The sequence below is a fragment of the Podarcis erhardii genome, assembly GCF_964252035.2.
Source record: "Podarcis erhardii genome assembly, chromosome: 7".
Taxonomy (NCBI): domain Eukaryota; kingdom Metazoa; phylum Chordata; class Lepidosauria; order Squamata; family Lacertidae; genus Podarcis; species Podarcis erhardii.
In genome coordinates, this window is record NC_138511.1 from 73,810,275 (window position 1) to 73,866,960 (window position 56,686).

Genomic DNA, 56,686 nt, shown 5'->3' on the forward strand with positions numbered 1-56,686 from the left:
TACAAAGGTAACGTCTGAAAGGTAACGTCGGTTAGCAGCACTAACCGACGGGAAGAGAAACGATGTGCTTTCCCCCCTCCCCCATCTAACCACCTGTCCCCAAGTCAGACGTTACCGTTACACTGGCCGCCGTTCAACGTGGGAACGGGCTGGATGGGAGCTCAAAGCCGGGGAAACGCCGAGAGAACCTTCCCGGCTCTCTCCGTTCCAGAATAGAATCAGGATGACACGGATGATCCAGGCACGCCTTTCCCCGCTGAGCCGCGCCTCCGCCCATCGGTTCCCTCGTGAGCCTCGAGGCTAGGCGAGCACTAGGCCCCGCCCCTTTTCCCGTGGCCCCGCCCACCCGGGCGCTTCGCGGGGCTTCCCGCTCCGTCCCGAAGCCTCTTCGGCGTTCCAGCGGCTTCCAGGGGGCGGAGCCGGCCGGGTATAAAAGGCGCCGCGGCGGGCCGGGCTGGGCGTGCGCTCCCCTGGCCGCGGTCTGTGTTCTGCGCGTCTCCGGCTGCTCGCTCGCCCGCCCGCCCGCCTTCGCCTCTCCGCGCCATGGACATCGCCATCCACCACCCCTGGATGCGGCGGCCCCTGGGCTTCCCTTCGGCCTTCCCGTCGCTCTTCCCGCCGCGTCTTTTCGACCAGAGGTTCGGCGAAGGGCTCTTCGAGAGCGACTTGTTCCCGGCCACGCTCAGCCCCTATTACATGCGCACGCCCAGCCTGCAGATGCCGCAGATGCCGCAGATGCCGGACACGGGCCTTTCGGAGGTAGGTGCGCCTTGCGTTAAGTTGTGGACGCGTCTGGGGCTTTTGTGCGGAATTGCACCAGAAAAGAAAAGAAAAGATAACGGGAAAAGTTAGTTTTCTAATCCCCCCCCCATGTATGTCGTGATGCCTCTGGCCATGTGCAGAGTGCTTTTTTGGCCGAGCAACAGCGCAGCAGGCCCCCCGCCTAACCGGAGGCTGCTGAGGGGGGTTGCTTAGGACTAAAAGGGAGCAGAAATGCGCGAAGATGGGTAGGGCTCGGTGTCTGGACCTGCGTCGTGGGAATGGGTGTGCCTGCGTGTCGGGAATGTGACGCTTCCTGCGGGGAAACGGTCTGCGGACCCGAAAGTAGTGCTGCTGCTGTTGCCAATTGGTGAAGGTGTGCACTTGAAAGAGGAAAGGGTGCCAAGGGGCTGGCAGGCTGTGCTTACCTATTATGGTAACATTCTTCAGCCGCCCCAGCTGGCCCTATGGGGGAGCAGGGGGGAGACAATGCCAGCTGGGTTGTCTTGCCCTGCGGGGAAGGGGCTGGCATGCAGGACTCAACCCGCCCTCTGGACTCTTTCTATACAGAAGACGCACTGTCTTGCTGGCTCCCTGCCCACAGCTGCCTGGAGTTACTTACCAGCATGGGGGCATAAGAGGTGGCCTTGCCCCAGATCAGATTATTTGTCTGTTTAGCCCAGCACCACCTGCTCTGACCGGCAGTGACTCTCCAGGGTCCCCAGGGAGATCATTTCCCCACGTTGCTGCCAGATACCTGATCCCGAACTGGAGGAGTTGGGAACTGAACCTTGGACCTACTCCATCACCCCAGATAGTTGCTGCCTGTATTAGAGATGCTTCCTCGCTCAGTCGGACATTGGCTGTTGTTTCTGCTGTCCACACTGGTGGGGAATCCCAAGAATTTCCCCCACCCCCAAGTCCCTTCTGCTTGTGGTCAGAACGGGATGTGCCGGGGGGGGGGGGTTGAACCAGGGTCCTTCTCTGCATGCAAAGGAGCTGTAGTCATCAGCTCCATAAATAATAATGACTAAATAATATGTAATCGGACCTGGGAAACGAGGGGTTCTTTTAAGGGCTGTGGCATTAACACCCAACTGTTAGAATTCATCCTTGGGGAGATTTCAGCGCAGCCTTGCGCTGCTGCTGCTGCCGCCACTTAACCCCCCATGCATGACTGGCATACTTGGGCTTTTTTTGTCTTGCGCCTGCTTTTTCCAATGTGCTTCATCACACCCCTTGGCAGGGAGATTGCTCCTGTGTTCTTGGCGCACTGGCTCTAAATATACAGTGATCCAAACTAGAAGACCCTGAGGAATAGCTCAGTCGGTAGTGCCTGAAACTCTTCAGTCTTGGGTTCGAGTCCCACGCTGGGCGAAAGATTCTTGTATTGCAGGGAGTTGAACTGGATAACCCTTGTGGCCCAACTCTACAATTCTATGATATTCTTAGCTAGCTACAAAAGGGTGTAAAATACGGAGCATTCTCGCCCATATTATAAAGGGTTGTGTTTAGCCTGGAGGGGCTGTTGCCGTGTTGGTTTCTGTAACTCATAAGTTACAGAAGTTCAGTGCTCATAAAGCGGCTTCATGGTGGCTCTAACTTATTATTTAACAATTAAAGTGGCTAATTTCTGTCCTAAACACTGTGCATATATTAAGATAATATCAGAGGCAGGGAACTTTTGTCAGCCCAACGACACTGTTCCCTTCTGGACAACCTTTTGTGTTGGTAGGTGAGGCCAGAGCCGAGAATGAGCAGAGCAGAGAATGTGAATTCTGCCTTATGCAGTCAGCTAGTCTCTGCACACCCTGGCATACCTGTTTGGTCCTCCATCCAGACAAATGAGAAGCCTCAGCAGAATTCAATGACGTATTCCACCCAGGCACAAACACTCAAAGAGGGTGTGGTCTTGGAAGAAGCGTGTGATCTGGGTAGAGTCTCGGGGCCAGATACAGACCTGGAGGGCAGCATTTGGCCCCTGGGCCTGGGCATCCGATCCCTGGATTAAGACAGTTGTTGTTCACAGTCTGGTAAGGAATGATATAAAAGGAAGAAGGCATGGTGAGGGAAGAGGAAAGCAAGTGCTGCGCTTTGGCTGCGTATGTTACTAGAGCACTTACTTTCTTCCCCAGCCTTTTGATAGAAGCATAACTAATAGAAAACACCACCACAGTCTGTTATTGGGGATGTCCTTTTTTTTATTATAATGTACAGTGGTACCTCAGGTTACAGACGCTTCAGGTTACAGACTCCACTAACCCAGAAATAGTATGCCGGGTTAAGAACTTTGCTTCAGGATGAGAACAGAAATCACGCGGTGGCGGCAGCGGGAGGCCCCATTAGCTAAAGTGGTACCTCAGGTTAAGAACAGTTTCAGGTTAAGAACGGACCTTAACCCGAGGTACCACTGTGCTTGTTTATTGTGCTCTCAGTATCTATTTTTTGGGAGACTTTGTTCAGCCGGCAACTAACAAGTTCAATGAGTTATAATAGGCCTTGCTAAATATGCCCAGTGGTGTTAGTGCCTACCCTGTGGCTTGTTGAAGAAAGCAGTAAAAGGGTGTTTACTTGTCCACAACAGCACCCCTGTGGGCAGGGGCAGCTGGCCTGTAGAAGATGCTGTCTGTTGAATCCAGTTTTTACTTTGTTTTCCCCCCTTCCACCCAGGTGAAGATCGACAAAGACAAGTTCTCTGTGTTGTTGGATGTGAAGCATTTTTCACCTGAAGAGATGAGTGTGAAGGTGATTGGGGACTACATCGAAGTTCATGCCAAGCATGAGGAACGGCCGGTATGTAGCTTCATGGGTTCTTTGTGGGGTGACCCTGACCTAAAAGATCCCTGTGGTGGCCGTAGGCCAGTGTTCTTCAACCTTGGGAGTTGTCGTTCAGCAAAATCTGGGGACCTGCCATCCTTGAGCTGCCATCAGCTAAGCTGCCTGGGAATGATGGGGTTTGTGGTTCAGCAACTTCCAAGACCCGAGGTTGAAGAACACTGGCATATCCAAAAGCAGAAAGTTAAAGCTGCCATCCTAAGTCAACCCTGGAAGCAAATCCTATTGAACTCTGGAGTCCTCTTAGTCTGTACGCAGGGATTTGGAAACCTCAGTAGCTGGAACTGCCTGGAAAAACATCTGTTGCTGCACCACCAGTGTCCAGAGCAGAATCCGTGGCCCTCCAGAGGTTGTTGGAATTGCAGCTTGCATTGGTCCCAACCAACAGGGTTTATGGCCAGGGGTGCAGGGAATTGTAGTTCAGCAACATCTGGAAGGGCCACAGATCCTGTCCTGCCCCCCCCAAGCCCTGCCTGAAATGTGCAAAAACTACATGCATCTGTAAATAGAAGACATCTGAAGGCAGCCCTGTTTAGGGAAGCTTTTAATGTTTAATAGACTATTGTATTTTAATATTCTGTTGGAAGCTGCCCAGAGTGGCTGGGGAAACCCAGCCAGATGGGCGGGTTATAAATAATAAATTATTATTATTATTATTATTATTATTATTATTATTATTATGGCATGTGTTGCTGCCTGAACTTCCTGTTTGAGTTGCCTTGGGCAGGCAATATAAAGCGACTAACCAATTTAATAAAATAACTTTGGAACTCCCTGCCTGTTGACATCAAGGAGGCGCCTTCGCTGCACACTCTTTCAGTGCCTGCTAAAAACATTCCTGTTGAAACAAGCTTACCTAGATACTTAGAAAGCTGAGGTGATTTCAGTGTTTTAGTATTTTATCTCTAGAAGTAGGGTTCTAAAATTTTACTAGGGGTTACTGGTTTATCTTTCCATAAACTGCTTTGACCTTTTTCCTTTTAAACAATCAAACGGCGTATAAATTTTGTGAAGTAAATTTCTTGGTGAGAGTGCTGGTTTCTGGACCCCCTTTAGTCACTTGCCTGTTTTTGTGTCTCCGCTCTTTACAGGATGAGCACGGCTACATCTCCCGGGAGTTCCACCGCCGCTACATGATCCCCAAGGGGGTTGATCCAGCAGCCATCACCTCGGCCCTGTCTCCCGATGGTGTGCTATCCATCACGGCGCCGACTACCCAGGCTCTTCCTGGAGTGGAGCGCAGCATCCCCATAAGCCGCCAGGAAAAGCCTGCCGTCACCGGAAAGTAATAGGGTAGCAGCCTAGCTTGGCTTTTTGCTCTCAGTTTTTACAGGAAGCCAGCAAGCATCCGAGGCCTGCTCTCCCCTCGCTAGTAGCTGCAAGGGCTGCTCACTCTTCACAGAAGTGACATTCCCCTCTGCCCGCTCCCTGCTGAGGTTCTGGCAGCAGAGACTATATATTGCCTCTAGGGTGGTGATCCTTTAGTGCAATTTCCCTACACTCCAGTAGGACCTTCCTGGAGTAGAGATTGGGCCCTTTCTTCTTCTGGCTAGGAGTACCCTTCTGTTGCAGGCTTACTCTGTGCACCACTGTTTATGCCAATCTCATTGCTTTGTATAAATACGGATGCCACTTGGGTACATGTACTTGCTTAAAAAAACAGATGTCACATTGATACTTGCTAATAAACATGATGTTTCTGCCTTCTGAGTGTGTGATTGTATTCTGGACTTGGGAGGGCAATGAACCTTAAGGCGGCACCAGCAGGGAAGGTGGGTGGTAGCAAGTTTCCACATCACTGACCATGGCATTGACCGCTGTATTCCAGATTAGAGCATAAGAGCCCAGCAGGATCAGGCCTATCCAGCAGCATATTCCTTCAAGTGGACGTCTTGGAAGTGAAGGAGCAAGACATGGGCATAAACGCCCTCTCCCTAGGAAATCCATAAAACACTCTAAAAAGGATAGTTATTTTGCAGAAGCCATGCTGATTCTTCTCTAGCAAAGCTTGTTCTTCTATTTTCTCGGTGCTTTCCACCAGTTTTCCCAGGACAGATATCAGGCTAACTGGTCTGCAACAGCCCAAACCCCAATATATTTCCCAAATACTTAACCTTACACTAGCCACTTTCCACTCTTCGGGTACAAAGGCTGATTATTAGCGACAAGCTGCATGTTGTTGTTAGATCAGCAGTTTTGCATTTCATTTCTCTTAAGAATGCTCTGAGGGCTGTCATCTGGACCCGATGACTTCTTTTGAATTGGTTGAGGATGCCTAGAGCATCATTGTGTGACGCCAATATTTGCAATAGGACCTGGCAAGAGGATTTGGTTGTTAAACCCCTGGGAATTGTAGCTCTGTGAGGGGAATAGGAGTCTCCTAACAACTTTCGGCACCCTTAGCAAATTGCCCTTCCTATAATTCTTTGGGGGAAGCTATGATTATTCAAAGGGCAAAGTGCAGATGGGGCCTAACTTAGACCATTAATTTGAATGGGTCTACTCTCAGCAGAGGGATGCGGGTAGCACTGTGGGTTAATCCACAGAGCCTAGGACCTGCCAATCAGAAGGTCGGTGGTTTGAATCCCCGCAACTGGGTGAGCTCCCATTGCTTGGTCCCTGCTCCTGTCAACCTAGCAGTTCGAAAGCACGTCAAAGTGCAAGTATATAAATAGGTACCGCTCCAGCGGGAAGGTAAACGGTGTTTCTGTGCGCTGCTCTGGTTTGCCAGAAGCGCCTTAGTCATGCTGGCCATATGACCCGGAAGCTGTACGTCGGCTCCCTCGGCCAATAAAGCAAGATGAGCGCCGCAACCCCAGAGTCTGCCACGGCTGGACCTAATGGTCAGCGGTCCCTTTACCTTTACTCTCAGCAGAGCTTATCTCACACTCTGGCTTATGTAGCACCATGAAGCTGTCTTTTGTGCAGCTGCAGCCATGTGAACCCGAAGCTTAACAGACTCACTTTAATTACCCCTCAATGCCCAGAACAAAGGCCTATTGCCTCCATCCTAATTGCCATTCAAGCTTCTGATTTTGAAACTGTAATTACAAAACAGCTTTGCATGCAGTGTTTAAGACGCGTGAATCCTTCCACATTTCCAGATGTCTCAGCATGTATAGGCAAGTTTCAAACGTGCTTAAAATGTACCGTGTCTTAACATCTGTGGGCACTGTAGTCCCGGCGGAGACACGCAATATGCATTCCACAAACGACAGAAACTTGGCGGGCTGCCTAATCCGTTGTGCCGATGGATTAAATATCTTTATTTTTGCAGAGGAGTCTTGTGGTGTTAGGCTTTCGAAGCAAAACAGTCATGTCAGTTGGCATGTCTTAACAAATTGGTTATGGTGGAAGTTTTTTGCAGGCTACAGTTCCACCTTTATTGTGTGCATCTGATACTGGAACATTCTGCTTGGGGAGCTACCTGGTTCTGCCTGGGTGGCTATTACAGGCACTGGGTATGGCAGAATTTTGGTGTGATTCAGCAGGGATCTCCTAGGTGTGGTCTTATTTCAGCCATGGAAATAAGTGTTGGAAACATGCCCCAGGAAGGCTACCAACTTCCAAGTCTTCAGAGCGTCTCTCCAGTGGTCCTCCCTGGCTGTAAATCACCCTCAGTCCAGAGAGACCAGTGATAAGTGACCTTTCTCTTCTGAGAAGAGCACACTAGTCTTCTGGTACAGTGGTACCTCGGGTTAAGTACTTAATTTGTTCCGGAGGTCCGTTCTTAACCTGAAACTGTTCTTAACCTGAAGCACCACTTTAGCTAATGGGGCCTCCTGCTGCCACCGCGCCGCCAGAGCATGATTTCTGTTCTCATCCTGAAGCAAAGTTCTTAACCCGAGGTACTATTTCTGGGTTAGCGGAGTCTGTAACCTGAAGCGTATGTAACCTGAAGCATGTAACCCGAGGCACCACTGTATTTCATAGCAGAAGAAAGATTTGTAGTTCTAAAACTACTTTATTTACAGTCTATGTACAAAGGCTCCATCAGCACGTCTGAGCTCTTTGAACACCAGTACAGAAAACTGCGACACATACAGAAGTGAAACTAACTTCCAACAGTACAGGAAGAGATAATACAGACTTCCTTTCTCACGCTCTCTCAGACACTCACATGATGTCCACAAAACATAGTACAATAGTACCACTCGCTGGAGCAGCCTGGATAAATAAAAATCCTAACAATAAGTTCCCCAGAGTTACCAGGTTGCAAAATTTTACTACTCTCTTTGCCCTTGCAGATGAGGGACAGAATCTGCTTCAATGGCTGCCTGCTACATTTCTATGCCCTGGTACTGAGGAGTGGGCTTTCTTGTCAGTCCACTCACTTTCTCTAGTAAGCATGGAGGAGAAAGTATTCCACCTCTTTGGCCTGCCTGCCTCTAACTCCTTGCCTCCCTGTGGTGAGTAGTCTAGTATTTAAACAGCCTAGCACGGCACCCTTAGACTTGTTGTTGTTTAGTTGTTTAGTCGTGTCCAACTCTTCGTGACCCCATGGACCAGAGCATGCCAGGCACTCCTATCTTCCACTGCCTTCTGCAGTTTGGTCAAACTCATGCTGGTAGCTTCGAGAACACTATCCAACCATCTCGTCCTCTGTCGTGCCCTTCTCCTTGTGCCCTCCATCTTTCCCAACATCAGGGTCTTTTCCAGGGAGTCTTCTCTTCTCATGAGGTGGCCCAAGTATTGGAGCCTCAGCTTCAGGATCCGTCCTTCTTGTGAGCGCTCAGGGCTGATTTCCTTCAGAATGGAGAGGTTTGATCTTCTTGCAGTCCATGGGACTCAAGAGTCTCCTCCAGCACCATAATTCAAAAGCATCAATTCTTCGCCGATCAGCCTTCTTTATGGTCCAGCTCTCACTTCCATACATCACTACTGGACCCTTAAGACTAACATCTGTTAATTTGCTTAGTTTGTGCTGACTTTGCCATGATGGTCAAGAAGACAGGGCATTGAAGCTCTAATCTCTGCAGGTGGAGAGAATCTCTTCCTTAGCTCAAGGGCTACATTAACCTTCTGGGGGCCATATTGTCATTCTTTTCTTTAAAGGGACTTTACATGCAGGTCGCCTACAGCCTCCCAGATAAAGCTCCACACCTTTGTCCCAAGTTTCTGTGTTAATGCTGCAAAGGATGGTATTTTTCTAAAAAAACTCTGCTAAACTAGATGCTAATCTTCATTGATGGAAGAGGAAGTGTTGTAGATTTCCCCAAACAATTCGAGGAGGAAACACAAGACTTCATGCACTTCCCACGACCAAGATATAATTGGTTGGTTCTCTGTATATAAGCCAGTAAGTGAGCAAATCTAGATGCAAAGGTGGGCAGAAAAGTGAAAATAAAATTTAACTTTGTATAGAAGGCTAGCTTCTACATCTACACACATGCTCTCTTGTCCACATGGCCCTCCCAAGTTTTTCCCAGTTCCTGGAGTTACAGAAGCCGTCCCGGTTTCTGATTTGATCCCGGAATGTCCCACTTTCCTTGGGACGTCCCTATTTTCATCAGAGAAATGTTGGAGGGTGTGGAGTTATGCGACCCCCGAGCCAAGGAGATAAGTAGCTATACAGTGGTACCTCAGGTTACATACGCTTCAAGTTACATACGCTTCAGGTTACAGACTCTGCTAACCCAGAAATAGTGCTTCAGGTTAAGAACTTTGCTTCAGGATGAGAACAGAAATTGTGCTCCAGCTGCACGGCGGCAGCAGGAGGCCCCATTACCTAAAGTGGTGCTTCAGGTTAAGAACAGTTTCAGGTTAAGAACGGACATCCGGAACCAATTAAGTACTTAACCCAAGGTACCACTGTACAACCTTTAGAAGATATCTGAAGGCAGCCCTATATTATCATCTCTCTCTCTCTCTCTCTCTCTCACACACACACACACACACACACACACACACATCTATAGGAAGCTGCCCAAAGTCATAGCTGTCAACTTTTCCCTTTTCTTGCCAGGAATCCTATTCGGAATAAGGGAATGTCCCTTTAAAAAAGGGGAAAGTTGACAGCTTTCCCCAGAGTGGCTGGGGCAACCTAGTCAGATGGGCTGGGTAGTATTTTATTTTATTATTTTTATTATTATTGAAATGTTGGAGGGTATGCCCTACTCCTCCATCAGGCAAGCAGGAGGTAATATCAGAGTGCAAGGATGTATTCTAGCCAGGCAAGAAGGATGAGAAGCAGGCTAGTTAAGGCATGTAGCTCAGGGAAAGAGGGTGTGACTTCGCAATGTCCCCTGGCCCAGGTACAGAGATTTGGAGGCTTAAAAACAACAGGGCTTTCTTGCCCACTAACAAAGGAGGTGGAGGTGTGGGCTGTGGCTCCGCCAAGCAAACATGACAAATCTTTCACACTTGACTTTTCTTTCTAGCGCCACTGTGTCCTAAGAAACAGACTTTTTCAGCGAAGGCAGTGACCACAAAATAGCAAATAAAGAGAACAACACTTGAGCAGAGTCAAAAGTACCACTACAGCTAGTTTGGAGAGAAAACCCTCTGCACCAGCGTGTAACTGCTAAAGAACGGAATAAAAAGGGACACATTCTTCAAGTTGTCAGTGCTTGCCTGTGTTAAAACTTAATGAACTTTGGTTCAGAAAGCAAGTTAAAAGAAGAAGAAAATAGCTGGCAGCCAGCCAAACGAAAAACCACAAGTTTCCTCTGCTTTGCCTTTTCCAAAAGCAGAGGTTGCCAATGTGGTGCCCGCAGAGTCTCCTCGCCCCATTGAAATTAGGCTTGAAAGAAGTACGCTATTGTAGCCAAGAGAAAATAGGTTGTGGTGTGTGCTTGGCTGCAGTATCTCTGCCTTGCAAATGTGCCTACTGGCCCAGAAAACACTGGCAACCCCTGCACTGTGATCTGCTACATGAATACAGGGATATTTCTGCAGGGCAAGTTGGCTGTGGATTCATAGAATCCTAGATCATCCCTGCTTATGCACACAAGTTGCTTTTGCAGCCTCTACATATCGTCGCCCTCAAAATGCCATTCCGCTCCCCCGCTCCCCCATGTAATCTGGATTTACTTTTGCTTACTGAATTTCCTGCAGAAGCATTAAAACCACATTAAAAGGGGGAATCTGGGGTGATGTTTTGAAGGGGGAGGTCATTTGGACGCTGCACAAAATTCCTGGAGTGGTGGAGCATCTGCTTTGCTTGCAGATGGTCCTGGGTTCAAACGCCGACTTCGCCAGGGAAGGCTGGGAAAGAATCACTGCCTCAAAAACCATGGAGGGTTGCTGCCGGTCAGAGTAGACAGTACTGAACTGGATGGACCAATGGTCTCACTCAGAGGTGCTAACTTGTGCCCCAGATTGTGGGTGCCCAGTGGCACACATGCGTTTGACGCGACATCATGATAACAGGTGCCCGTGGTCTGCACTTTCTGGAAGCAACTGAACAGTTTGGTTCCAAATGGCTTTCCCGGCTGGGTAACTTAGTGATATGTGTCTCCTTTGTTTTAATTCAAATGCATCTGCTGTTTCCTTTTTTATTGTGCATTGCCTTGAACCACAGTGCAGAAGGCGAATAATAATAATACAATGGTATCTCGGGTTACATATGCTTCAGGTTACATACGCTTCAGGTTACAGACTCCGCTGACCCAGAAATAGTGCTTCAGGTTAAGAACTTTGCTTCAGGATGAGAACAGAAATTGTGCTCCGGCGGCGCGGCGGCAGCAGGAGGCCCCATTAGCTAAAGTGGTGCTTCAGGTTAAGAACAGTTTCAGGTTAAGAATGGATCTCCGGAACGAATTAAGTACTTAACCTGAGGTACCACTGTAACATGATGATGTTGATGCACTAGCTACAAGCCATTGGACTGTCTCCAACGGGTAATCTTATAACTTAAGTTCTTCCCCTGGTATCCTGGTCACCTTCGCTGCTATGACACAGCAGTTCTTGTGACTCTTCTCAGCAAGGCAAAGACAGAAAGATCCACGGTGGTGCATCTCAAGAGTGCGTTGGCTTTGGACGTGGGAAAACGCCAGGGGAAATATTTGCTCAGTCATGGAGCCTGTTGGCTTGCAGCCTAACTTCAGAGGTAAACTGAGAACCCCATGTAAGCTATCCCCAGCTGCTTGGAGTAAGGGTAGGATACACAATTGTCTAATAGTCTATATATATATATATATCTGTGTGTGTGAGGGAGCTGGTTTCAGCTTCGTCACTTTCAAGAATAGGGATAAGTTCCCCACCCGCCTGAGGGCTATATTTTCCAGAATTTTCCAGACATTGTGGGATTCGGCTGTCGGAAACAGTGTCCAGGCAGAAATTGCTTAAACATCCGGGGAAATCCGGACATACGGCAAACCCATGTCAGAAGTGTAGATTTCGGCAAATTTCCTTAAAAATAGCTTTGAAACTTCTTTTTCTTGTTGAGATCTTGCGAAAATAGCTCAATGACTTTTGTGTCTGGATTTTCTCTTTTTGAAATACAGCAACCCTATTGTATTCCCTTCTGGGCAACTTCCCAGAGGTCACATGACAGTGGTGGGTGGGGCCAGAAGCACATATCCTCCAATTGAAACCCTGGAGAATCAACTGCCAGTCAGGGAGCCACTGAGTAGAATGGACCACTGATCTCTGTTTAAGGCAGATTCCCATGTTCCTATGGCATTAATGGACCTAAGTTAGTGATGTCCATTCACGTCTATGAGGCTACACTGCTTAATAGTGGATGCAACCCAGTATGTCTTTCCCCACTTCAGTTAAGTGGATGAAACGAAGACAGCTGTGGGCTTGAGTGCGAAAGGAGTGTGAGCTCAGTTCAGTTCTGGAGACAAATTCCTAGGCGAAAGATGTGAGCCTTGTTCTTTAATCCTGACTGTATGTTGTTTGGTTCTTGGGAGTCCTTCTCCAACACAACATGGGCTGGAAGGTCCATCTTGCATATGTATTAAATAGAGCTAAAGTCCTTTCCTTTGCGCTACTGCGTTTTTTCTTTTCAGATGGGGCTTTCCATATTCCATCAGTGTTAAAAGTTTTCAAGGCAAAGGTGATTACAACAATAGCATATGCAATCCCAATATGGGGGTCCTTTGTTAATCTAACCCAATTGGAGGTAATCCAAAACCAGCTGCTAAGAAGGTTGCTAAAATTACCCAGGTGTGTAGGCAATACTGCTATACGACTCGAACTAAATGTTACATCTCTAGAAACCACATTATGGAAATGCATCCTCTGTTACTGGTTGGCATTATGGCATAAACTTCCAAATCTCCACTTGATACAGTGTCTCTGGAGAGATGACTTCCCTAGCCCTTGGGCAAAAATAATACATGGGAAACTTGTGTCCTTAGGACTATCTCCATCTGAACTACTAAAATTGGATTTAATTTCTGCCAAGAGAATTATAACTCACAAATTAGAGGAGATGGATTTACAATTTAATATTGCGACAGGTGGTGGCACCTGTTCGCCAATAAACCTTGGCTTAACACCACCAACGAAACTTCCATCTTATTTAACTACCTTATCTGTGGTGATGCACAGGTATGCCTTTATAAAGGCTAGATTCAATGTTTTCCCATCAAATGTGTTGGGTAACAGACTCTCCAACGGACAGATCTCACTCCTCTGTGACTGTAAAAGTGGATCTATAGAATCATTATATCATATAATCTTCTGTTGTCCATTACATTCGGCTTCACGGTCCAAGTTTCTGGCCCCATATTTATCGAGAATTGCTGACAGACCTCAGGAAGCCCAAATAATATTAAACGACGAAGACACAAGTAGATCCCTTGCAGTCGCTAGATACCTGATTGTCTTATTTCAAAAGAGGAGAAATGGATCACTGTATGACTCTGACAGCTTAGATAAACTTAAGAACCATCAATAAGTGCCAGAACTAAGACGCATATACCCCAAAATCTGAGGGATTTGAATTGCGGTTTACATAGAGGGAGCTTATTGTGTATAGTGTTTACTTAATTGAAGTAAAATTGGTTTTATATGGGTGTTTTAACTTGGAACTGTTTAAATGGTATTGTTTATGGATAAATTTTGATGTATTGTTTTAGATATGGGCCAATGGCCGTAATAAATCAAACTAACTAACTGTATGTTGTTTGCACCTGGTTCTGGTTGGCAGATCTCGAGGTTCTAGCGAAAAACGAAATTGACCCAACAGTTTGGATAGTTTGTGCATGCCTGATTTGCAGGAGAGCTGCAACTTGCACCCATTTAACCTGCGCACATTCAGCTTTACGCACTTGGCAATAAAAAAATAAAATAAAAATAAGGGTGCAGGCATCTGGGGAAAAAATACATTGGCAATCCCATCTGCCTTTGCCCCCAAAGTGCTTTGACTATGCGTGATTTTGGCTTTGTGCTCTATCCCTGGAACATAAGTTGAGAGTCAACTGTAGTAGACAATACTACCTAGCAGAGCAAGGCTTCGGTGTGGTATGAAGTCCTTCCAAAGGAGCTGACCAGTGAAGGAGAGGGGCAACAATAGGAAGCAGCTGACAGGGACCGTGCTGAGGATCAGGATCCTCAATCTTTCCAGGAGCAGTGGGACAGTATAGATTTGGAACAGTGGTTTGCAGAGGGACATAGTTCAGAAGACAGAAGTTGGGAAGAACTGGGTGGTGAACAGCTAGGAGAAGAACTGGGAGAGAGTTAACAGACTCTCTCTCACTGGTAAGCATCCATCCGCTCAGCCCAAGGTCAAGGAGAGCAGAGAGGGTGGCAACACAGAAAGCAGAGTGGTTGCAAGACGAGGAACTGACATGGGTGACTAGGGGAGGAAGCAGGTGGAACCCTTAACTGGGAGCACCTTCATTCCTAGGAATGGATTCTTTGGTCTCTCTCTGTGATCATTAATATCTGTAAATGGTAAGAGACTCCTTTCGCTTTGTTCTGCTTATCTACTGCCAAAGGGGGCAGGGAGTAAGCAGAGTCCCTGAAGCCTGACAGCAGCCTTATGTCAAGGCAGCCCGCTGCTCAGTCTAGCTCAGCATCACCTGCACTGACCGGCAGCAGCTCTCTGGTGCTTCAGTGAGGTGTCTTTCCCACTCCTACCTGGAGACGCTGGGGAGGCCATTTGCATACATGTTCTCTTGAGACCTGCTGGTGAAGGGCAGGAAATAATTTTAATAATAAAAATGTACTCAACCACTGAGCTACACTCCTCTCCACCAAACATCACAGCAACACAGGAAGATGCGGTGAAGGGGAGAGTGCTCCTGTACCCGGGTCCTGCTTGCTGGCTTTGGCATCTGGTCGGCTGCTATAAGGCTGCTAGGCTGGGTGAGCCCCGAGCCCCATCCAGCAAAGTCCTTCTTATGAGTCAGACCCCTAGCTCTCCACGCTGGCTGGCAGAGGCTGTCCAAGATTTCAGGCAATATTTTCTCCCAGCCCTACAAGGACACGCCAGGGATTGAACCTGGGTATTGAACCTGCACTCAAAGCAGGTGTTCTTCCACTGCATCACAGTCCTTCGCACCAACGGGTGTTCTCCGAATCCAGCCCATAAAAAGCCACTCTGGAGATCTCCGGCTGTGTCACACTCCACTGACTCACCAGGCCCAAATGTTGCTCTGCCTATCAAGCCTCTGGCGACCCGCCGAGCGGATTTTTGCTGCCAGCCTGCTATCGCTGAGAAAAAGGGCATGAGCTGCCAAGTCCTGGCGTGGCAGCTGTGCAGGGCCATTCCTCTCTCCTCACCAGGTCCATGAAATGAAACTCAGGAGTCGATTTAGCTGGACTTTGTTCTCACCATTCTCCTTTTCAGAATTATTAGGTCTCTAGCCCACCTTTTATATGCCTGTTGTCTTTGTCCATGGAGTTTTCAGACCCTGGTGTTGGGAAAGATGGAGGGCACAAGGAGAAGGGGACGACAGAGGACAAGATGGTTGGACAGTGTTCTCAAAGCTACCAGCATGAGTTTGACCAAACTGTGGGAGGCAGTGGAAGACAGGATTGTCTGGTGTCCTCTGGGGTCACGAAGAGTCGGACACGACTAAATGACTAAACAACAAAAAGCCCACCTTTTCTCCAAGAAACTCTTCTTTCCCCTCACAAACACGCCTATAGGTGAACCAGGGGGTATAGGACGAAGCCAGTACTCAGGAAAAGCCAGGAGCAGGGGTCAGCAAACTTTTTCAGCAGGGGGCCAGTCCACTGTCCCTCAGACCTTGTGGGGAGCCGGAAAAAAATGAACAAATTCCTATGCCCCACAAATAACCCAGAGATGCATTTTAAATAAAAGCACACGTTCTACTCATGTAAAAACACCAGGCAGGCCCCACAAATAACCCAAGGATGCATTTTAAATAAAAGGGCACATTCTACTCATATAAAAACACACTGATTCCCGGACTGTCCACGGGCTGGATTGAGAAGGCGATTGGGCCGCATCCGGCCCCCGGGCCTTAGTTTGCCTACCCATGGCCAAGAGGGTAAGCTCAAAGTGCAAGTCAGAAGAACAGAGGGTGCAGGTAAGTGCTAGGGCTAAGGAAGATCCTTGCTGAGGCAGAAAACTCTTTATATTATTTTCTGCCTCAAGAGGATTCATTGGGCAGCCTGGGAGTGGGGGGCCAAGGGGACAAAGGAATCAAGTCTAGGGTCTGAAGAAGCTGCCCAACCTCACACAGATTATCAACACCTCTAGACAATTCATAGCATCCTGGTTTACCTGTGTGGGTCCTCCTCAGCTCCAAGGAACGGATATATACACACATATATGTGGACCTATTCCAAATACTGTGTTTATTGTTCCATAAAACTGAAGCCAGTTAATGCCAAGGCAAAGGACTCCAGGGAAGGGGAGATTTACAAAAGGTTGTTGGCTATGGTCAGGTGTGTCCCTCACTGCCGCTCGTACATCTCCTTCAGAATCTTCATGCTCTGCGAGTATCGCAGCTGGTTCTTGTGCGATCCCTCTTTCCACCTGTGAATAGCGGAGGCCACAAGTCAGCCACACAGCCCCGTACATCTCTTTGTACCCATGGCTCTCTCAGATCAGTTGTTTCCCATGATCCCCACAAACAGTGGTCTCTGGTGCCCCTTGAGGCTGGTAGGGTGTAAGGCGGGGAGACCAATGGTAGGTGGCGCTATAGTCTTATGGTGGGCGGAGCTACCTAGTTCTAGTTTCGTCTCTGATTTCCTCCCTGCTAAGCTCTATGGCAGAGCTTCCCAAACTTCTCATGTCAGCAACACATTTTTTAGACATGCGTCGGTAATTCGGTTTTACTAGTAAGCCGGAGGTTAAAGTAACCCTTTATAAGAGCGTTCACACAAGCACGCCTACACACTAACGTGTTGCAACACACAGTTTGGAAAGCTCTTCTGCTCTACAGGAAACAAAGGAGAGGAAGCCAGGGCCACTCCCTTGACTGGCCACAGGTAAGGAGGGAGGCAGGTAAGGGGCTGGGCTGAGGGCAGACTGAAGTTGGTGGCAGTGGCTTTGGTAATATGGTGCCCTGAGGGAGGACAAAATCCCCCCCCCTTCTTATTTTCACAATAATTCATTTTGGTACCGTTGATTTTTTATATACCTGTATGTAGGTGGTGGTGTTGTTACTGTATTTTTCGCCCCATAGGACGCACTGTCCCATAGGACGCACCAAGTTTTTTTTGGGGGGGGGGGGAAATAAAGGGAAAAAAAATTATTTCCCCCCCAGGCGCTTGTGGGGCCGGCAGCGGTGAGAAGCGCTCTTCTCCCCGCCGCCCGCCTTCAGACCAGGTCTGGGGACAGCGGGAAGACGCGCTGCGCCTCCCAGCTGTCCCCGGAGCTTGCGTTTTTTGGGGGGGGAAATGAATAAAAAAAAATTATTCCCCCCCCCCAGCCGCGGCTGCCGCCCCAAGCCTTGCGCACACCTGCCCGAAGCACGGGGCACCCTCCGGAGGGCTCCCCGTGCTTCGGGTGGCAGGCTGCTGCCCCAAGCCTCGCGCGCTCGGCAGTACCTCCCGCTGGGCGCGCAAGGCTTGTGGACACTCGCCGGGGCTGCAGGCTGCTGCCTGCAAGCCTTGTGAGCCCGCGGCAACTCCCACCGGGCTTGCAAGGCTTGCGGATAGCTTCCTGAAGCCTGGAGAGCGAGAGGGGTTGGTGCGCACCGATGCCTCTCACTCCCAGGCTTCAGCGAAAGCCTGCATTCGCCCCATAGGACGCATACACATTTCCCCTTCATTTTTGGAGGGGAAAAAGTGCGTCCTATGGGGCGGAAAATACGGTATTTGGCGTTCCTTCAGCTTGGTGCCCTGTGTGGGAGACCAGCTTGCACCACCCTAAACTGCCTGGCACCATTATTCACCTTTAGGTGCCAGGCAAAAACATTCCTCTTCAGCCAGGCCTTTGGCTAACATCCTATATCACTGAAAATGTGTTTGTGGGAGTGCTGGGGAGGGGCGGTTATGGGTTTATTTCATTCCTGTTTTTATTATGTATTCTGAGTTTTAATCTAGTATTTTTATGCTCGCGAACCACCCTGAGATCTACCAAGGAAGGGTGCTAAACACATTTAATAAAGGACAATGGTCATAAATGAATCTGGCAGTTTGTGGGGCAGTGCCCCGTTTGCCTTAATGGACTGGCCTCCTCTGCAAAAGGTTCTCTGCCTCATGCCCTCCTCCTCCTTGCTTCCAGAGCCCAGCATCCTACCTCTGCCTGATCTTCTTCCACCGCTCCATGTTCTTGTAGATGAGGGAGGACATTGATGGTACGGCATCAGAAGCCTGGAGTTGGTGAGAGAGAGAGAGAGAGAAGGGATTTCGTCAGCACTCTGCTTGGCCTAAAGCCCTGTAGGGCTGACACAGCGGCCTGGCAAGCAGAATAACCCAATCAACTCAAAAGCTATCTAAAGGCCAAGAAGCAAATGAAATGAAGATGCAGTAACCCCCTTAGTTGGAAAAAATAAAAACACAGAGATATATTTTCTTGCAGAAATCACAGTCAACATGCTGAGAGTCTGCTGACTTTAAATAATTATCTTTACTTGTTAAAAGAAATTAAATGTTTAAAATGGCCTATATATTCAGTATTTGCATGTGTAAAATTTGTGTATTTATGCGAGTGCAGCTGCCATCAGTAGCAGACAATACTAAGCTTCAGAGATCAATGTTTCGGTTGGTATAAGGCTTCCTATATGTTTATTGGCTGCTGACCATTTCAGATAAAATGCCACCCTCAGTTGACAACTCTATCTACACACGTGTAAAAAGGGTGGAGGGGAAGAGAGAGAATGTGAACAGCGGGAAATCCCTGGTCTCGACAGAGCCCCTAGTGAACAGAATCAAACTTGCCAGAAAATTCTGGTTCAGTAACTATTAGTTGATGGTTGTTCAGCCTTTGTAGTTATTTATACTCAGCTTTCCCACATAGCTCAAAAGAAGCTTGTAACTTTGAGATGTCATATTAGTGCAACGATAAGAAGAAAGAGTTCAGTCCCCAGTCTCAAAAATAAAACCCAACAGCACTCAATATTGCTTAGAGCAAACTGCAAGCTCTTACAAATTTCCCCAGGTATTCCAGAAACTGAGGGAACACTGTGGTGAATTGCAGTCCGTGGCTGGCTAGCCTGGCCAAGGATTTTAACTCTGCAGCAGGTGAAGCTGAGGCCCCCATCTGCACAATTCGTTTAAAGCAGTATCATGCTACTTTAAACATGCCTTCCCCCCAAAGAGTCCTGGGAACTGGGATTTAATGCTGGGAGGTGTCAGGAGACCTCCCCTCCCAATTCTCCTCCCAGAGCTACAATTCACAGAGTGGTTTCACAGTTAGACCCTCTTCCTGGAAACTGCAGCTCTGTGAGGGGAATAATAATAATAATTTATTATTTATGCCCCGCCCATCTGGCTGGGCCTCCCCAGCCACTCTGGGTGGCCTCCAACAAAATATCAAAACACAGTAATGCCTCAAACATTAAAAGCTTCCCTAAAGAGGGATGCCTTCAGATGTCTTCTAAAAGTCTGGTAGTTGTTCTCTTTGACATCTGGTGGGAGGGTGTTCCACAGGGCGGGCGCCACTACCGAGAAGGCCCTCTGCCTGGTTCCCTGTAACTTGGCTTCTCGCAGTGAGGGAACCGCCAGAAGGCCCTCGGTGCTGGACCTCAGTGTCCGGGCAGAAGGATGGGGGTGGATGGGAATGGGGTTTCCTGACAACTCTCAGCACTACAGTTCCCTGGATCCTTCAAATGTTTTTAGAATGTTTACAAATTGTTTTATTGTGGATGTGTTTGCTGCTCTTGGCTCCTGCAGGAAGAAGAGCAAGATATAAATATATTCAGTGCTTTTTTTCCTTTAAAAAGTGTTTAGGGGTACTCTCATTTTCCTACTCATATTTAAATACTGCCCCTCAAAGAGGCCAAACTTAGATTCACAAAATGTTTAGGGGTATGCGTACCCCTGTGCCGCCCCCCCCCGAAAAAAGCACTGAATATAAATATAAATTGCTTCAAATCAGCAGAGTTCCCACACTCCTTTTCTCCCTTCTCCCCCAACTCCCTGCTTTAGGGTGCTCTGACCGTGTCAGCAGCTACTTTCATCTTGTCTTCGGGCTCTAGTGGGGATGGGATACGCAGGTTTACTGGTTCCCCTGCGGCATTTGTGTGGCAGGGAGCAGGCGGCGGCAGCTTGTACACATCCTGGCTCTTCCCATTCAGACCTTCGGCGCACTAGGATCAAAAACACGGGGAAAGAAGAGAGGCAAAGGTTCAGTATCTCTTTGACTGTGGACTTGCCAAGCTGAGAAGTCCCCCCCCCCAATTCATTCCCTATGTTTATACACCACCCGTTTCCCAGCTTAAGGCAGTATACATGGGAATGTTCCAATTTCCTGATCTCAATGTAATCTGGGAGGTAGGTTAGGCAACGATTGTGTGCTGCGGGGGGGCTGAGTAGGAATTTGAGCCTGGGCCTCTGCAGTCCAAGTCCAAACCTTTTTTAAAAAATATTTTTATTAAGTTTTACAAATTTAAATTCAAACACACCGTTCACCTCATTTAGACTCCTCTGAATCCCTTGACTTCCCTCTGCCCTTCCATGGTTACCATTGTCAATCTCCCCCCCCCCCCCATGTGCTTATCTTATTTTCTCTAATTTGTTAAAAGAATAATAATCTACTTTCCCATAGTTTCTCGTACATTACAAGCACCTCTCAAATCCTGCCAAAGTTTTTAGTTGTTTACAGTGTTCTCTTAAGTACATTCTAATTTTCCCCATTCCTTCTTAAAATTCTTCTCTTCCTGGTTTCTGATTTTCCCAGTCCGTTTCGCCATAGCCCATCATCTTCATCATCCATTCCTCTTTGGCTGGAACTTTATCTTCTTTCCATCTCTGAGCCAGGAGCCAAGACCAAACCTCTAACCACTATGCCACACTGCAGGGCTGGCCTCATCATTGGGTAGAGTGAGGTGGCAGCAAATTATTGGTTATTTAAAACTCAGAAGCAAAGCGGCTGTGTGAGCTCCTCTCTGGGAGGCCTGCAAATTTGTGTGGTCTTGCTGAGCCAAGGTGCGGCCTAACATGTTGAACTTGGCCAGTACACACAAAAGAGTATTAGTCAAAAAGAGTGGGCTTTGCTTTCATGGCAGCCGGGTAGAATTCTGCCCAATGTCAGTGCAAACCGACCACAGCCAACCCTTCCCCTCTGAAGTTTTGTGGTAAATTTTTTGATGTTGGATTAGGTGGTAGTAGCACAGGCATTCCTAGATCCCTTGAGGTAATAGTAAGCTGTAAGAGTTCTCTGGGCCACCTTTGCCAGGCCCTGCCACACTGAACCAATATGGGCAGCAGCGGATGGGGGGAGGAATACCAGTCTGCTACCTCTTCCTTGTCTGCCACCTGTGGCAAAGGGCTCATTCTGCCCAATGTGAGGACTGGCCCTGCCACACCCTTTCCTAAGCGAGGGCCTCTTATTTAGTACCTCCTCATCCTCCAGTAGGACAGGCAGATTTGGGCTGGGAGATCGCTCCTGCTCCCGGACCATGGGGCTGTTCCGCATCCAGGCCCGACAGATGGGGTACAGCGGGGTGCTCTCGGAGAACTGCGCCAGGTCGACGCTCCGGTCAAACAGCTTGATGACATAGGTGTCTGTGGGGGACAAGGCAGCAAGACACAGCTCTGCAAAGCAGCCCTTTAAAAATGCCATCCAGGTCTTGGGGTTACATGGAAGCCACTAAGGGCTCCATTTATTATCAATCAATCTTTATTACGGTCCAGAGACCCAACAAATCATTACAAAGCAATGCACAATTCAGACAGCCTACCTCCAGGTTAAACAAGCATTTTGTTCAGACTTCAAAATAGGGATCATTGGTTCTTGCAACCACTGATTAAAAACTTCGCCACTGCTAATGTTCTAGTGTTTGTCCGGTCTTCCAATAGGAACCTGACATAGTGAGCCTCTGATTTTCCCAGGAAAGGTACCAGCAAGGGTAGTATCAGTTCAGCCCTGGCTTGCTCATATTTCGCACAGTGCAGCAAAATATGTTTTATGGAATCGATGTCTTGAGTGCACGAGCAAAGTCTGTCCTGGTAGGGAATTCCTCTCAACCTGCCATCCAACACTGCAGAAGGAAAGACGTTTAGTCTGGCTTTGGTGAAAAACCTTCGATAATTTGGTATTGTCAGGTTTTTAATGTAAGATGTTAACTTAAAGACATGTCCATTTATTATTATTATTATTAATATTGCCAGTGCTGGTAACAATAGGTGGAGCCAGAGCCAATGACACACAAAGCCATGACCTTACCAGTTGTAAGGAAGGAGGCAGGGAATGGCTAAGAATGAGGTTGATGGGGCAGTGCCCCATTTGCTCGGATAAGCTGGCCTGCACTGGCTTCAAGGATTGCCAGCTTCAAGGAGGGGATAGGCTCCACCCACATCCTGGTTCGGCCAACTCTGAGATCAACCACATCTTTCGGAGGAGTCTTGCTGGAGCAGCCCAATGTTTCTACTCACTCTGTTTCTGTTGCCCACCCTCCGTCAATCCATCGTCCGTCTCTTTCCTCTTCTTGCGGCGGTGGTGAGAGAACCGGCTGGATGGCCTGAGAGCAACGCCACAGTTTAGAAACTGTGCAGCTGGCCGACTCGCTGCACAAGTGTCAGAAAGGCCTGGAGGCACTTTCCAAGCCCTGGGGGCAAGCCACAGCATCGCTTATGCAACCAAAACCAAAAGCCGCTAACCCTGGCTGATGATGATGATGATGATGATGATGATGATGATTACTATTATTTATTAAATTTGTATACTGCACAGTTGACAGCATAAAATTACAATATAAAAAACACAAAATCTGATGGGAATGCTGCGTAGCGGAAGCCTTAAAAGCCGGAATATTTGACCCTCCAGATGTTGCTGAATTACAACTCTTATCACCTCAGGCCATTGGCCATGCTTTTTGGGAGCTGTAGTTCATTCAGCAACACCTGGAGGGACAAAGGGAGAGGGCTCACCTGTTGACCTTGGAAGCAGCAAGAAGCTGCACTGCTTCTCAGTCTCAGTGTGTGTTCAGGCACAAGATCCCAACCTTTCCTCAAGTTCCCCCTGCATGTCAGTGGGTAGTGTTGGTGGCAAATACAAGCAACAGCTGGCTAACAAAGCCAACCAAAATGTGTGAGCCCATGAAGTAACACAGGGCTAATTCAGTTTTGCTCAGAGTAGGACCCACTGAACTTAATGGACCTAAGTTAGTCATGTCCATTAATGGCAACGGATCTACTGAGTAGGACTAACACAGGATACAACCAACAGTGTGATGTTTGCAGCAGCAATAGTTTCAAGCATGAGAGACCTGTGCTAGAGAACCTCCAGAAGGTGTATTTTGAGTGATAGGCTTACTTAACTTTATTATTTGAAATCCAGCTCAGGAGCATCAACCAGCCAATCCACATTGCCTAGTTCTAAATGCCATCTTCCGGTGAATGAGTACAGGGGAATAACAGACTTGCAGAATTGTAAGAAGGGACCACGAGGGTCATCTAATCCAACCACCTGCAATGCAGGAATATTTTGCCCAATGTGGGGCTCGAACCCACAACCCTGAGACTAAGAGTCTCGTGTTCTACCAGCTGAGCTAAGAATGGTGAAATCTGAAATCTCCCATGCTATTGTTATCAACAGGTGAGAAAGACGCTGTAAAGAACCATACCTCTTTCCTGTGGCAGTAGGAGAAGAGTCCCTGAAACCGCAAAGCAAGAGGATTTAGGAATTGCCCAGAATGCAATAGCTTCACCAGCAAGAAGAAAAAGGGGGGAAAAACCTACTCCCCAGGATAGCTGGTCCCAGGAGAGGATTAACCATTCTTAGGGTTTCGGGCCCCCCAAGAACACTCCTCTCCCATGAGTTTCAGTAGAAGTCGGGACCATTTTTAAAGCCCTTATATAAAAATAAATATCCCACAGCAACTTTACAAATTAAGATCTTTTCTATTAGCCTTCTTTGCAAATACAGGCACACAAAACCTAGTAGCTAGGTTTGTTTATTTTCTGCAAATTGTTATATCCCTAACATATTAGGATATTTAGGGCAAAGCTGTGGGGCTCATTTTCACAGGTTCTTTCCATTCTCCTAGACCAGGGGTAGGCAACCTAAGGCCCAGGGGCCGGATGCGGCCCAATCGCCTTCTCAATCCAGCCTGCAGACGGTCTGGGAATGAGCATGTTTTTACAGGAGTAGAATGTGTCCTTTTATTTAAAATGCATCTATGGGTTATTTGTGGGGCCTGCCTGGTGTTTTTACATGAGTAGAATGTGTGCTTTTATTTAAAATGCATCTCTGGGTTATTTGTGGGGCATAGGAATTTGTACATATTTTTTATTCAAAATATAGTCTGGCCCACCACATGGTCTGAGGGACAATGGACCAGCCCATGGCTGAAAAAGGTTGCTGACCCCTGTCCTAGACACTTTGGAGAGAAAAGAAAGGAAAGAAATCCAGAAAAGAAGCGGGAAACAAAAGCCAACTGTCTAAACGCATGATTCTCAACAGAGGTGGGCCTCTAAGGGGGGGGGGGGGAAATCTTTCCTTTACTCAGTTTCAACATACGCCTGGGCAAGAGTCTTGCCCACCTGTTCACATTCAGTGTAACACAGGAGGTATGTGCAGTCATAGGGGACTTACTAAATTCAATGGGGCTTACTCTCAGGTAAGTGGGGCTACAATATCAGCCTCATCCACCCAACCCTAAACTGCTGGGAATAAACAATGAGGTTTACCATTCTGCACTGCCACAGCAGTTTTTAAAATATATTTTACTTCTGCAAACCTAGAGTTCTCCCAGGTCTAACTTTTTTGTACATGGGTGGCACCATTCTGGCAACTCTGGCACCCTCAGCCCAACCATCAGAAATAAAGGGAATGGTGTTGTTTGCTGCCCAGGATCCCGGAAATAGGATACTAGACAAAATGGACCTTGGCCCGGTCTAGAAGGGCAATTCTTAGTTCCAAAGTGGCAGGACCACAGGATCAAAGAATTTTAGTTTTGCAGGTCAACTACTTCAATACAGGAATCTCCTCCACCCACCCCAGTTTTCCCTGGCTGGCAGACATAGCTACAATATTATTATAGCTATCTAGGAGCTGGCCCTTGGCAACAGCCTCCTCCCCACCAAAAAAATTTATGGCATGGGACAGCAATCAAGGGCAAGGGAAGCTACTTGGGAATGCTTGAGTGTCTTACTTGCTGAGTACATCTGAGGGAGTCTTCCCAGAGTCCTCTTCCATCTGCTCCCTGCGGAGATGAGTCAGGAAAAGGGGGAACAGGATATCAGCAGCCATGTCCGGGGAGGAAAACTGGCATCTCACTTGAGGACCCACCTCTTGAAGCAACTACAGTGGTACCTCGGGTTACATACGCTTCAGGTTACAGACTCCGCTAACCCAGAACTAGTGCTTCAGGTTAAGAACTTTGCTTCAAGATGAGAACAGAAATCATGCAGCGGCGGCGCAGCAGCAGCAGCAGGAGGCCCCATTAGCTAAAGTGATGCTTCAGGTTAAGAACAGTTTCAGGTTAAGAACGGACCTCCGGAACGAATTAAGTACTTAACCCGAGGTACTACTGTACTCCTTGCAGGAGAAGGAGCTAGTTGCAAAGCACGCCACAAGGAATCTAAGGCCTCTTCCTTCTAGGCGAGGCTAGAGGAGAAATTGCAAGCTTACACATTGCCGACTCCTGAACCCAAAAGAACCTGGAAATACTTACCGATCAACCTCAGACTTCTCCAGTAGGCATTGCAGCACAGCATCAAGGCGGTTTCGAGCATTGGCCGTCTCTAGATCTGGGGAAGGTCCGCAGGGGAGAAAATCATTATTCTGGCAGAAAGCATTTACCCACCCCCTCCACTTTACAGTACAACATAGGATCTCTTCTCTCGCCATAGCAGCTGCCCCCAACCTCATGCCCAGTGGGTGCTGTGGAGCTGCAATAATGAGGTCACTTCTGCACTGCCCTTTCAGCCGCTGCTGCTTTCCCCTGACTTTCGTGGCAGAGTTTTTTCAGAGCCCCCTTACCTGGCTTTTCCGTTTTCACCTTCGTGTGTAGCATGTTTACCAGAATCACAGTTCCCTGCAAGAGAAAAAATAAACCTGTGTCTCACTTGTTACAGAGGATTCTGGCCATTACGGCCAAGTGATATTGAATGTTCAAAATAGGAAAGATATATTGTATGAACTAAGGAGGCAAACAGAAAATACCTTAAAGGCAAGATGGGTACCTTTAACAAGCATGGGATTTTGCAAAGAAGGGCCACAAGACTGCGCCTCTTGTGCACATTTCTGGCCTCCGTGTTTACAGCAGCTTTACCTTTTTTACCTTACAGCAGTTTCCTCTTTCTCTACCGACCCTTCACGTGATCGATGAAGCGGGATCTCTGGGATCTTTTTTTATTTTTATGTTGCCAAGCTCCTGCCAGGCAGCCAGCCCTGTGCGCTGTTGCCCGGGAACAAACCCTACTGAACTCGGTGGGGCTTACTCCCGAGTAGACACACGCGCAGCATTGCACTGCCCGGCTCGTCCCGGGTTCCAAGGTACAGGAAAGGCTTTCGGTTCTGCTGCAGCTGACCTTTCGGAGCTGCTTCTCCTGCGCTGGACCGCGTTGCCTCCAGGAGAGAGGGCAGAAGCCGGTCCCCGATTCTCCGGACCAAAGGACTTTGCTTCTTGCTTTGCTGCTGGCCTTTCTGCCCTTGCTCCCCGTCGCCCCGCCCTCGCGCGATCCCGGACACCCCAAGCGAAGAAGCAGCAAAACACCCGCAGTTGCAACAGCAGAAGCCACCTCTCTGCCAATCGCTCCTTCCCTGATGCCAGTTCGCACGAATGCAGAAAAACCGCCTCTGGCCCGCTGCATGCTGGGAGTTGTAGGCGACTTTTTGCCGGGGGCGGGGCGGGGGCGGCAAGCTTCGGCCAATGGGCTGCCCGCTTCCCTTCTTTGAATTGATTTCTGCGTTCTGTGCGTGTGTATTTTAAGGAGCAGGACACAGTGTAAGATTGGGAGTCATGGGGTTGGTGGAGAAGAGTGTATTTATGAACTTAACAGTGCTTAGGTTTTTTTGTTGTTGTTGTTGCTCTTTTTGTAGAACAGTCCAGTTGGAAGGGACATTGATGGTCCAACCCTGTGCAATGCAGGAATCCTGCCCACAGCTGTTGCCCCTGGGTGGGCTCGAACCACCAAACTTCCTAAGCCTCTCTGCAAAGTTTTCGCATTTCACATTTTTGCATACTGAGTTAGTAGTAGTAGTTGCTGACAATTGACCCGTATGGAGAATCTGATCCCACCGCAGGAAAGCTCTTGATTGCTAGGATGGAATGGAGGGAAAATAGGGCTGGCTCCAGGTCTGGTGGGACGCGGGTGGCGCTGTGGTCTAAACCACAGAGCCCAGGGCTTGCCGATCGGAAGGTTGGCGGTTCAAATCCCGTTGACGGGGTGAGCTCCTGTTGCTCGGTCCCTGCTCCTGCCAACCTAGCAGTTTGAAAGCACGTCAAAGTGCAAATAGATAAATAGGTACCGCTCCGGCGGGAAGGTAAACTGGTTCGCCAGAAGCGGTCTAGTCATGCTGGCCACATGACCCGGAAGCTGTATGCTGGCTCCCTCAGCCAATAAAGCGAAATGAGTGCCGCAACCCCAGAGTCATCCACGACTGGACCTAACGGTCAGGGTCCCTGGTGGAACCCCTACCTGGGTCCCCTTCTGTATATCCCCATGCTGGTCTAGATCCTTAATGGGGGCCCTGCTGCTAATGCTTTCCCTAAAAATCTAAGCATCCTAAACGACAGTAATAAGTATTCTTAAGGTAGTGACTCTCATTGAACTCAGTGGAACTTGTTTCTGCTTAAATAAATTTAGGGTCAGGTATGCAAATTTTCAGTTCTATTGTCTTGTTTTGCTGTAAATAATTAAGAATAAATTTAACTGGTGTTGTTAATATTGTTTTATAGATTAAAAATGCCGTGTTGATTTGTTAATCATATAATAGGACTTTTGCTTTAATTGTGATGTTTTGCTTTGTTAAGAGTGTTTTATAGGTTGCAATTGTTTCACAATATGATTTATGTTGTATTTGTGATATTCTATTATGTTCTATTGTGTTATGGTTATTTATTTAAGTGCAGCTTATGGTGGTGAGCAAGAGTCCAGAGCTTTCCATTATGCCTATCCTGTGGTTGCTGACAAGTTTCTCCCTTTAGTTTGGGCTCCTGTGGTTTTTTTTAACAGTTGCTGCCTGGCAGAGAAAACCAACATTTTTGGTTCTGTGGGACTTTCTGAGGCTTACCTAAGGAAAGTTAATCAAAGGGGGACTCCCCCCTGCCACCCAACTGCTTCCCACACTCCACCCTTGGTCGTGCATCCTTGTGAAGAGTGCTACCTTATGCGCAAGCTTAACAGCATCTTGGCCCCCAGCAGGAGCACCAGTTCTGGATTGCTGCCTTAGTCTGCAGCTTTAATTTTTGCTGATCCAAGAAATGGTAATTACAGGTGCTCACAGTGCTGTAGGGGCTCCCATGTAGGTGTGAAAGGAGTATCTTTTGTTCCTGAGCATCATAAAATACACTGTCACTCATTGCAGCAGGCATTCTTCTCCCACTCTTGCTCAACACCACCCTATGAAACAGGAACTCTAGATGCATATTTTTATGGGGCAAGAAATGGTTGGCACTCGGAGAGCCTACTTTGGACATGCCTATCTGTGTTCCATTTAAGCAGAGCTCTCTAGCAGTTTCCTTTGCTGCTGCTACTATATATTTGTTGTCTCAGAGGATTTGTAGGAGCACACTATAATACTGTAGACACTTTTGCGAAGAACTTACACCTCCAATATGCCTGCCCTGCCTTTTGTTATAAATGCTCACCTGAATTTTCGGTATCATTGCTGGAGGGCTGTATTAGCAGTGGCGTAGCGTGGGGGGTGCAGGGGGGCCCGGCCACACCGGGCGCAACATCTGGGGGTTAGGGTTAGGGGGCGCAAATCCACGGGTTAGGGGGCGCAAATTACTTGCCTTGCCCCGGGTGCTGACAACCCACGCTACGCCACTGTGTATTAGTGCTAGAATTGTGTTTCCTAACATTTAATAATATATATATATTATACACACACACACACAAATCTAATGCTTTGTGTCCTCCTTGCGGGTGGGAAGAATAATTGTTTCCCGATGAATGAATGGATCGATTTATTTCGGTCACTGCCCAGAGTGTACTTGTTTCCCGATATCCCTTTTAAATACTTCTAAAGTGCTTCCAAGGAAACAGGCCACAGGATTACTCTAGCTAGCGTACGTGCTAATTTTCAGAATTGCTCAGCCCTAGTGTTACAAATACATTTCAGGACACGATTGCAGTTAGTCACGTACTCGCAGCGCCGGCTTAAAAATAAGTCGTGCTGAGTGTAATGGGACTTACCATGGGCGTAACCAGGATTTTTGTTGGGGAAGGGCAAACAGTTGAGCTTTTTTGGGGAGATTACGGGTAAAAATGCCTCCCCTCCCCAAAAGAGAGACCATTACGGGGGCAGGCTTCTGCTGTGTGGGGGTGCAGAACCTCAGTTTATTGAGTATTTTAAATGCTTTTCAATACTTTTTGAGGATTTGCCCCCCCTCTCACTTGGCTTCGCCCATGAGACTCACACCCAATCAAGTACAGTCGTACCAGAGCATGACGGTATTTGTAGTTTGTGCGCCCGACCGGAACTGAGAAGCCATCTGGCGTATATTCCCCTCCCGGAGGGCTCGGCGCGCAATGCTTTGTGGGAATCGTAGTACTGAAGCCGACAGCTCGATGAAAAAGCCGCGCACCCGACATCCTCCGCGGGCAGCGACTTCCTCTTTCGGTTGCTAGGCGACGGCCAAGGCGGCAAGCTCGTCTCGGGTTGAGCGGGAAGAAGGGCTTTCGGCCCCGGGGAAGGGGCGCCAGAGGTCACTGAATCCGGGGCCGCTCTCCAGGCGCAAAATCCCGAGGGACTGCTGCAGAGGAGTATTCCTTGGGGTTCACTGTCAGGTAAGTGTGTTTTAGCGGTGTAATCCTACGCAGGCTTACTCCCTGGTAATGGGGTTTAGGGTCGCAGCCTAGGCTTGTCAGTGTCAATGAATCGTAGAGCTGGAAGGGACCCTGAGGAGGGGCTGCTAAAATGCTGAGCCGTGAACAGCTAGGCAGAGAAAAACACACCTATACACAGTGTGTCCCCCCCCCGGGACACACACACACACCCCTAAACATTTTGTGACTCTTTGTACTTTTGTCCATTTGCTGTATTTATTTTCCCTGATTTGAACTATAAAATGGTGATTTTCTTGAGTCAAAATGAGAATACCCCTAAACATTTATTTAGAAAAAAAGCACTGCCTATATACAGTGGTACCTCAGGTTAAGAACTTAATTCGTTCTGGAGGTCCGTTCTTAACCTGAAACTGTTCTTAACCTGAGGTACCACTTTAGCTAATGGGGCCTGCCACTGCTGCTGTACCGCCGCGGTGCGATTTCTGTTCTCATTCTGAAGTAAAGTTCTTAACCCAAGGTACTCTTTCTGGGTTAGTGGAGTCTGTAACCTAAAGCGTCTGTAACCCGAGGTACCACTGCAGTTGCAGAAAGTACAGTGGTACCTCTGGTTAAGAGCTTAATTCGTTCTGGAGGTCCGTTCTTAACCTGAAACTGTTCTTAACCTGAAGTGCCACTTTAGCTAATGGGGCCTCCTGCTGCCGCCACGCCGCCGGAGCACGATTTCTGTTCTCAACTTGAAGTAAAGTTCTTAACCTGAAGCACTATTTCTGGGTTAGCGGAGTTTGTACTCTGAAGCGTATGTAACCTGAAGCGTATGTAACCTGAGGTACCACTGTAACAGGCATGGAGATTTCAGTGGTGGAAGAAGCTTCCTCTGCTAAGTTTTGGCTTCTAGCGGTCTTATTAAGGGCACATGAGCTGGGCCCTGCCAGGGAGGAAAAAAAAGGAAAGGGTGTGTGTGGTGGAACTGGCAACCTAATCTGTTTGTGTTTGTGTAGTAAACGAAGCCAGCTCTATTTCCTTCAGCTGCGGCTGTTAGATTTTCCTGTGTGCGGGGAGTATTGTTTTCAGAAATGCAGGCCCTGTTGGCTGTGAATTCTAGTTTAGGTTGGAGATTATCCCGGAATTAACTCCCGCAGAGCAGAAGAGATTGCGCTGTGCATTGAAAGACGCCATCCCAGAGCTTTATTCATTTCTAGACTTTCTTGGGATTTGTTTAGTATGATTCTCAAAACTTAACACGTTTAGGTCATTTCACACGTTACCTGGCAACAGACCTAGGTTTGTCCCTGTACATGTATTTTCAAGAGGGAGCTTCAGCTGGTTCTGATGTGTACCTATTTGCATTTGCAAACAAGCGTATAAGCTTGTTGCATTCATATGTTGTTGTTTTTTTAAGCATATCCTTAAAGATGTGACATGTAAAGTGGTCCCACCTAGGTTTCATTTTCTTGCAGTGCTTTGATAAACACATTGAAAACATTTGGTTATTATCTGAATATTTCTCCAGGCTATAATCTGCAGGACCTCTCTATTTTTAAACCAGTGTTTGGAATGTGTTAACTTTGCTTTGGAGCCTCTCGCTCATCAGCAACTTTTACACTTGTAGTTCTGGGTCTGTGACTAGCTGGAAGCTTTCTGCTTTAAAACCCCTGTGACTTCTGGCTTAATGTGACTTTTGTTGATGCTGAACTTTCTGTACCTTGGGTTGTGGGATCATAAAAAATAATAGTCCAGCAATTTACATGAATTGTAAATTGGCTCTGATCAGGTTTTGAGTTGGAAGTGAGTGACTGACACAGCTCCAAAACTTTGAAATGACTTGTGAGGATTTGTTAAAATAATGGGAAACCCCTGCTTTCTCTTTAAAAAGATCTAGATTTCTACCTCTCCAGGTTGCAGAAGTGTGGATGGTGAAACCTGTAATGAAATGAGTTTTGTTTTTCAAGCCCCAAACAAGTTGGTCGCCATCCATGGCCTAGATCAAAGCACTTGCTGCATTCTAGGTAATTGCATGTCATAGAGCTGTAAATTGTGATGAACTTTTGGCTAATCATGAAATGCTATGCTGAAAAAGATGGTAGTTGCCAAGTTGCATGTGCTATGTGTAATAATGAAATGTGTTTGAGCATAGTGCATCAGCTATCTTTCTTCTGTGATGTTAGCTGAGCAATTAGTTGGGTCCCGACTCAGCTACACAGCTACAAATAAAACGCTTTAAATGTGTTATAAAGTGCAATATACAAATGTGACACTAGATGGCGACAGCAAGCTATGCAAAATTCAATGTATTTTTCGAAACATTTTAAAATAAAGTATTTTCACAACATTTTTAATATGTATGTAGATTCTACTTAAGAGTGAAAATTCTTATAACACATGTAGGAGCGGTTGTCTGTTCATTGAAGGTGTTTTCTTCCTTGCACCTTAATAGCTCAACTGCCTCTGCCTGTTTCTTTGGCAATCTTACAGGTTGACTATATTCATGCTTATCTGAAGTCATGTCACACTGATTTCAATGGGAGTTACCCTCAAGTAAGAGTGTGTTAGATTGCAGTCTTCAAGAATTGTTCTTTTCTAATACAGTGGTACCTCAGGTCAAGTACTTAATTCGTTCCGGAGGTCCGTTCTTAACCTGAAACTGTTCTTAACCTGAAGCACAACTTTAGCTAATGGGGCCTCCTGCTGCCACTGCGCCGCTGGAGCACGATTTCTGTTCTCACCCTGAAGCAAAGTTCTTAACCTGAAGCACTAGTTCTGGGTTAGCGGAGTCTGTAACCTGAAGCGTATGTAACCTGAGGTACCACTGTAATAGTTCATGTTGGAAGCAAAGCACCACTACTTATAACCAGTAATCTGAACCTGGGGTGGGCAGGTAATAGACAGAGCGGAAACATTATTCCCTTTCATAGTCCTTCATAAGTTACCACTGGTAACTTAAGTTACCTGCCCCCCCTTCAGAATTTACTTTCTTTCTTCTCCTCCAGTTAGTTAACTTTATGACTTCATAATGGTCACATGTATGTTTGTACTCATAAGGTTTATTACTCCCGGGAACACAAAACCATTATGTGTATGCCTTTATTTTGTCATACCCTTCTGGTAAAGGGTTATTGGTTTGTTTTTGTTTTATTATGCATTTTGTGTTCTCACTTTGTATTTTTATGTTGTAAATCGCTCTGTGATCTTTGGATGAAGGGTGGTATACAAATATTATACACACACAAACACAGAGTGGAACCTCGGTTTTCAAATGCTTTGGAAGCCGAACAATTCGGAAGCCGAATGCAGACAACCAGGAAGTGAATGCTTCCATTTTGGAACGATTTTTGGAAGCCAAACAGCTTCCGAGGCACATTTTTCATTTTATTCCATTGACTTTGCAGCCAGTGCATTGATTCTCGGTTTCCGAACTGTTCGGAAGTCAAACAGTCTTCCGGAACAGATTAAGTTCAAAAACCGAGATATATATGTAACAATAGTAGTACTCATTTCTGCAATCAGCTGTTATATGTACTAAACTGCAGTTGCTCATTCAGTGTTGCTTCCAAATAAGTTGCCACTTGGAAATTCAGTCATAGTTCTGAGCATCTGGCATTTTTAGAGCTCATGAAGATGGAGCTGAGGTTAGGAGCAAACATTTTTGTCCTTTCGACCACAATTAATTGGTTGCGGCTAGTTTAGAAATACAGGTCTCACTCAATTTACATTGGGATTACGTTATGGGGATAGCGCATAACCATGTAACTTTTTGGCAAATGGGAAGTATTGTTCCTTTTCAAGCTTAGTGGGATGTTGCAAATGACTGAAATCCTGCAATCTTTCTCACCTGGAAATAAACCCCATTGAGTTCAACGGACTTTACTTCTAGGCAGACAAGGTTAGGATTGTATCATTACAGTGGTATGTGTAGCCCAATGGATTAGCAACCTTTATGGCCTTATTTGCAATATTGGGCCAAGGCATACTTGCCAGGTACAGCAGTCTCCCATTACTAACAGGGAGTAATACATATTTATTAGAAAGGTGGAGTGTAAGTCTATAATATGTGGCTAATTTAGCTATTCCTAGGGCTTATAGTTTCTGAGGCTGTAGAGCGTGGCTGTTGTATCTGTTAATGGACCTCTTTGCACTAGTATACAGATCTCTCTGGTTTTATTTGGAAATCATAATCCTACCTTCCTTCTCTGACGCTTTCTGGCAAAGTGAAAGCAATGCAACCTGGCTTGTCAGCAGAGTGAGCCAGCTGTGGCCTCACCTGCAGACGCAGGGAGTGTCCTGGGAGCCAGTGCAAGAGAGAACTGATGGGGTGTGTCCCTGCCCATTCCTGTGTAATAGGATAGGTTGGGCCCTATGGTGAGAGTATGAATTGCACATCCGTATGTTCTCATCTCTTTAGAGGAATGTCCTGATCTCTCTGGAAGGCCCTTGGAGAGGCTGCTATTCGTGTCCCTTAATGTCTCAGTGACCAGGGTGGTGTACTTAGTTATTTCTGCATTTAGCCCTTTCTTTACCTGTCCCCCACCAATGGTTAATATATTTTCTCTTTCCTAGCAGTCCTTCACTATGCTCTGGGTTTGTCCTCTTCTGATCTTCTGCAGGAGACATAGAAAATTCAGTGGCACTTGTTTTATTCCACGCAAGGCAAGGGCCCTTTGTGTTTGTGCTCACAGAATTATAATCTTAGGACCTGTAGCTTCTAGAAACCTTAACAACGGAAAGAAATAATATTCAGCTTCCTTGTTCTAATGCCAATGATGTTTCTGATTTGTACTAATTAGTAGACGACTATAAACTATAAAGTTAATTAGTAGAGGACTATAAAGCACAGAACCTAGGGCTTGCCAATCAGAAGGTCAGTGGTTTGAATCCCTACGATGGGGTGAGCTCCCGTTGTTTGGTCCCTGCTCCTGCCAACCTAGCAGTTCGAAAGCATGATAAAGTGCAAATAGTTAGATTGGTACTGCTCCGGTGGGAAGGTAAACAGCGTTTCCGTGCACTGCTCTGATTCACCAGAAGTGGCTTAGTCATGCTGGCCACATGACCCAGAAGCTGTATGCCATCTCCCTTGGCCAGTAAAGCGAGATGAGCGCTGCAACCCCAGAGTCGTCTGCAACTGGACCTAACGGTCAAGGGTCCCTTTACCTTTACCTATATATGAAGCACTTTTCTTTTACCCCCTCCCTAATCTTATTGGGATTACCTGGAGGAGGAACCGGCAAGCCACTCCAGTATCCCTGCCAAGAAAACTCCATGGACAAAGACAACAGGCATATAAAAGTTATGACGCTGGAAGATGAGCCCCTCAGGTCGGAAGGCGTCCAACATGCTACTGGGGAAGAGCGGAGGGCAAGTACAATAGATCCAGAGCTGGGCCAAAGCCGAAAGGACGCTCAGTTGCGGATATGCCTGGAAGCGAAAGGAAAGTCCAATGCTGTAAAGAAAAATATTGCATAGGAACCTGGAATGTAAGAACCATGAACCTGGGTAAGTTGGAGGTGGTAAAAAATGAGATGGCAAGAATAAATATTGACATCCTGGGCATCAGTGAACTAAAATGGACGGGAATGGGTGAATTCAGTTCGGATGACCATCATATCTACTACTGTGGGCAAGAAACCCGTAAAAGAAATGGAGTGGCCCTCATAGTCAACAAAAGAGTGGCGAAAGCTGTACTGGGATGCAATCTCAAAAATGATAGAATGGTCTCGATACAAATCCAAGGCAGACCTTTTAACATCACAGTAATCCAAGTTTATGCACCAACTACTGGTGCTGAAGCTATAGTTAGAACTGGATATGGAACAACTGATTGGTTCAAAATTGGGAAAGGAGTACGACAAGGCTGTATTTTGTCTCCCTGCTTATTTAACTTATATGCAGAATTCATCATGCGAAAGGCTGGGCTGGATGAATCCCTAGCCGGAATTAAGATTGCCAGAAGAAATATCAACAGCCTCAGATATGCAGATGACACAACCTTGATGGCAGAAAGTGAGGAGGAATTAAAGAACCTTTTAATGAGGGTGAAAGAGGAGAGCGCAAAATATGGTCTGAAGCTCAACATCAAAAAAATGAAGATCATGGCCACTGGTCCCATCACCTCCTGGCAAATAGAAGGGGAAGAAATGGAGGCAGTGAGAGATTTTACTTTCTTGGGCTCCATGATCACTGCAGATGGTGACAGCAGCCACGAAATTAAAAGACGCCTGCTTCTTGGGAGAAGGGCAATGACAGGCCTAGATAGCATCTTGAGAAGTAGAGACATCACCTTGCCAACAAAGGTTTGTATAGTTAAAGCTATGGTTTTCCCAGTAGTGATGTATGGAAGTGAGAGCTGGACCATAAAGAAGGCTGATCGCCGAAGAATTGATGCTTTTGAATTATGGTGCTGGAGGAACTCTTGAGAGTTCCATGGACTGCAAGAAGATCAAACCTCTCCATTCTGAAGGAAATCAGCCCTGAGTGCTCACTGGAAGGACAGATCATGAAGTTGAGGCTCCAGTACTTTGGCCACCTCATGAGAAGAGAAGACTCCCTGGAAAAGACCCTGATGTTGGGAAAGATGGAGAGCACAAGGAGAAGGGGGCGACAGAAGACGAGATGGTTGGATAGTGTTTTCGAGGTTACCAGCATGAGTTTGACCAAACTGCGGGAGGCAGTGGAGGACAGAGGTGCCTGGCGTGCTCTGGTCCATGGGGTCACGAAGAGTCGGACACGACTAAACGACTAAACAACAACAACAACAACAATCTTATTGGGTTAATAGGTTCATTTTAATTTTTAGCCAGAAGGCCATAACACATGTTTTGTTTTTACATAAGAAACAAAATACTTAAATGCATATATTACAAGAATTGTGTGGTTCAGAAGCTAGCTTGCATAGCCAACCTGATCTAACTATGGAAATGATTGGGATAGTAATATACTGTGTCTGAGTTTTTTAAAAAGTATCACTAATCTTTGGTGTAACTGTTGCGAACTACATAACTTTGGATGGTATAAGAATGCATGTAATTTTGGGGATCTGGTAAAGAGGAATATGAAGAAATTTTTTTGTCAAAAAAGCAGAGCTGTCACATACTAATGTGGAGGACTTTCAACCACACATCGTAGATACTGAATTTGATCCTTTTGAGGAAAGGACTGTGTTTATGATGGTCTCCCTGACCAACTGAAACGTGGACCTTTTTTATTAACTTGAGTGGAGCTTGACTTGCATTAGTGGCACCTGGTATATGTAGCAACTACAGTAATTGTACAAGGGGAAGGGGGAAAAGAAAACAGTAACAGAAAATGCTGGGATTCTTTTCTTTCATCCTGTAAATGCTGACAACTGGGACTTCTGATGCCAAAAAGCAGGACAAGCCAGAAAACAGGCAAGAACATCTACATTCAGTGAAGACCGATTCAAGCCTGAGCAGGTGCCATAAAGTAAGCCACAAGCAATTTATTTAATCCATCTGGGTTGAAGATTTTCTCTTCCTTTGTGCCACCCTATTAAAATGCAAAGCCAGCCTGCTTTACGTGCCAACCCACAGTGGCATTCTTTAAACCTGCCAACCTAAAGATGCCAGTTTGAAACCAAGCGAAGGAACATTGACACAGCCTTAACCCTTTTTGCCAGCACATGACGAGGCTCCCAAGCTTGCAGTTCGGAGATGCACTGCTCACAGCACCAGGACCTGTGTGAGAATAATCAATATCTCCTGCCATATCTGTAGGTAATGTGAAGTAGGATCTTGATTTGCCAAGGTGGAAAAGCAGGATGGGTGGTGTGCTGGAGAAGGAAGGGAAGTTGACATCTCCAGTTAATGAAGCAACCTGCATACCACTGCAGAGATGGCGAAGTTCTGTGCTAACTCTCAGTGCTAGACAGGTCTCTCGTAGCTGTCTGCTTAAATTATCACTGCTTGGTTAAATTATGAATTATGCACGTCCATGTTTCGTCAAGTGCTGTGGTGTCAAATATTCAAGGAAAAATCTCTGTGCTTGCTGGGGGTATTGCAAGAGGAGGATTATCTTTGGGGCCAGGGAAGACTTTTTGAGCAGCAGCATGGATTAAGATATTTAAATCTTTGCTTCTGTTTTAAGGCTTTGCTGCTTCCACTCCAGACCTTATTTGAGATTTGTGGCAGATGAGTGGCCTATTTTGAGGCATACAAAACACTCATCTGATCTGTCTTTTTGGCACCGAAAGACCATGGAAATCCACTCAAGTGCATGTTTACTGTGCTTAGCAGTTTAAAGAGGGACCTGCTTCTGTTCTTTAATTTTCTTTGCCACACACAAAAAAGTGAATGGGATTGTTGCAAACTGGACCTGGAGATTGCCTGGAAGTGGAGCTGATTATGTCCTTGTGTCCTTGCCTGGTTTCCCATTTACCCCTCTAGTGCTGCCTCAAGGCTCTGCAAATAGCATGGTTTAGCACTAAACTGGAATGGTGGCAGAAATTCTGAGAAAAATAATTGTGGGGGTGTTTTTGCATAGTGATCTCAGAGGAATCTTTAGTTTGTGTGTGTGTGTGTGTGCGCGCGCCAGCCACTCCTGTTGTTCGCTAGTCTACAGTTTAAAATAGAACAGCAGAATTTCCATTTGATCCTGTTGAATCAACATATCTGGCACCTATCAGGACCACATAACACCAGTCCTGAGAGATCTGCATTGGCTCCCAGCACGTTTCCGAGCACAATTCAAGGTGTTGGTGCTGACCTTTAAAGCCCTAAAGGGCCTCGGTCCTGTATACCTGAAGGAGCATCTCCACCCTCATCATTCAGCTCAGACACTGAGATCCAGCGCCGAGGGCCTTTTGGCAGTTCCCTCATTGCGAGAAGTGAGGTTACAGGGAACCAGACAGAGGGCCTTCTCGATAGTGGCACCCGCCCTGTGGAATGCCCCCCCCATCAGATGTCAAGGAAATAAGTAGCTATCTTATTTTTAAAAGACATCTGAAGGCAGTCCTGTTTAGGGAAGTTTTTAATATTTAATGCTGTATTGTTTTTAACACTCGATTGGGAGCCGCCCAGAGTGGCTGGGGAAACTCAGCCTGATGGGCGGGGTATAAATAATAAATTATTATTATTATTATTATTAGTAGTAGTAGTAGTACTGAAAACTCTGCACTGAGAGTTCCCTAAATTGTGGTGTTCTTGTATACTGCAAATGCATTCTATATCCATTTCTTCTTCTTTCCATTTAGACTGCTGTCTGTCTCTCATTGACTCTCTTCACATGTGCCATACGAAAGAATTAGAGAACTAAATAATGCACCAGTACAGTTTGAAGAATGAATTCTAGCATTTCTGTACTTTCTCAAAGTGCATGGTAGTCTATTGGAAAGCGGTAATGGAAGCGGTCACTGGATCACCCTTTCTGTATGTCATCTGCTGCTAATGCAACGTGAAGTTGTTTTAGGAGATAGTATTCATGCTTGCTAATGGTCTTTGTTCTGCATTTGCAGCATTTGGGCTAGATTGTAGCCACTAAAAAAAATCATTAATGCTTCCTCAAGCATTATAAAGAAATGGGCCTGGCCAGCTGAATTTCATGTACAAGTGCAGTGTGGGGGAGAAATAAAGAGGACAATCCTTTTGTCCTTTCGCAGGAAGAGATGTCCAGTTAGAATGTTGTTTGGCATGGAAAAAATACTAGCCATTCCTTGCCAGTGTTAGGTGCAGGGCTAAAACTGATATTTCAAAATTTCCACTATATGTTATATGTCCATTGTGACTCAGGTAAGGGGTCTGGCCCTAAAGTGAACCCCTATTTTTCTGGTAACACCATATTTAGTATTGTATTGTTAGCTGTAATCACTACAGTCATACCTTTGGTTGTGAACGCTGCAGGTTGCGCGTTTTCGGGTTACGGACCATGCCAAACATGGAAGTACTGGAACGGGTTACTTCCAGGTTTCGGAGCTCGTACATGTGCAGAAGCGCTAAATCGTGCTTTGCGCATGCGCAGAAGCACCGAATCACAGTGCTGTGGGTTGCGAACGTGCCTCCCACACGGATCATGTTTGCAACCCGAGGTTCCACTGTATTCTGTTTGATAAGGCAAAGAAGCCCGGGCTTGAATTGCTTATGGCAACCCCAGTTGTGGTGTGCACATTCTCTAACAGTGCAAGCCTATACATCCCTTTGACTTCACTGAGGCTTGATCCCTAAGTGTAGTAACAACAACAACAACAACAACAACAATTTATTACCGGTACTTGTGTCCCATCCATCTGACTGGGTTGCCCAGTCATCCTGGGCTGCTTCCAATGGAATATATAAAAACACACACAAACCATGGTGACATTAAAAGCTTCCCGATCCAGGACTGCCTTCAGATGTCTTCGTGTATGAATGCAGCCTAAGTAAGGAATTTCATTTTCACCATGCCTTCAATTCTGCATTTGCTTCTGGGAACAAATGTGTAGAGAAGGATTATTTTTCCCTAGAGAAGCACCAAAGTCCAGAGGTCTTTCAGTCAGCATATACAGTACCTCACAGGTGTACAAGCAGCTTCCTGTTCATCTGCTGACATTAGCATGTCAGAGGCCTTTGTTGTTGTTTTTAAATATATTTTTATTAAAGATATATTGGTTTACAAATGTATGTGCTATGTCTCTCTTTTTAAGTTACGTTTTCTACAGATCAGGTTTATTTGTTGAGACATTAGTGTTACATTAGGAAGAAAAAGGGGAAAGAGGTGGAGGGGGGAATGGTGAGTGGGGTGGTGTAGAGTGGCAATGCTTCTATTCTACTTAGTGTATGTGTGGGGTTTTCTGTCAGCATCACTTGTGTGGGTTCTCTTTACTATTCACTTGTATTCCTTTGGTGGTGAGAGAGGTTGGGGTTGGCCTAGGGCAGGGATGGCCAACTCCCAAGAGACTGCGATCTACTCACAGTTAAAAACTGGCAGTGATATACCGTATTTTTCGCCCTATAGGACGCACTTTTTCCCCTCCAAAAATGAAGGGGAAATCTGTGTGCATCCTATGGGGCGAATGCAGGCTTCCGCTGAAGCTTGGAGAGCGAGAGGGGTTGGTGTGCATGTCAAAGCTGTGGATGTCTGCCCGAAGCGCGGGGCGCCCTGCTTCAGCGCGCCCCGCGCTCCATGCAGGAGGCTGCTATCCGCAGCCTAGGGAGCCCTTTATTTCCCCCCAAAAAACTAGGTGCGTCCTATGGGCTGGTGCATCCTATGGGATGAAAAATATGATACCCCCTTTTGGGGGGTTCAGGTCAAAGGGAGGAGGAAGGCCCATTTTGGGGGAGTGCAGGGCAAGAATGTTGAGGTTTTTTTAGGGAAGCCAGAGTTGTTCGGCTTCTTTGTTGGGAGCCACTGATCTACCAGTGATCTACCGGTAGATCACGATCTACCTGTTGGACTTGCCTGGCCTAGGGTATGGTTGGTTGTCTTTGTTTGGCCATAGTGAAATTTGTTTTCATGTGTCTGCTGGGAAGCCCCATTGTCCTCCTCCTCAGTACTGTGTTGGGGCAAGGTGTGGCTTTAAAGGCACAGGCCAGTGCAAAAAATGAGGACTCAGGATTGGCACAGTCAGCACAGTTCTATCCTCCAGGCAGAAGGGCTCAGGGGAATGGACTGTCCCCACCTGCCCCTAGGGCCACAGATTGCCATTGGTGAGATCTGACGTGTTGGCTGCAAGTAGCAGCCTGTTAAGTTGTCACAATAGTTAGCAAAACAGGCTGTCTTGGTAACCATTTCAGGCTGGCGGTTCTACTATGAACGGATTTTCACTGTTCTGTGTTTGAATGATCGTATCTGAACTATCCTCCCAGCATTTACTGCAGCTGTGCCTGATGTGTGGGCCTAAATAAGTAAGAACTCGCTTTGGCTACAGCGTGTCTTACAGTGTAACTCCATTTTACAGGTGGACAACGGAGACCTGCTTTGCTGGGAGATGCACAGGAAGATGCTCTAAAAGCACAGAGATGCTCTCACAGATTTGTCAATTGATGGGTGCACTTAAAGAGTTGAATTTTCTTTCCTCATTATTCTGTCCAATTTTCATAGCTCTGATCTTCGAGTGATAGTCCTAAAGGCTATACTATCCCATACCAACCAATCCAGTTGCTTGCTCTGTTTTGCTATAATAGGAATTACTCCACCTTTTGATCAGATGTTAGTTGGAGTCATAACATTTTATTCCAGAGCAATGGAATTCATGCTGTTCATCGTTTCATAGTATGGCAGGGTCAGTGAATGGGGTACTTTCACCGGGGGGGGGGGGGAAACAAAAACTGTTGCCTTGGCAACTGCACACTGCACAAACAAGTGCCATGAAAATTTCCTTCCTAGCTGCAGGAAGGAAAGAATTCATTTATGCAAATAATTCATTGCTCTGAACCACAGCTAAGTTGGAAATTCATAATATCGTGCAGCAGATTAGCTGCTCTAGAACATTTCCCAAGGTCTGGATCTTGTCACAATTTGGAATTGTTTTGCTTCTGTGTCAATGGATTTATATAAAGTTCCCTGGGCTGGATTAGCAGATAGACTACACATACCATAGAGTGAGGCTTAAGTTTGTATGAAGGATGATTTTATCCCACCTCTGCAGTGCAGGGCTCTTCTTTCTTTCTTTAACGTTCCCACAGTTGAGAACGTTGTGGTTGGTTTCTTTGCCAGGCAAACGGTGGCCAAATTCCTGGCTGTGGAGAAATGTTAAGGTGGTTGGAGCCTGCATAGCCCAAGGAGCAGACTGATGATGTGCAATGAGGCAATTTCAGGTGTTAAAGTAGCAGGACATAATTTTCTGTTAATTTATTGCATTTATATTCTGCCTTTGCTCCATGATGGTACTTGAGATGGCATAGATGGGCAGATGGAAGCAGAGAGTGGCATGAATTAGAAGAGGGTGAGACTTTGAATATGACTCCTTGACTTTATCTTTTAATCTTCCCGAGTTACATGTTGACAGAGGCAAGGTACAGGGGGTGAGAAATAGTTTCCAGGTTGACATGCCAACTTTGTATTTGAGAGCCATTGTAATAGTGGTGATGAGTATGAGCTAGAGCTTCTCAGTTCAGCCGTGTGTTTGTCAGGAGCCATTTATGAACCACAGTCTCTGAGCCTCTTGTCCCCTAGTTTACCTGCAATGTAGGAATAATAGTGCTAACCTTTAAGTGATTGTTTATAAAGATTACAGTCATACCTCAGGTTACAGATGCTTCGGGTTGTGCGATTTCGGGTTTGCACCGCGCCAAACCTGGAAGTACCGGAATGGGTTACTTCCGGGTTTCGGCGCTTGCGTATGCGCAGAAGCGCTAAATCACACTTTGCACATGCGCAGAAGTGCCGAATCGCAACCCACGTGTGCGCAGAAGCGGCAATGCGGGTTGCGAATGCTGCGCGTTGCGAACGTGCTTCTTGCACGGATCACGTTTGCAACCCGAGTGTCCACTGTACTGAGCTAGTATATATGAAGGGCTTTTTTTTTTAATAGAATATTTATTAAGGTTTTTTAGAATATTACAATAAAGATGTAAAAGAAAAGAAAAAAAGAACAAAAATACAAAATAAAAATAATTAAAAACATACAGATTTTCCATTGCTAATTTTCCTTTAGCTTATTTCCCGGACCTCCTCATACCTCCCTTTTTGGTATTCCACTTCAGATTGTTGTTTCAGCAAATCCTTACCATTACTTTTTAACCTAATTATAACCCTTTTTTATGTTATCTTAAAGCGTTACAGCTGGAAACCACTTAATTTCTATCCAACATCATTCTAACATTCCTTAATTTTACAATATTTCTGTAAGTAATCTTTAAATTTCTTCCAATCTTCTTCCGCCGACTCTTCTCCCTGGTCATGTATTCTGCCAGTCATTTCTGCCAATCCCATATAGTCGATCACCTTCGTCTGCCATTCTTCCAAAGGGCTTTTGAGCACTTAGAAAAAGCAGTGACCTGAGTTCTCTGAGTGCCCCTCCTTATGTTGGCAAAACTACATCTTAATATTTTTGCCCCCATTCTTCATGCCTTTTTGCCCCTTTCCCCTCCTTCAGCTAAATCATGATTGCCAGAAATATCCCAATAAAAAACAAAAGGGAAGGGTGGAGGAAAAGCCTATAGACATTTCGAAACAAAATAAATTACATAAAAGAAGTAAAGCTTATCCCAAAATGTATGTATTTATTGTTTCTTCAGTTTACAGCACAAACTTTGGGAAGCCTTCGATCATCCCATGAGGAAAGCGTGTAGAGACCACATCCGCAGCCATCAAAGCTGAACACCTGGGTGTAGAATAATGGATTCCAGGTATGAGAGCTAGCGGAAGAAAAGGGTTTGACCTGATGGGTTTCCTTCTGCTAAGAAGTGCCCAGTCTAGGCAGGGCAGGGCCTCACTAACTGGGATTCCTTGCTTGCCTGCAGTATGGCTGTTTTCTCCACCCTGGGAAGCCCCTTTTTGGAGCAATCTTGTTCGCGGAGCCATTACCACCCTTCCCAGGCACACCCACTGAGGAAGGAGCAGCGATATACGGTGAGATGGGGTGGGGGGAGACAAGGTGGGCAAATAATGCTGCAGAGTCACTAGCGGGGAAATCAAATGGAGCAGAGCTGCTAGCAGGAAGAGTCAAACAGGTCTTTTGGATCTCTATTGAACCAGTCCCTTTCAGGAGCTGGATAAAAATTCCATGGTGTTGGCTATCCAGTGGAACATGAATGCTCCACTTTTGAGCATTTCTGTATTCTTGGGGGTTGAGCTAGGCCCGGAAAGAGCCAATAAAGTATATTGATTAGATGCTGGGAGTTCAAATCCCTTCTCAGCCATGACGTAAGCCATTCATCCTTTCTTAGCTTAGCCTCCCTCGCAGGATTGTTGTGATGGAAAAGGATGTGGGGGTAGGAAACCACGTTTGATGCCCTCAGTTTTTGGAGGAAGGGTAGGATAAAAATGTAAGGATTAAACAGTTGTCAAGTGGAGCTACAGGAAGAGGGAGTTATTTTACATCCTGGCTTGAACTTTTCTGGAAGGTTTATGCCAGCCCTTTGGGCCCACCGACTCTGATAACTCACTTTCCCGCTTTCCCTAGGCTCTGAGCCCGTCTCGTTTACGACACAAGAATTGCCCCACCTCTCCCAAGAAGGCAGAAACACAAAGTCCTCCAACCCCAGGTTTGCTTCCTGGGTCCAGTTACCAGGAGGTGAAACCCCCAGAGTCCGACTCCACAAGCCCCTTCAACGAATCATGGCCCTCGACTGAGCGCAGTTCTTCCTCTCTGACTCCCGAGGGAGCAGAGGGCCTTCCCTCAGAGCAGATAACGGGGATCAAAGCACTGGCTCCGCCAAAGCCCCCAGAATCTGTTTCAGACAGCGATTCAGTTATTGCCAGGTAAGCCTGCCAGCTAAGGGTTTCTTCTCAGGTGGGTGGGCAGAGTAGCAAGAGTTTACTGGACTTGTGTGGGGATGGGAGTCCTGGGTTCAAATACTACCTGGAAGAAGAACACATCTGATACCCTCAGTCAAGTCTGTTTCTCAAACTTAATTTGTTCCGGAAGTCCGTTCTAAAACCAAAGCGTTCCAAAACCAAGGGCACTTTCCCATAGAAAGTATTGCAAAACGGATTAATCGATTCCAGACTTATAAAAACAACCCCTAAAACAGCAATTTAACATGAATTTTACTATCTAACGAGACCATTGGTCCATAAAATGAAAGCAATAATCAATGTACTGTTCTATTTAAAACAAATAAGACAGTACTGTAGATGATAATTTTTTAAAAAAAATCTTAACCTGCACTGATGATAGTCATTGTTTGGATGGGGGGCTTTTATCCATTTCCACAGTCACACAATCAATCAATCAATGAATCAATCAATCAGTAGCTGAACTGGGTTCCACACAGTCACAAAAACAAATTAACCGAAAAGCCTCCGAAACAAAAATGCAAAATAAATAGCAAAAACAAAAGTGCCAAACTTAATTTGTTCCGGAAGTCAGTTTGACTTCTGAAATGTTTGAAAACCAGGGCGCAGCTTCTGATTGGTGCAAGCACCCCAGAAACAGTAGCCAACAGCAGCATCGGATGTTCGGCTTCCGAAAAACATTCGAAAACCGGAACACTTACATACCAAGGCGTTTGAGAACCAAGGTACCACTGTACTGAGTCTCTAGTCTAGCTTGGGAGTGATCACTACATTGAAGTAAAGTTCTTTATCCATGTCTGTGATGCGGCACCTTTGATCCTTTGGCAGGTATATGGAGCGATTTCGTTATGGGCAGCCCACAAGCCGCAGGGAGCGCTGGGCACCAAATGGTCACTCTGCACAGTTCTGGTGGCTTGGCCACTCGTTTCCCCCTGAATGCAACATCTCCAAGAAGGAGACATCGCCAACTTCAGGTACTTGAGTCCAACAAGAAGGGTGCCGATATGGGGAACACTTTTATCAAGGCAGACCAGGATGAGTGGGCCCTCGGAAAAATTGGATTTGTGTTGGAGCAGTACCTGCCCTAGCCAAAAGAGTGGTTGCTATTGGTAGGAAAAACTTCAGGTTTGAAGACTTGCAGATTTAGATATGGACACACACATTGGAGCTGTGTCTTTGTCCAGGACTTACCTGTTAATTCCTATGAAGTAGAACTTTTTAGCAGTGCCGGGTAGTGCTCACAGGTCGCTCCTGTCCTAGCTTTTCCCATAAGAGAGACATATGAGACCAACTTGGGACCAGGTTATCTGAGAGACTCGCCCGGTCAGTAAGATAATCTCAGTGGCCCTCCTCATTGTGCCATAGTCTGCAGGTGCCCATCTGGCATCAACTGGGAAGAGGGCCTAAAATAAATAATAGGAGTGTGCCAGGATTTTAAAAATCACAATATTTAAATCTGTCCCCACCTCTGTAGTTATCAGATAACTCTGCATATGCTCTAAGGTATTTTCTTTAAGGTATCAAAGCAATCCAAAGTGAGATGGGGGGGGGGGGCTCTGACGGCCCCCATTATTACTTGGGAGTTCTGTGTAATTTTAGCACCCATTTCTCACAACCAAGCAACCCATCCAAAGGGTGGATTCATGTTGGCCTTTTTCAGGGTTCTTCACCTATAATTTAGAAGATAACTTAAAGTCAAGCATATAGTTTTTCAGGCCTATGGATGAAAGGGGAAGGGAAGGAGGGAGGGAGCCTAGAGCCACCCAAGATTTAAAGATTAGGCTCTTTGCAAAGATGTCTGAACTGTGTGAGTCAGAAATCTGTAATGAAGGTGTCTCCTTGTAGACAGTAGCCAGAGTGAAGTGAGGCAGTCGCTTTTCAGTCCTGCTCTGGACCAGTCTCCCTCGGTGAGTAAGGAGGTTCTCTCTAGGAATGGGGAGGTATCTACTCTGTCCACCAAAAAAGGACATAATATAGTTATGTTATCTTTGTGGATCACTGTTAATCTCAACCCTCAGGGTTGAGGAATATTGTACAGAATCTGGAGGCATGGGTTCTAATTCTTGCTCATCGATAAAGCTCATTGAATGACCTTCAGCCAGTCATATCTTAGAGCCTAGCCTTTTACGCAGGATTGTTGTGAGGATAATATGGAATAACCACACATGCTGCCCTGGTCTCCTTGAAGAATATAAACATGATAAATGGGAAAATCATATGTGTAAAGTTGGTCCTGCTTTGAGGACTGTGCTCTGGGTGGAGAAAATTGTGATGTTCACTATAGCACTTCTCAGCAGGATGATTAGTTTTTGGTTTCCCATTTGGATCTTTTATTAAGAACCAAGCAACCTTAAATTTTCAGAATTTGCAGGCAGGCAGTTAGGAGTCTTGCTTGGTCCTGGTTTGGCTGATTACTTTGACAAATCAGAAGACCATTTTCAATTTCCTCTGTCTCAATAGCTCCCTGCTTCTTATTGCTGGTGACTGTTTCACCTTAACTGGTGTTCTTATGTTTTCTGTCCCTACTTTGTCTGCACCAGAGGATCAAAGTACCTTTGTCCCATTGGATTGACCATTTTCTATTTTTTGGTCATGAGCTTGCTAACACTAGGCAACTCCATAGGTGCTGCAGCTTCTCCCCTTGCCCTGCTGCCAGAATCCTGACATTCTTTTCCTTATACAGCAGGGGTGGGGAATGTGTGACCCCCTGGATTTTGTTGGACTAGAGCTCCCATTATCCCTGACCATTTGCCCCATGAGCTAGAGCTGATGGGAGTTGGAGTTCAACAACATCTGGTGGGCCACAAGTCCCCCATCCCAGCTATAGAGTCTCCTATCTGACCCATTCCTTTGTATGTTCTTTTGTAGGGGGACTCACAGGATTCTTCCACGCTGGACCCTGAGACTGTTAAGCTGCAGGAGAGAGCAGCCAGGCTGTTACACAGAAGGTACTAACCTCCCTTGTATTTCACTCATCATCTAGGCTGCCCTTCCTCAATGTCTAATGGGCCTTCCAGCTTCTCTTTCTGTTCTCTCCCCAGCTGCCCCTCATTCCTAATAACCTGCCTGTCCTCATATCTTTTTCTGCATGCAGCACATCCCCGTTGAGCAGCTCCAGGCATGCAAGCTCTACCCCCACGTCCACCATCACAAATGCTGACACAGACATGACTGGTCGTGCTCCACATCACCTTGGTTTTGGCGAGCTGCAAGGTAAGACATGAGATCCAGGACCTTGCCTCTTAAGGGCGTGTTTTTCAACCTGGGGTCTCCACATGTTGCTGGACTCCAATCTCAACAGCCCTAGCCAGCTTAGCCATTGGTAAGGGGTGATTGGAGTTGTAGTCCCAGCACCTGAAGCCCAAGGTTGAAGAACTCTGTCTTGAAGGAATGTCAGTGTTGTGGACAATGACAGAAAGTGAGTGTTGTTGAGGGGGGGGGGGAGTGAGGAAAAGAAAGTTGGCTGGACTAGTGACTGGCTGAGTGCAAGTCTGATTGCCTCCTAAACAGTGTGGATGTTCTTATTTGGCAATTTATGAAGAATGATGGCTGCTTTAGTACAAATCTTTAGACTGCCCTATCTTTCAGTGCATCACTCAAAGGCAGAATTTGGTAAGGGGCATCCCAGTAATCTCCCCTTTCATTTACAAACAAACAAATTGCTAACCCTTCAGGCAGTCCTTGGTAACTTTCAAAAGGCCAGAGGGGTTGCTGAGCAGGATCTCACATGGACAGGGTAACAGCAGCTGAATAAACTGGGCAAAACAGCAACTGTACAGATTTGTATTGCTAAATTTCTAGAGGTCACAGAATTACTGGTATAGAATTCGTGTTGTCTTGATATTAAATCGATTCTTGTTCAAAAGCACACATGCCTTATCATATGCTGGTTGAGTTGAATGGGCTCTTTTGGACTCCAGGTCCCGTCATCCCTAGCTAGCATAGCCAGTGGTGAGGTATGATGGGAACTGTAGTCTAACAACATCTGTGGAGCCATGGGTTCCTCCTGCCTGCTGTAAAAGATCCAGTGACTGATATAAGCCATCACCAAAGGAGACAAATCAATATACACTTTTTCAAAGATGATGATCCCAAAATGAAAACAGCGATGGACAATGCCTGTATCTTGCAGAACTTTTTCAGAAGTTCACTGCAGACACTCCATTCATGTGCACCTCTCTCTCTCCCTGCCTCCCTAGGTAGTCGGAATGCTTTCCCTTACTATATCACTCAAAGATCTCAGCCATGTTCTTCTTCAAAACCAGAGGATGATATCCTTTTCCAGTGGCGACTGCGGCGAAAGATGGAGGAAGCGAGCCAGGCTGTTGCTGTGATGCCCCCTCTAGCTTGGAGGAGTCCACATATCCAGCCAACCCGTGCTTCTAGCCTGGTAAGAGTTTGAGGTGAATAAGTTTGCCATTGTTCTGTGCTGTGTAGCTGCAAGCCTTGGAAGCAGGGGATGGAGCCATGCTATCAGTGCACAACAGGATGGAGAAGCACAATCAATAGGCAGCGTGTGATGCATGAGAGGACCACAGCTCTTGCTACCTTGTTGTTGAGAGCTGAAGTGGAAGAAACCTTGCAAAGTTCATGCACTGTTTCAGGCCACTTCATCTTTATAACTCCCAAGATGCTTGTGGCTATTCCACCTCACCCTACTTCAATTGTTTTGGAGTTGATGAGGTAAACAACTTTCCCATCATAGTATTGATCCTATACAGTATGGCAAAGCGTTCAGAGAGGAGTGGATCTGCTTCTAAGCATCTCACTACTCCATCTCAGAAAGTCCAGTAGATGCAGTCTGAGTCATGTATATTTTTCAATCATTGTTCCCTGCAGGTAGAAAGAACGGCCCAGAAGCCATCAGAACCTGCAAGTTGGAAGAGTGAAGATGGAAGAGTGCAGCCAACTTCGGAAACCGAGCTGCATGTGAAACCCACCCTCCATGATTATCATCCCTGCTGCCCCACAGACTCTGTGAAAAATGGACCATGCTCCACGCAGCTCATAGAAGCCGCTCCCTTCAGCAGTGGGATTGTACTGGTTGGAAGTTCAGAACCAAAGGGAGAGCAAGGAGTGAAGGAAGTAACTCTGCAAGAGGAACATGTCCCTGCATACCGAGACTCTCCTCCCCTACCAAGGCCTGCAGGAACCAGCAAGCTTTTGGGCCAGAGCACTTTGCATCAGGATCAACAGGCAGCCTGCCCTGTAGAGAGAGTGCACACTGAGCCCAGAGGGAACCAGAAGGCATTCAGAACCGAGCAGGGCCAAGCCAAACCAGTCAGAGACTTCCGAGGGCCACCAGTCAGTCGCACAAAAGATTCTATTCAACACGTCTTGGGAGAGGTATAAACATATGATCTGGCAATCTTTGTGGCTGTCATCACAGTGTGATGTAGAGGCCTGTCATGCAGAATAGTGAGCACTTGAGTCCACATGATTTTTCTAGTCCTCATGGTTGCAGAGACAAGTGTGAATGCTTTTATTGGCAGCTACTGCTAAAGATTTAGGAATAAGGACTAGGCTGAGGTTTCCAATAATCTCAGACAGGGCTCCTTGACTCAGTGCAGGCCCCTCCCCAGCTCTACCTAGACACTTTCTATCCTTAACACTTTTCTTGCCCTCTGATTCCCCCCCCCCCCAATGTGTTCCAGTTGCCCCCACTTCCTTTATGGCTAACAAAAATTTAATGCTAAATTGTGAAGTATCCCCACATTATATTTCACTGGAGCAGTGGTTTTCAAACTGTGTTCCAGGGAAGTTTATGTGAGGCCCTTCATGTGGGAGGCAGTGACGATCAGTTCTGGCAGACAGAAAATTCATTTGAAAGACAGCTTATTCATCATTATTGACCTTCTGCAAAGCCGCTGGAGAGAAAACAAATTCACAGGCTGCGCTGTGAATTCAGACAGGAGTGACAGTGGGACCCAACAGGCCTAGCTAGTGGCCCATGTGAAGTGTTTGCCCTAGTGCATGCCTGTGATGGGCTTGATCAGGTGGGTGGAGGGACATCCATGGGAGCGAGAGACAATGTGTTTAAAGCTGGAAGAGGAGTATTTGTGCTCTTCTCTTTTGCAGGTAGTTTTTTCATTCGTTCCTTCCACTTTCATGGCAGCCTTCTAGGGAGGCTTCTTCCCCTTTGAAGGTGAAGGAGCAACATCATCACCACCTGGATTCCAGGAGCTGCAAATGCATGCACCACACACACATCTCTTGCTCGGACTTGGTTTGCTCTTGGGTCCCTTTCTCTAGTGCTGCCCAAGCCTGATTCTGGTCCCTCTCGCTCCCATGGGAAGCTTAATGCCTCCAGTTATCAAATTTGGTTTAGCAGCCTGCTCCCCAACTGCTTCCCTAACCAGACTGGCTAACCAGGCTAACCAGACCGACTTGTGGCCTGCTATGACATTATCTCAAAGCACTGGAGGCTGCAGCCAAGTTGGTTCAGACAGCAGGCAAGCATCAGGCCTTCTCTGCATCAGGCCTTCTTTGCAGATGTTAAGGAGTTTCTCAGTAGGTAACGTGATGTGGTCCCTTGAAGACCACTGTGCCAGGAAAAAAAAAAGCACTTTCAGAAAGTTTATATAGATAAGCAAAATGTAATCAAGTGGCACACTTGCAGATTTCCCAGTGGGTTGTGGGAATGACTTTACTATAGAAAAGGAAGATGGACCATCGTCCAGCAGCTCCATTTTGCTGCTTGGGGGTATCTGAAATGGGCTCTTCCACTTCTGCTTTCCTTCCCAGGAGGACAGGAGGAGATTTAACTAGCTTTCTCTCTCATCCAGGTGATTGCCGAAAGACTTTTCTCCCCACCTGATTCTCCAGGTCCTCATAGGGACAAACCAAAGAGGAATTCAAAGAGTCGAAGCCTGGATGAAGCTCGGCCAAGAGCTGTTTCTGCTCCCTCACATCCCCAGCTCCTGAACATGGCTGCTCAGCTGCTGGAGCAGGCTGAAGGTGGGATAGTTGAGGGAATGGCAGATATGTGGATTTCATGGAGAGCTATAAACATTCATGGTTGGGTCCATTTCGTCCCATCTGTGCAAGCATGTTCCTTCAGTTCCTGCTTGGCTTCACATTTCATAAACTCTGAACAGGAAGCCTAGACCTGGACTCTGGACCACTGGGTAGCTGTCACTGGCAATGAGTGATGATGATGCTCTGTTCAGTTTCCACTGGGCAAGCATGAGCTTAATTCCGATTTTGCAACTATTCTAAACACATTGACCAAATCAGTAATGGGTAGAATGGAAATGTAGATGTGGCTAGAGAAGGAACAGGGTAAGCAAGAGACAGGGTGTCTAAAGGTATCTACACCAGCGAGGGGTTTTTTTTGCACAGACCTAGAACTACAGATGTTGTGTGTCATAGTGTTGGTGCTGTAACAGGAGCTATTTGCCACATGCCTCTAGTCAAAGTACAAGCATAGCCAGAGGCACAATACAGGCACAGCCCAGAAGGAGAGAAAAGTGTGTGGGTTCTATGGGAGGGGGTAGAAGGTGAAGAAGGCTGGAGCAAGAGGAGGGGAATATGTGGAAGCGGGAATTGAGCAGGAGGAATTGGTAAGCGCCTGGGAATTGGGTTATTTTACAGGTTTGCACTGATTGTTTGGTTCTAAGCAGATAAACAACTGACAGCTTGGAACGTCCCTGCAGAGATTTATTGGAGAGCTCCACAGCCTTGGTAGGAAAAGGAGAGAGCACTTAAAGTGGAGTTAATTTTTCTGTTTTGCAGACTCGGATGGCACAGAGTTTGAGGACGACCCCCTGTTACAGGTGCTAAGGGGCCAGAGGGAGTTGCTGCGCAGCCAGCTGAGGTGGGTTGCTGCTCATTGCAAACTGTCTAGAGGCATTCTCTCTTGGGATTGCTGCTGTTTCAAAGTCTTTGCTAGCTGCTGAGAACTGTTGCCTTACGTTGCCTGATGTCCTACCAGGCTTTCTGTGCCCCTCTCCTTTGGCTTTGAAGAATAATGGATACCTGAGAGCAGATCGTTAGAAGTTTTGTCTCCTTTGTCGTCATCCCTGGTGCCTTTGCAGTGTCAACACATTCTCCGTATGTGTCTTCTTCCCACCCACCCCAGCTTTAGATGCAGCTCCTATGAAAAGAGGTCGTTAGAATTCATATTGTTTGATACATATTCTTCCCTCCTTCAGAAGAGTTTAGGTGGTGTGTATAGTTTTTCCCTCCACCCATTCTGTCCCTGCAACCAATCCTGTGAGTTAGGCTGAGAAATGATGGCTGGCCTAAAGTCACTTGTTGGGTTTTGTGGCTGGGTAGGAATTTGAGCTGGAGTCTCTCTGGTCTTAGTGCAGTGTTGCAACCATCACACCACACTGTCTCTCCATAAGGATCTGTAAGAGGTTGCTTATGTTTTAGCATCAGGCAAGAACTCAAGGCTTTATAGTTCACATTCATCCAGATTTAATCCTTCCCTAAAGTACAATTCTTGGTATGGACAGGATAGTGGATATTCAGTGATTCCAAGCAATCACTTAAATAATAATAAAAGAGAGCACAGAATTCAGCTTTTTACGATGGCCTGTATTCATTTTTGCAATGTTTCTAGTCTTTACAGCTGTGACAATTGAAAGCATGTAGGAAATATCTAGTAATCTCAAAAGTCAGAAGTGTGGCTTATGTTTATTTTTTTAGTGGATTTAGGCATTGCACATGCATTTTGACACTTTTCATATGTGAGGGAAGCAAAATAAAGTATGCAGGAAATAGAATTTGCTTAATTTATGCACATCTTAGAATTTATGATAAGTTGGCACTTTTTAGCGCAAAGGGCATTTTGCTTTCAGCTATGAGCGGTTGCTGAGTGCTGCCCCACTGCTCCAAACAAATTGCAGCTGCCTGGTCTGATGGGCAGTTTATTCTGTGACCGTATGGCTGTGTTGCTTTGGTCTCCTCCAGCCCTTAAAGGTGGTATGCATTTCTACTCTGTTCCCTTGCAGAGCTGTGGATGTCCGCGTAGCTCAGCTTGAAGGCTACCATTCTGATCAAGACTTATCCCATCGATGACAGACGCCTGCACGATCTTCTCTGCACCTTGAGTGTGGTTGAAGGCTCTCCGATTCATAATTTGGGATTACAGCAGTGGACTGGGTCCTGTGCTCCTTGCTCAGACACCTCTGGATGACTTCAGCAACAGGGTTTGGGAGAGGTTCTTATTTATGCTAGCACCCTTCTGGTTTTGGCTGCGCTGCCTGTACCCAACAAGCTGGTGTGTTCATCAAAGTCAACTGGGAGTGCAAAATGACCAGGCACTGGTGTGTAGGGATGTGCCTAAAGCATAAACAGTGCCTTGTTTCCATGGTTTCATTGTGTATTTTTGTGGTGAGATTAAAATAAAATAAAAAGTGTATTTTTGGATCAAAATGAACTGTGATGTTTTGCAGTAAGATGACATAACCTATCCAGTACCTCCTGTCCAATTAAATGATGGTTAATGAAATCTAAAACCATTTGACTTGGAGAGGAGGCACTAGGCAAACAGTTTTAATTTATTTTAGCCACCTTTGGAATGGAAAGGACGGATGAACAATCCCCAAATAAATACATTTTATTTTATTAAATGTTGTATTTCACCTTTCTAATTAGCTGTCAAAGGCACCTTACATCGAATTGTGTTTTACAGTGGTGCCCCGCAAGACGAACGCCTCGCAAGACGGAAAACCCACTAGACGAAAGGGTTTTCCGTTTTGGAGGTGCTTCGCAAAACAAATTTCCCTATGGGCTTGCTTCGCAAGACGAAAATGTCTTGCGAGTTCCTGCGGGTTTTTTTTCCTTTCCCCCCCTTTTTCTAAGCCGCTAAGCCGCTTATCAGCTGATCCGCTAAGCCGCTAAAAGCCGCTAAGCCGCTAATAGCGCTAATCCGCTAAGCCGTCAATGGGCTTGCTTCGCAAGACGAAAAAACCGCTAGACGAAGAGACTCACGGAACGGATTAATTTCGTCTTGCAAGGCACCACTGTATTGGATTTTAAACAACGTAATCCCTAAAACAGTAATAAAAACCAACAGTAACATCAAAACACTAGGAGAGTTAAAACTGGCAACAGTTATAATTTTGAATTTTAAAAAAAACTGGCAGCAGAACTCTATTGGGGAAGGCACAGGAAAATAAAGAGGTGTTTACTTGGGCCTTAGGTGTGCCTCTTTGGGGAGGGTTTTTCACAGGACCTTTTCAGTTGTGGCACCTCATTTCCTTTTTTTAAAAAATATTTTTTCTTAGTTTTTTTCCTCATTTCCAGTAGTCACCTGCCTAACCTTCAAGAGCAGGGATACTCAAAAGAGTGCTGACGACTACAACAAACTGCAATGTTTGTGCAGGACAAGGCAGTGTGGATGCTATCCTGTAGACCAGCTTTGTAAGTTTAGTCCCTTCTGCAGTAACCTGCTGCATTTCTGTGCTTAGTGCAGAGGATTGGAAGTGAGGGGCCTCTGTCTCACCTCCGCCAACTCGCTGCCATGCAGTTTCTTGTCACATATGCTATTCCCAGGCCAGTGATTAAATACGCTACAGGTAAACGTGTTGCCCCTGCTCAGCCAAAGAAGACGTATGGGGAGATGTGAGGTGGGACATAGATATAAAAGCATCCATTTAATGTGTCATAAACTGTTTCCTCCAAAGTCCTGGAAATCATATATGTGTGATCCCAGGGTCTGCAGCAGCAAATCTGTCCTGTCCAGAGAGATATTTGGTGCCCTTTTATGCAGCAGCAATGTTAAGACTGCCAGCGCTTAATATAGGAGCCTAGTAACAATATGAGGGAAGATCAAAAGACTCTATAAGGAGCTCCTTGAAATGACCAGGGAAAGAGGAAATAGATGCTGGCAGGCCAGCATAGAATAATCCCAAGAAAACACAACTTTCCCCATGGCTGGTTTCTCATAGTGTCCTCCCTGTCCCTGTTGTCTATTAACAGGGAGCATTATGGGTGAGACTGAAAGCTCATTTAGTGCAGTATTACATTGCCAACCATGATGGCCTGTTCCCTCTTTGATCCCAGCATCTGGTATTCAGTACACAACAGCTTCCATTTAGCTATTGTGGCTAATATCCATTGGCAGTGTTCTCCTTGTCTAAGCCTTTAAAAAAGTGATCTAAGCTTGTGGTCATGACCACATTTTGGAGGTAAGGAATTCCATAAGTGAATTACGAATTTTGTGTTAAGTACTTTACTTCTTTTTGTCAGTCCTGAAACTGCTGCCAATTGGTTTAAATATTGGTGTAACCCCCCCAGTTCCAGTGTGAGAGGATGGAAAAGG

The 56,686-nt window shown here is 46.4% G+C and overlaps 3 protein-coding genes across 10 annotated transcripts; 2 read left to right on the forward strand and 1 right to left on the reverse strand.

Annotated features, from left to right (window-relative positions):
- Positions 1-457: 457 nt before the first annotated feature.
- Positions 458-5,297, forward strand: HSPB6 (heat shock protein family B (small) member 6). Its single transcript, XM_081869814.1, has 3 exons — positions 458-759; positions 3,430-3,552; positions 4,686-5,297. Exons 1-3 carry the CDS (start codon positions 544-546, stop codon positions 4,881-4,883), a joined length of 537 nt encoding a protein of 178 aa, XP_081725940.1. The 5' UTR covers positions 458-543; the 3' UTR covers positions 4,884-5,297.
- Positions 5,298-16,292: 10,995 nt separating this feature from the next.
- On the reverse strand, positions 16,293-26,904 carry LIN37 (lin-37 DREAM MuvB core complex component). Of its 6 annotated transcripts, none has more exons than XM_081869523.1 (10): positions 26,818-26,904; positions 26,057-26,111; positions 25,749-25,824; positions 25,227-25,277; positions 23,697-23,726; positions 22,507-22,592; positions 21,470-21,636; positions 20,070-20,219; positions 18,209-18,282; positions 16,293-16,498 (listed from the first exon to the last, which is right to left on the reverse strand). In XM_081869523.1, exons 1-10 carry the CDS (start codon positions 26,887-26,889, stop codon positions 16,417-16,419), a joined length of 843 nt encoding a protein of 280 aa, XP_081725649.1. In that variant the 5' UTR covers positions 26,890-26,904; the 3' UTR covers positions 16,293-16,416. The 6 variants fall into 6 exon arrangements, with proteins under 6 accessions (XP_081725649.1, XP_081725654.1, XP_081725653.1 ...); XM_081869528.1 differs by lacking the exon at positions 26,818-26,904 and adding an exon at positions 26,608-26,811; XM_081869527.1 differs by lacking the exon at positions 26,818-26,904 and adding an exon at positions 26,358-26,811.
- A 2,883-nt stretch (positions 26,905-29,787) lies between these two features.
- On the forward strand, positions 29,788-54,795 carry PROSER3 (proline and serine rich 3). Of its 3 annotated transcripts, none has more exons than XM_081869058.1 (14): positions 29,788-30,033; positions 39,233-39,407; positions 44,200-44,303; positions 44,418-44,526; positions 45,080-45,378; positions 46,243-46,388; positions 47,260-47,321; positions 48,283-48,362; positions 48,509-48,627; positions 49,614-49,804; positions 50,254-50,760; positions 52,200-52,371; positions 53,149-53,230; positions 54,372-54,795. In XM_081869058.1, exons 3-14 carry the CDS (start codon positions 44,293-44,295, stop codon positions 54,436-54,438), a joined length of 1,845 nt encoding a protein of 614 aa, XP_081725184.1. In that variant the 5' UTR covers positions 29,788-30,033; positions 39,233-39,407; positions 44,200-44,292; the 3' UTR covers positions 54,439-54,795. The 3 variants fall into 3 exon arrangements, with proteins under 3 accessions (XP_081725184.1, XP_081725185.1, XP_081725183.1); XM_081869059.1 differs by lacking the exon at positions 39,233-39,407 and adding an exon at positions 42,670-42,770; XM_081869057.1 differs by lacking the exon at positions 39,233-39,407 and having other exon boundaries at positions 29,789-30,033.
- The last annotated feature ends 1,891 nt before the right edge of the window (positions 54,796-56,686 follow it).

Bases quoted from the DNA above. Each gene is read 5' to 3' on its own strand.
- PROSER3 (XM_081869058.1), top strand. The intron at 45,379-46,242 runs GTAAGCCTGCCA...ATCCTTTGGCAG, and splicing joins AGCGATTCAGTTATTGCCAG to GTATATGGAGCGATTTCGTT. The intron at 46,389-47,259 runs GTACTTGAGTCC...GTCTCCTTGTAG, and splicing joins GGAGACATCGCCAACTTCAG to ACAGTAGCCAGAGTGAAGTG.
- HSPB6 (XM_081869814.1), top strand. From the start codon at position 544: ATGGACATCGCCATCCACCACCCCTGGATGCGGCGGCCCCTGGGCTTC. The intron at 760-3,429 runs GTAGGTGCGCCT...CCTTCCACCCAG, and splicing joins CGGACACGGGCCTTTCGGAG to GTGAAGATCGACAAAGACAA. The intron at 3,553-4,685 runs GTATGTAGCTTC...CGCTCTTTACAG, and splicing joins CCAAGCATGAGGAACGGCCG to GATGAGCACGGCTACATCTC.
- LIN37 (XM_081869523.1), bottom strand. From the start codon at position 26,889: ATGCAGCGGGCCAGAGGCGGTTTTTCTGCATTCGTGCGAACTGGCATC. The intron at 23,727-25,226 runs GTAAGACACTCA...TTGCGGTTTCAG, and splicing joins CCCTCAGATGTACTCAGCAA to GGACTCTTCTCCTACTGCCA. The intron at 18,283-20,069 runs GTCAGAGCACCC...CACCAACTCCAG, and splicing joins TGAAAGTAGCTGCTGACACG to GCTTCTGATGCCGTACCATC.